This window comes from Carcharhinus amblyrhynchos, chromosome 1 (genome assembly GCF_965287045.1).
Source record: "Carcharhinus amblyrhynchos chromosome 1, sCarAmb.v2.hapA, whole genome shotgun sequence".
In the NCBI taxonomy this organism is placed as follows: domain Eukaryota; kingdom Metazoa; phylum Chordata; class Chondrichthyes; order Carcharhiniformes; family Carcharhinidae; genus Carcharhinus; species Carcharhinus amblyrhynchos.
This window is the reverse complement of record NC_137324.1, coordinates 5,379,708-5,430,981: the sequence shown is the minus strand read 5'-3', so window position 1 is coordinate 5,430,981 and position 51,274 is coordinate 5,379,708. Positions and strand designations below refer to the sequence as shown.

The 51,274-nt window shown below is 47.5% G+C and overlaps 1 protein-coding gene across 1 annotated transcript; it reads right to left on the bottom strand.

The window, feature by feature from the left end:
* Positions 1 to 6,571: 6,571 nt before the first annotated feature.
* On the bottom strand, positions 6,572 to 43,078 carry LOC145348513 (retinol dehydrogenase 11-like). Its single transcript, XM_080196703.1, has 6 exons — positions 42,770 to 43,078; positions 41,207 to 41,446; positions 39,668 to 39,757; positions 30,714 to 30,905; positions 13,029 to 13,138; positions 6,572 to 6,775 (listed from the first exon to the last, which is right to left on the bottom strand). The coding sequence occupies exons 1-6, from the start codon at positions 42,960 to 42,962 to the stop codon at positions 6,572 to 6,574; spliced, it is 1,029 nt and encodes a 342-aa protein (XP_080052829.1). The 5' UTR covers positions 42,963 to 43,078.
* Positions 43,079 to 51,274: the final 8,196 nt, after the last annotated feature.

Here is a 51,274-nt window from a genome sequence, read left to right as displayed (position 1 = left end):
GAGCAGGAGTAGGTCATCTAGCCCTTTGAGCCTGCCCCGCCATTCAATAAGATCATGGCTGATCTGAAGTGGATCAGTTCCATTTTCCCGCTCTCTCCCCATAACCCTTAATTCCCCTGTCTATCAGAAACCTATCTACCTGTGTCTTAAATATATTTAGTGAGGTAGCCTCCACCACTTCAACGGGCAGAGAATTCTAGAGACTCACCACCCTTTGAGTGAAGAAGTTCCTCCTCAACTCCATTCTAAACTGCCCCTCCCCTTATCTTGAGGCTGTGTCCTCTAGTCCTGCTATCCTTTCTGAATGGGAAGAATCTCTCTACCCTATCCATCCCCTTCATTATCTTATACGTCTCTATAAGATCCCCCCTCATCCTTCTAAACTCCAATGAGTACAGACCCAGTCTATTTAGTCTCTCTTCATAGTCCAACCCCCTCATCTCTGGTATCAGCCTAGTGAACCTCCTCTGCACTCCCTCCAAGGCCAATATATCCTTCTGCAAGTGCGGTGGCCAAAACTGCACACAGTACTCCAGCTGCGGCCTCACCAGTACCCTGTACAGTTGCAGCAAGACCTCTCTGCTTTTATATTCTATCCCCCTCGCTATAAAGGCCAACATCCCATTCACCTTCTTGATCACCTGCTGCACCTGCAGACTGGGATTTTGCAACTCGTGCACAAGGACCCCCAGGTCCCTCTGCACCGTAGCATGCTGCAGCTTTTCACCTTTTAAATAATAATCCCTCCTACTATCATTTCTATGGATGCATGGATTTTACATGCATGGATTTTACATACATGGATTTTACAGACCCAGAGTCCAGATCAGAAATCAACTGGAATGTTCATTCCTGGGGGAGATTGTAAAATGTTCCATTTTCCAGAGTGAGTCTTCCATGGCAGGAGAAGGCAAATAGAATGAGATAGTCTGGAGGCACGAGTTCCAGCACTTGGCAGGTTTGGTGAGGGTCTGAGTTCTTCCTGCTGCTTGATGGCAGGCAGCACAGGCTGTTACCTGGAGTTCTGTTCATATTGGAGGTTAAAACAGTAAGTGCCGGAATTCAGTTCCAACAGACAATATCACAGCTTGTGTGATGTGACATCCTGCCTCAATGTTGGACACAGGATGTCTGGATCTCGAGGTTTAATTGGAATCAGGTTTCCTCTTGTTTTTGGAGACACTGGTGTGGGGTTAACCTCGATATTGAAAGCATTGTGTCAGGATTGTTAATGCTTCAGCCATTAGCAACATTGCGGGAGATTGAGACCAGAGAAGGTTTCCCTTTGTTTGAAGTTTGCTGGAACGCTCATTGTCCCTGTGGCCATTGTTACTGTGAAACTGTGACATCAGGTGAACAGCAATTTCCCATTTTTAACAGCACAGGAAAGAAATCAAATTTATACAGTAATCCAGCTGAATGTATATATTTTATCTTTCATGTCTCAATGGTGACAAATAATATTTTGAGTTTAATTAATAAGGGTATCCAGTACAAGAACAAGAATGTTTTACTGAACTTATACAAGATACTAGTTAGATCTCAGCTGGAATATCATGTGATACACTATAGGTGTACATTGAGAAGAATGCAGAAGATGTTTACAAGAATGTTTCGAGGGAGGACTGTGGGAGGACACCTCGGAGGGCTCATACAGCGAGACAATATGTGTAGAGCTCAGGAATAGGAAGAGTGTAGTCACAACGTTGGGGGTTTAACTATAGGCCACCCAACTGCCAGCAGGAGATACAGGAACAGATATTAGGCAGATTTTGGCAAAGTACAAAAGTAACAGAGTTGTTGTGGTGGGAGATTTTAACTTCCCCTATACTGACTGGGACTCACTTCATGCTAGGGGCATAGATGGGGCAGAGTTTGTAAGGAGCATCCAGGAAGGCTTCTTGAAACACTATATAGATAGTCCAACTAGGGAAGGTACCATACTGGACCTGGTATTGGGGAATGAGCCTGGCCAAGTGGTTGATGTTTCAGTAGGGGAGCAGTTCGGGAACAGTGACCATAATTCAGTAAGCTTTAAGGTACTGATGGATAAAGATAAGTGTAGTCCTCAAGTTAAGGTGCTAAACTGGGGGAAGGCTAATTATAACAATATTAGGCAGGAACTGAAGAATGTAGATTGGGGGCAGATGTTTGAGGGCAAATCAACATCTGGCACGTGGGAGGCTTTCAAGTGTAAGTTGATAGGGATTCAGGACAGTCACATTCCTGTAAGGATGAAGGATAGTATAGCAAGTTATGGGAACCTTGGATAAGGAGAGATATTGTGAGCCTAGTCAAAGAGAAAAAGAAAGCATTTGTCAAGGCTAGGAGGCTGGGAACACAGGAGGCAAGTGTGGAATACAAGGAAAGTAGAAAGAAACTTAAGCAAGGAGTAAGGAGGGCTAAAAAGAGTCACGAAAATCATTGGCCAGCAGGATTAAGGAAAATCCCAATGCTTTTTATACATATATATGGAATGTTCTGGTAAGGTTATATAAGGCATTGGTGGGGCTGAATTTAGAGTATTGTGTACAGTTTTGGTCACCTAGTTACAGGAAGGATGTAAATAAGGTTGAAAGAGTGCAGAGAAGGTTCACAAGGATGTTGCTGGGACTTGAGAAGCTGAGTTACAGAGAGAGATTGAATAGGTTAGGACTTTATTCCCTGGAGCGTAGGAGAATGAGGGGAGATTTGATAGAGGTGTATAAGATTTTGATCGGTATAGACAGAGTGAATGCAAGCAGGCTTTTTCCACTGAGGCTAGGGGAGAAAAAAACCAGAGGGCATGGGTTAAGGGTGAAAGGAGAAAAGTTTAAAGAGAATATTAGGGGGGGGCTTCTTCACACAGAGAGTGGTGGGAGTGTGGAATGAACTGTCGGATAAAATGGTAAATGCGGGGTCACTTTTAACATTTAAGAAAAACTTGGATGGGTTCATGGATGAGAGGGGTTCAAGTGCAGGTCAGTGGGACTAGGCAAAAAATTATTCAGCACAGACAAGAAGGGCCAAAAGGCCTGTTTCTGAGCTGTAATTTTCTATGGTTCTATGGTTCTAAGAGGGTAGCCAGGGACAGGGTTGGCTCACTCAAGGACAGGCGAGGGAATCTATGCATGGAGCCAGAGGAAATGGGCAAGGTATTAAATGAGTACTTTGCATCAGTATTTACCAAAGAATAGGACTTGGTGGATGATGAGTCTGAGAAAGGGCGTGTAGATAGTTTGAGTCATGTTGAGATCTAAAAGGGAGGAGGTACTGGGATTCTTGAGAAACATTAAGATGGGATATATCTCAGAATACTGAGAGAGGCAAGGGAGGAAATTGCTGGGGCCTTGAGAGAAATCTTTGTATCCTCACTGACCACAGGGGAGTTCCTAGAGGATTGGAATATAGCCAATGTTGTTCCTTTATTTAAGAAGGGTAGCACAAATAATCCAGGTAATTACAGGCCAGTGAGCCTTATATCAGTGGTAGGGAAATTATTGGAGAGGATTCTTTGAGACAGGATTTACTCCCACTTGGAAATAAGTGGACGTATTAGTGAGAGACAACGTGGTTTGGTGAAGGGGAGGTCGTGTCTCACTAACTTGATCGAGTTTTTCGAGGGAGCGACGAAGATGATTGATGAGGATAGGGCAGTGGATGTCGTCTACATGGACTTCAGTAAGGCCTTTGACAAGGTCCCTCATGGCAGAAGTTGAAGTCACATGGGATCAGAGGTGAGCTGGCAAGGCGGATACAAAACTGGTTCGGTCAAAGAAGACAGAGGGTGGCAGTGGAAGGGTGTGTTTCTGAATGGAGGGCTGTGACAAGTGGCGTTCCTCAGGGATTGGTGCTGGGACCTTTGCTGTTTGTATATAGATGTATATATAAATGATTTGGAGGGAAATGTAACTGGATTGATTAGTAAGTTTGCGGACAACACAAAAGTTGGTGGATTTGCAGATAGCGATGGGGACCATCAGAGGATACAGCAGGGTATAGATCAGTTGGAGACTTGGGTGGAGAGATGGCAGATGGAGTTTAATCCTGAAAAATGTGAGGTAATGGATTTTGGAAGGTCTAATACAGATAGGAAATATACAGTAAATGGTCCCTGGAAGGGTAGGGGGCTTTAGTTCAGTCGGGCAGCATAGTCGGTGCAGGCTTGGAGGGCCAAATGGCCTGTTCCTGTGCTGTAATTTTATTTGTTCTTTGGCTTTGGGTCTGGAACACACTGGCTGGAAATGTGGTAGAGGCAGATTCAATCAAGGCATTCAAGAGGGCATTAGCTGATCATTGAATTGAGGCAATGTGCAGAGGTATGGGGTAAAGGCAGGGAAGTGGCCTTTAATGACCTCATAACACTCCTTAGGAGAGCCAGTGCAGATGCGATGGGCCAAATGGCCTTCCTCTGCTCCGTAAGAATTCTAGGTTTCTATGTTAGTTAGAAGGACTTGCAGGGTTGACAGGGCTGAGTTTGCCCCCTGCCCGGGTTGATGTTGAGTGCTCCAAGGGTTTCATTCTTTTAGGCTTCATGATATAACTGAGGTTCGCGCAGCTATTTCAGAATCAACCATATAGCTGTGAATCACGTGTAGGCCACACCAGATTATTTTTATCTATCACTTCCGAGATCATAGAATCATAAAATTCTGACAGTGCAGAAGGAGGCCATTTGGCTATCAAGCCTTCACCAACAACAATCCCACCCAGGCCCTGTCCTATCCCCATACCTCCACATATTTACCCTCCTAATGCCCTGACGCCAAGGGGCAATTTATCCTGGCCAAATCAGTCTAACCCGCACATTTTTGGACTGCGTGACGAAACCGGAGGAAACCCACGCAGACACGGGGGGAATGTGCAGACTCAGCACAGACAATGGACCTGGGTCCCTGGCGCTGTGAGGCAGCAGTGTGAACCACTGTGCCACTGTGCTGCCCCACATATCTGATGTCATTGGCTAGGCCAGCCTTCCCAAAGGCTTTTAGAGTTCGAGATGGGTCTTTACAACAACAGCTTCATGGTCATCATTTGCTGTGGTGAGTTTTGAACGCAGATTGCTAGTCCAGTGACAATGACTCCCCACCCTGAGCAACAACAGAAACAGAACTCTGAAAACCTCTTTGAGAAACAGAACTAACTGTTCAGAAATATTCCAAACACACCATTCCAAGCAGCAAAACATTCAGGGAGACAGTGGTGTAGTGTATCCTCAATGGACTAGTAATCCACAGATTTAGTATTCCAGATACTCTGGGACCCGGGTTCTAATCCCACCACAGCAGGTGGTGATATTTGAATTCAATGAAAGAAAATCTGGAATCAAAAGTTTAATGACATGAAACCATTGTCGATTGTCAAAGAACAAACAACAATACAGCACAGGAACAGGCCCTTCGGCCCTCCAAGCCTGCACCGCTCATGCGTCCAACTAGACCATTCGTGCGTATCCCTTTATTCCCAGTCTGTTCATGTGGCTATCTAGATAAGTCTTAAACCATCCCAGTGTGTCTGCCTCAACCACCTTGCTTGGCAGTGCATTCCAGGCCCCCACCACCCTCTGTGTAAAATATGTCCCCCTGACATCTGTGTTGAACCTTGCCCCCCTCACCTTGAACCTGTGACCCCTTGTGTTCGTCACCTCTGACCTGGGAAAAACTTCCCACTGTTCATCCTATCCATACCCCTCATAATTTTATCCACTTCTATTAGGTCTCCCCTCATCCTCTGTCTTTCCAGGGAGAACAACCTCAGTTTGCCCAATCTCTCCTCATAGCTAAGTAGCTAAGACCCTCCATACCAGGCAACATCCTGGTAAACCTTCTCTGTACTCTCTCCAAAGCCTCCACGTCCTTCTGGTAGTGCGGTGACCAGAACTGGATGCAGTATTCCAAATGTGGCCTAACCAACGTTCTATATAGCTGCAACATCATATGTCAACTTTTATACTCTATACCCCATCCAATAAAGGCAAGTATACCTTCTTCACCACCCTCTCCACCTGTGCTGCCACCTTTAAGGATCTGTGGACTTGCGCACCCAGGTGTGTCTATACTCTTGATTGTTCTGCCATTTATTGTATAACTCCCCCCTACATTCGATCTACCGAAATGCATCACTTCTCATTTAATTGGATTAAATTGTCGGAAAAAACCCCATCTGGTTCACTAATGTCTTTTACAGAAGGAAATCCTCACCTGGTCTGGCCTACATGTGACTCCAGAGCCACAGCAATGTGGTTGACTCTCAACTGCCCTCAGGTATGGGTTTGCAAACCACTCAATTCAAGGGCAACTAGGGGTGGGCAATAAATGATGGCCCAGCCAGCGACACCCACATCCTGAATATCAACAAACTGTCTCACCGACACATAGGCCAAATTCCCAAAAGACTCGAGGTGGAAGGAAAGGTGGAGTAGGATAGGGATGTGAGGAGGGGAAGAGAGGTGGAAGGACTGGAGAGAAGGGCGGGGAAGGGAGACGATGAGGATGAGGTGGAGGGGGCTGAGGGTTTTGAGGGGAAGGTAGTGGGAGAAAGTGAAGGGGTGAGGATGGAGGGGATGAGAGTGGGAGGAATGCTTGGTACTGCATTAACTGGTCTCCTCTGTTGTCTGCTCGTGGAGTCCGGTGAGGGATTCACTGACGTCCCAGAGTTTTTTGGCTAAGGCCTTGTCTCGTGCAGTTGGACAGGGCAGAGTGAGGGAGCAATCACTGTCAATGTACTTCCCACTCACACCCTCCATTTCCTCCGACACAGCACAGTAGATGGTGCTCACTGCCCCTTCCTCTGAGGACTGCAAGACAGAGAGTTTCGGAATGTCAAACAGCACATTGTCAAAGAAAGCAACTTCTGCAAGTATTCAGTTCAGAGAATCACAGAATTGTTACAGTGCAGAAGGAGTCCATTTGGCCCATTGAGTACATACCGGTCTGGATTGATGTTGCCTCCACTATACTATTATTGCATTCCAGACTCGCTGTGTGAAAAGGTTTTGCGCTCGTTTTGCTTTTGTTTCTTTTATCAGTCATTTTAAATCTGTGCCCTTTCATTCTCAAAGTCTAGGACACTATTATTTCTTAACAGCTCTCGCCACCTATCCAGCTATCAATGATCTAAGCACGTATACACCCAGGTCCCTCTCTCCTCTTAGTTATACCCTTTATTTTATACTGACTCTACATGTTCTTCCTGTCAAAATGAATCATCCCACAGTTCTCCATATTAAACTGTATCTGCCACCTATTCCCCCACCCCACCAACTTGTCTGTCTGCTTTTGAAAGTCTACATTCTCCTCGCCGCTCACAATCCTTACAAGTTTTGATTTGATTTAATTTATTATTGTCAAATGTATTGAGATACAGTGAAAAATAATGTTCCTTGTGCACGATACAGACAAAGCATAACATATACAGAGGAAGAATGAAAAGGGAAGGTGCAGAATATAGTGGTAGTTTTGTACTGTGTATTTAAACATGTTCCCTGGAACATTCCCGAAGAAAGGAAAGGATCCTAATACTGATCCCTGGGGAAATCCGTCACAAAACCTGGAAAAATATTGATGAACCACTGCTCTCTTTCCTCTCACTCATGCTGTGGAGATGCCGGTGTTGGACTGGGGTACACACAGTAAGGTGGCTCACAACACCAGGTTAAAGTCCAACATGTTTATTCGGTTGCACTTCTGGTAGCACAAGGTTTCGGAGCGCTGCTCCTTCATCACTCAGCCAATTCCATTTCCATGTTGTTACTGCCCCTTTTGGGCTATAACTTTGTGTGACACTGTATCAAATACTTCCTGCAAGTCCATGTACACCACATCAACTGCATTACCCTCATCAACCCTCCCTACTATCTCTGAATAGCCTACAACAAGTCAAACAAAATCCACGTTGGCTTTCCCTCACATTTGTCCATATGACTATTAATTCTGCTCTAAATTCTAATTTTAAGAAGTTTTCCCACCACCAAATTAAACTGACTGCTCTGTGGTTAATAACTGCCGTAAACACACCTTTTTTTTCATTTAATGTCTATTTTGTGTGCCTTACTTTTCCGTCTCCAAAGAACGTACCTTGACTATCCATTCTTCACCCAGTGAAGTTGGCTTTCCCCCTATTGATTATTTTCCTGGATTGCTTCTCACCCGTTTCTATAGTCAGCCAAAACATTATGATACAAGTTGGAAGATTAGTGCTGGGGTTTTGGGTTTAGAGAGGGAATGGGCCTGAGTATGATTCTCTGGTGGAGAGTCAGTGCGGACTCTTTTAGAAACATAGAAAAACTACAGCACAATACAGGCCCTTTGGCCCACAAAGTTGTGCCAAACATGTCTCTACCTTAGAGATTACAAGGCTTACCTATAACCCTCTATCTTACTAACTTCCATGAACTTATCTAAAAGTCTCTTAAAAGACCCTGTCGAATCCACTTCCACCACCGTTGCCGGCAGCCCATTCCACGCACCCACCACTCTCTGAGTGAAAAACCTACCCCTGACATCTCCTCTGTACCTACTCCCCAGCACCTTAAACCTGTGTCCTCTTGCAGCGACCATTTCAGCCCTGGGAAAAAGCCTCTGACAATCCACCCGATCCATACCTCTCATCATCTTATAAACCTCTATCAGATCACCTCTCATCCTTTGTCTCTCCAAGGAGAAAAGGCCGAGCTCTCTCAACCTATCCTCATAAGGCATGCTCCCCAATCCAGGCAACATCCTTGTAAATCTCCTCCTCACCCTTTCTATGGCTTCCACATCCTTCCTGTAATGAGGCGACCAGAGCAGAGTACTCCAAGTGGGGTCTGACCAGGCTCCTGTACAGCTGCAACATTATCTCCCGACTCCTAAACTCAATTCCTCGATTGATGAAGGCCAGTACACCATACACCTTCTTAACCACAACTTCAACCTGCAAGCTGCTTTGAGTGTCCAATGAACTCAGACCCCAAGATCGTTCTGATCTTCCACACTGCCAAGAGTCCTACCATTAATATTATATCCTGCCATCCTATTTGACCTGCCAAAATGAACCACTTTAAGAACATAAGAACATAAGAAATAGGAGCAGGAGTAGGCCAACTAGCCCTTCGAGGCTGCCCCGCCATTCAATAAGATCATGGCTGATCTGTCGCGGCTCAGTTCCACATTCCCGCCCTCACCCCATAACCCTTAATCCCCTCTCTTATCAAAAACCCATCAACCCGCGTCTTAAAAATATTTAGCGAGGTAGCCTCCACCACTTCAACAGGCAAAGAATTCCAGAGATTCACCACTCTTTGAGTGAAGAAGTTCCTCCTCAACTCCGTTCTAAACCGCCCCCCCTTTATCTTGAGGCTGTGCCCCCTAGTCCTACTATCCTTTCTGAGCGGGAAGAGTCTCTCCACCTCTATCCTATCCATCCCATTCATCATCTTATACGTCTCAATGAGATCTCCCCTCAATCTTCTAAACTCTAACGAGTACAAGCCTAATTCATTCAGCCTCTTCTCATAGCTCAACCCCCTCAACTCCGGCATCAGCCTAGTAAACCTCCTCTGCACTCCCTCCAAGGCCAAAATATCCTTGCGTAAGTACAGCGCCCAAAACTGCACACAGTACTCCAGCTGCGGCCTCACCAATGCCCTATACAGCCGCAGCAAGACCTCCCTACTTTTATATTCAATCCCCCTCGCTATGAAGGCCAGCGTCCCATTCGCCTTCCTGACCACCTGCTGCACCTGCAAGCTGGGTTTTTGCGACTCATGCACAAGGACCCCGAGGTCCCTCTGCACCGTCGCCTGCTGCAGTTTTTCTCCATGTAAGTAATAACCCTTCCTACCATTATTCCTACCAAAGTGGACCACCTCGCACTTGCCAACATTAAATTTAATTTGCCATTTCCTGGCCCATTCGCCCAGCCTATCTAGATCCTTCTGTAGACTCTCACCACCCTCCGCACAATTTGCCTTTCCACCAATTTTGGTGTCATCAGCAAATTTCGACACCCTACACTCGGTTCCCTCCTCCAGATCATCTATATAAATGGTAAATAGCTGAGGCCCCAGCACCGACCCCTGGGGCACTCCACTAGTCACCATCCGCCAATCCGAATAGCACCCATTGACCCCCACTCTCTGCCTCCTATTTGACAACCAATCCTCTATCCACGCTAACACCCTTCCCCCAACTCCATGCCCCCTGACCTTCTGCAATAACCTCTTGTGAGGTACCTTGTCAAACGCCTTCTGAAAATCAAGAAAGACCACATCCACCGGCTCTCCTCTATCCACCGCCCTAGACACATCCTCATAGAACTCCAGTAAATTTGTCAGACACGACTTCCCTTTAATGAAACCGTGCTGCGTCTGCTCTATCAAGCAGTTCGATTAGGTTTGATTTATTATCACATATTGGGACACAGTGAAAAGTATTGTTTCTTACGCACTATACAGACAAAGCATACTATTCATAAGATGCTCTCTTGGAGAGTTGCTATGGACTCGGTGGGCCGAATGATAATCTTAGCCAGGCCCTATTCCTGTAACCCCATATATTTTCCATGGCTAATCCCCCTAACCTACACACCTTGCAACATTAAGGCTTAACTTATCTTGACCAATCAACCTAACCTGAGCATCTTCGGGCTATGGGAGGAAACCCACACAGACACGGGGAGAATGTGCAAGCTCCACAGACAGTGACCCAAACTGGAATTGAACGCGTGTCCCTGGCGCTGTGAGGCAGCGGTGTCAGTGTGCCGGCGGTAAATTGATTAGACACCAGGACCAGATGTGATGTATGCAAAGTTACCGAGGGAAGTGAGAATGGAAATTGTGGCAGGGAGAAGGACAGGATAGGGTGCCGAATGTAATGTTACAGTCATACAGAGTTAGCATAGTGTTTTAAAAGTAGAACGAGAGTAAAAGATAGAATTAGAGGGTATACTGGGGAGAGCTCCCAAAGTGTCACCTCATTCTGGCACCATCTAGGCTATCTTAGACTCAATGGGCTGAATGGTTTCCTTCTGCACAATTTTTGAATGGTGAAAATGACCTTTCTATCTGGAGGTCTGGAATACAAGGGGTGGGGAGGAGTCACACTTCAGGTGTACAAAGCCCAATGCCCCCCCCCCACCCCCCCCTCCCAGGTGAGGCCACACCTGGAGCACTGTGAACATTTCTGTCCAACACCCCTCCAGAAGTTAGAGTAATGTGATCAGAATGATACCCTGGCTCTAAGGGTTGAGTTATGAGGACAGATTTCACAAACTAGGCTTGTACTCGTTAGAGTTTAGAAGAATGAGGGGAGATCTCATTGAGACGTATAAGATGATGAATGGGATGGATAGGATAGAGGTGGAAAGACTCTTCCCGCTCAAAAAAGACAGTAGGACTAGGGGGCACAGCCTCAAGATAAAGGGGGGGCGGTTCAGAACGGAGTTGAGGAGGAACTTCTTCACTCAAAGGGTGGTGAATCTCTGGAATTCTCTGCCCGTTGAAGTGGTGGAGGCTGCCTCGCTAAATATTTTTAAGAAGCGGGTTGATGGGTTTTTGATAAGAGAAGGGATTAAGGGTTATGGGGAGAGGGCGGGAAAGTGGAACTGAGCCACGACAGATCAGCCATGATCTTATTGAATGGCGGGGCAGGCTCGAAGGGCCAGATGGCCTACTCCTGCTCCTATTTCTTATGTTCTTATGTTCTTATGTTCTTAAACCTTCTCAAGGGCAATTAGGCTTGGGCAATAAATGCTAAAAGAAATCCCACAACACCAGCTTAAAGTCCAACAGGTTTATCTGTAGCAAATGCCACAAGCTTTCGGAACAGGCTGTCCCTTCGTCAGGTGGGTGAGAGTTCTGGTCTGGATCCAAATCAGCGTTCCAAAAGCTTGTGGCGTTTGCTACAAATAAACCTATTGGACTTTAAGCTGGTAGGATGAGACTTCTTTCTGTTTTTACCCCAGTCCAACGCTGGCATCTCCACATCAATAAAGGCTGGCCAACGACACCTGTGTCCCACAAATCAATAAGAAAAAATGGGAACTCAGACTAAGAGTTTCATCAAAGTTATCAAAATATTAAGGGGAACTGATAGAATAACTGAAAACTGCTTCTACCAGAGGGGGAGTCTGGGATGAGGGGACAGAAAGTAAAAATTAGACCGAGATCTTTCTGGAATAAAATCAGGAAAGATTTCCACACAGGAAGAATGGTATAAGTCTATTCTTAGTCTAAAATCTGAGATCAATAGATTTTTGTCAATCAATGGTATTAAGGGATTTTTAAAATTCCTTCATGGGATGTGGGCACCACTGGTGAGGCCAAAATTTACTACCCATCCCTAGTTGCCCTTGAACTGAATGGCTTTCTAGGCCAATTCAGAGGGCAGTTGAGCTGTGGATCTGGAGTCATATGTAGGCCAGACCGGGGTAAGGACAGCAGATTTCCTTCCCTAAAGGACATTAGTGAACCAGTTGGGTGTTTTTAACGACAGTCAGTGAAAGTATCTCGTTTACTATTAGAGAGATGTTAACCTGGGCCTCTGGATTGCTAGGCCAGTGATATTATCAGGAAAAGATATAGTCTGCCATAGTCCCAGGTGACCATAGGCTGATGTTACCTGTCAGAGGGAAAGATGATCAGTGGTGATTTATCCTGAGGATCACCACACTTCAGCCGAGGGGCAAGGGTGGGAAATAAATAGCCTCGGCTGGTACAGGAATCGAACCCACACTTTTGGCATTGCTCTGCATCACTGACCAGCTGTCCAGCCAAGTGAGCGAAGCCAAGCCACAAGCTTCCACAACGAGCTGATGTGATATTACCACAATGTCACTGTCTTCCAACCAACGGGGTAATACTGGGTTCAATCACAGATCAGCCATGATTTCATTGTGATGCTGAACAGGCTAAGCAGCTAACTCCACACCCAATGTCCCCGAGTGCTTTGGGGCACCATGAGGCTGGAATAGATTGTACAGAACGACAACTCTTTGCAGTCACAGGGACTACCACTGTGCAAACAGAACTGCCATCAGCACATTTACCCAATGGCCGAGTGGGCTCTGACCTTGAAAAAGAAGAATCCAATCAGGTTGAAGAGAATTCTTATCAGGAGATTGTAGTTCCTCATAATCTCAGACATTACCAATCCTGGGTGAACAGCAGTCACTGTCACAGCTAGAGAGACACAGACACAGTGTAAATACAGTCCCACAGAGCAAACACAGTACCACAGAGCAGACACGGTGCAAACACAGTCCCACAGAGCAGACACGGTGCAAACACAGTCCCACAGAGCAGACACGGTGTAAACACAGTCCCACAGAGCAGACACAGTGCAAACACAGTCCCACAGAGCAGACACGGTGTAAACACAGTCCCACAGAGCAGACGCGGTGTAAACACAGTCCCACAGAGCAGACGCAGTGTAAACACAGTCCCACAGAGCAGACGCAGTGTAAACACAGTCCCACAGAGCAGGCGCAGTGTAAATACAGTCCCACAGAGCAGACACAGTGCAAACACAGTCTCACAGAGCAGACACGGTGTAAACACAGTCCCACAGAGCAGACGCAGTGTAAACACAGTCCCACAGAGCAGGCGCAGTGTAAATACAGTCCCACAGAGCAGACACAGTGCAAACACAGTCTCACAGAGCAGACACAGTGTAAACACAGTCCCACAGAGCAGACACAGTGCAAACACAGTCCCACAGAGCAGACACAGTGTAAACACAGTCCCACACAGCAGACACAATGTAAACACACTCCCACAGAGCAGACACAGTATAAACACAGTCCATAGAGCAGACATGGTGTAAACACAGTCCCACAGAGCAGACACGGTGTAAACACAGTTCCACAGAGCAGACACAGTGAAAACACAGTCCGACAGAGCAGACACAGTGTAAACACAGTCCCACAGAGCAGACACAGTGAAAACACAGTCCCACAGAGCAGACACAGTATAAACACAATCCCACAGAGCAGACACAGTGTAAACACAATCCCACAGAGCAGACACAGTGTAAACACAGTCCCACAGAGCAGGCAGAGTGTAAATACAGTCCCACAGAGAAGACACAGTGTAAACACAATCCCACAGAGCAGACACAGTGTAAACACAGTCCCACAGAGCAGGCACAGTGTAAACACAGTCCCACAGAGAAGACACGGTGTAAACACAATCCCACAGAGCAGACACAGTGTAAACACAGTCCCACAGAGCAGGCACAGTGTAAACACAGTCCCACAGAGCAGGCATACTGTAAACGCAGTCCCATAGAGCAGACAACGTGTAAACACAGTCCCACAGAGCAGGCACACTGTAAACACAGTCCCATAGCACTCTGAGAGAGAGCAAGGGAATCTCTCTAGTGAAGCGAACATCTCCAGTCAGTCAGAGAACCTCACCGACATTGGGCCTGGGCCTCCAGAGAGAGAGAGCATTCTGTCCAATGGAGTTTTACTGTGATACTGATGGCTCCTTGTTGCCTATTTGCAAATAAAGTGACCAGGCCACTTCAAAGGTTTCACAGTACACAGACAGGAATGAAGATCTTTAACAGAAAGCTGCCCTAGATCACCATCACAGAAACGTCAATGCAATGATGATGTAAACCTACTTGTGACATGAATAAATCAATAAATAAGAGTGATCTCCACTTTTCCCATGGCTAATGGGGACTCACCAGCCATCAGGCCACATTTGAAGGGAGAGTCGTGAGATTAACCCATCCACCCACCCCCCCCCACCCCAGTACAAGCTCACCCAACTCCCACGTCCTTTGTGGGACCCTCCCCCTCTGCGGGCTGGCAGTGGCAGGGGGCACTCAGGCACAGAACTTACCTCCTTGCACCACGTCCCCCTCTGAGCCCAAGGCACCAGGTCCACTTTTGTCAGGGCTTGTACTACCTGGCACTCACCAGCTTTCCCACTGGGGCTGGGGGGAGAGGAGAGGGGTGGGTGGTGGGTGGTGGGGGCAGCAACATTTTGGGGCAGTGGGTGGGATGGAGCATCCTGCCTTAAACCTGGTAATAGGGTGCCAATTTGTTTTTAAATGTATTCATGAGGGGCCTGCCCGTTTGGGGAGGGGTGGGCAGGGAGAATTGAACAGGCTTGGCACCCAGTGTAATTCCCATTTTGGCCCAGTTCAACAGACCGAAGCGAAAGCTGCCTGCAGCTAATGGGAGCAGAGAAGCTCTGTGTGCAGTTTTGGTCACCGCACTTACGCAAGGATATTTTGGCCTTGAGGAAGTGCAGAGGAGGTTCACTGGGCTGATACCGGAGATGAGGGGGTTGGACTATGAAGAGAGGCTGAATAGACTGGGTCTGTACTCGTTGGAGTTTAGAAGGATGAGGGGGGATCTTATAGAGATGTATAAGATAATGAAGGGGATGGATAGGGTAGAGGTAGAGAGATTCTTCCCGCTTAGAAAGGATAGCAGGACTAGAGGGCACAGCCTCAAGATAAGTGGGGGGGGGCAGTTTAGATCGAAGTTGAGGAGGAACTTCTTCACTCAAAGGGTGGTGAATCTCTGGAATTCTCTGCCCGTTGAAGTGGTGGAGGCTGCCTCGCTAAATATATTTAAGTCACGGGTAGATAGGTTTCTGATAGACAAGGGAATTAAGGGTTATGGGGAGAAAGCAGGAAAGTGGAACTGAGCCACTTCAGATCAGCCATGATCTTATTGAATGGCGGGGCAGGCTCGAAGGGCTAGATGGCCTACTCCTGCTCCTATTTCTTATGTTCTTACGTTCTTAATCAAGGTGGGAAAATCCAGAAATACAATCTTACTGCAGCTGGACTACTTACAATCATTACAATATTCATCACTGCTCTCGCCCAATGGCCAGACAGACCTATGAAGTTGAGGAGGAGGTTCATTTTTTTCCCAAGAGTTTGGAAAAGGGAGGGGTACTGATGATTCTGGGCTGTTTAACATGAATCTGAATGTAGTTTATAGGCTAGAAACCCAATTCAACCCCCTCCTGTCATGCTCCTTTCCCCCTACAACCCCACCCACCGCACCCCCCACCCCCCCCAACCCCTGCCAGAAGTCCCACAGGGACCAAAACAGTACAGTACTATATCCGTGTGCCCCTCTGCCAGGCTACAGAGGGAGCGTCTCCATGAGATCTGGGGGTTGGGTGGGCTTGGGCTGAGGGCAAGGTGTTAATCTCTGGATTCTCCTCCAGGCTCCAGTCCAAAGATGTGCAGGTTAGGTTGATTGGCCATGCTAAGAAATTGCCCCTTAGTGTCTAGGGATGCGTAGGTTAGAGGGATTAGTGGGCATAGTATGTTGGGATATGGGGATAGGGCCTGGGTGGGATTGTGTTCGTGCAGACTCGATGGTCTTTCTGCACTGTAGGGTTCTATGATTCTCTGATTCTATGACTGGGCGGGGGGGGGCGGTCTCGTGATTGGATTTCCCCTTCTTGACCTGGGAAACATTGAAATCACTCAGCATGGTGATCTCAGGCAACTCCTGTTAAAAAAATCTTTAGTATCGTCTGTGTTCTGTAAAACACTTGAAATAGCCTGGTCACATTAATATCCCATCCCCTGAACATCTGAAAAACCTTCACAATCACAGCAGCACTCCATTCTACAGGAGGGATTGTCCTTCATTGATTCCAGAAACCCCAGTGTGACCAGACCCCTTTGAAGTTTTCTGATTGACAGGAGAGGTCAGTTTCATGAGGGAGACTTCCCCCTTTCCAGCTTGAATGAGCTGCAGCTTCTGCCTGGCCTCTTTGAACTGCTTTGATTGACAGAAGGCTGTCAGTTCCACTTACAGTAAAAAGTCTGACAACACCAGGTTTAAGTCCAACCCATTTATTTGATAGTAAACTCACAAGCTTTCGAGGTTAAGCCCTTCTTCAGGTGAATGGAGAGTTCTGGCCTCAGACAGAGCATATAAAGCACAGACAGAACTCTCCATTCACCTGACGAAGAGCTTAATCTCGAAAGCTTGTGAGTTAACTATCAAATAAATCGGTTGGACTTAAACCTGGTGTTGTCAGACTTCTTACTGTGTTTACCCCAGTCCAACGCCGGCATCTCCACATCATCAGTTCCACTTACTCCATTAGAGTTCATTCATGTACTGACCTTCACTCTGTGGAGTTTTACAAGGCTGTTTGATTGACAGCCCAAATCACATCAAAGTTCTTGGAATGCTGTCGGGACAGTTTCCTTGAACAGTATGTAATGGAACCTACGAGGGAGCGAGCTATCTTAGATCTGGTGTTGTGTAACGAGGCAGGTAGAATTAGGGATCTTCTTGTGAGGGATCCTCTTGGGATGAGTGATCACTGTATAGTTGAATTTCTGATGCAGATGGAGGATGAGAAAGTAGGGTCCCAAACCTGTGTCCTCTGTTTGAACAGAGGGGAGTACGATAGGATGAGAGAGGAATTGGCGAACGTAGATTGGGGGCGCAGATTGGTCGGTAGGATGGCTGAGGAACAGTGGAGGATTTTTAAGGAGATCTTTTTCGGTGCTCAGCAGAAATATATCCCGATGGTAAAGAAGGAATGTAGGAGAAGGGATAACCAGCCGTGGTTATCAAAGGAAATAAAGGAGAGTATTAAATTAAAAGCTGACACATTCAGAGTGGCTAAAAATAGTGCGCGATTGGGAAAGATTTAAAAAACAACAAAGAATGACTAAGAAAACAATAAAGAAAGGAAAGATAGAGTATGAGCCAAACTAGCTCTAAATATAAAAAAGGACAGTAAGAGTTTTTACAAATATATAAAGAGGAGGAGGCTGGCTAGAGTGAATGTTGGACCCTTGGAGGAAGAGAGGGGGGATTTAGCGGTGGGTAACGAGGAAATGGCTGAGACTTTAAATAAGTTTTTTGTGTCGGTCTTCATGGTGGAGGACACAAATAGCTTACCAAATATTAAAGATAGAGGGATGGTAGGAAATGAGGTCCTTAATACAATTACTGTTACTAGAGAGGTAGTGCTTGGTAGACTAATGGGACTGAAGGTAGACAAGTCCCCAGGACCGGATGGAATGCATCCCAGGATTCTGAAGGAAATGGCAGAGGTGATAGTGGATGCCTTAGTGATTATTTACCAAAATTCGCTGGACTCTGGGGAAGTGCCGGAAGATTGGAAAACGGCTAATGTTACACCGCTGTTTTAAAAAGGTAGCAGACAAAAGGCAGGGAATTATAGGTCGGTTAGTTTAACATCTGTAGTTGGAAAAATGCTAGAATCCGTCATCAAAGAAGAAATAGCAAGACACCGAGAAAAGAATGGTTTGATTGAGCAGACGCAGCACGGATTTGTGAAGGGGAAGTCGTGTTTAACAAATTTATTGGATTTCTATGAAGATGTGACTAGCGCGGTAGACAGAGGGTAACCGGTGGATGTGGTGTTTTTAGGTTTCCAGAAGGTGTTTGATAAGGTGCCTCACAAAAGGTTGCTGCAGAAGGTTAGGGTGCACGGAGTTGGGGGTAAGGTGTTAGCTTGGAGAGAGGATTGGCTGTCTAATAGGAAGCAGAGAGTTGGAATCAATGGGTGCTTTTCTGGTTGGCAGTTGGTGACTAGTGGAGTGCCGCAAGGATCGGTGCTGGGGCCTCAGCTATTTACCATTTACATTGATGATCTGGAGGAAGGAGCTGAGTGTCGGGTGACGAAATTTGCTGATGACACGAAGATGAGTGGAAAAGCAAATTGTGCGGAGGGTGTGGAAAGTCTGCAGAGGGATCTGGATAGACTGAGCGAGTGGACGAGGACCTGGCAGATGGAGGACAATGTTAGCAAGTGTGAGGTTATCCACTTTGGTAGAAATAATAGTAGGAGGGATTATTATTTAAAAGACGAAAAGCTGCAGCATGCTACGGTGCAGAGGGACCTGGGGGTCCTTGTGCACGAGTCGCAAAAACCCAGTCTGCAGGTGCAGCAGGTGATCAAGAAGGCGAATGGGATGTTGGCCTTTATAGCAAGGGGGATAGAATGAGGGGAGATCTCATTGAGACGTATAAGATGATGAATGGGATGGATAGGATCGAGGTGGAAAGACTCTTCCCGCTCAAAAAAGACAGTAGGACTAGGGGGCACAGCCTCAAGATAAAAGGGGGGCGGTTCAGAACGGAGTTGAGGAGGAACTTCTTCACTCAAAGGGTGGTGAATCTCTGGAATTCTCTGCCCGTTAAAGTGGTGGAGGCTGCCTCGCTAAATATTTTTAAGACGCGGGTTGATGGGTTTTTGATAGGAGAGGGGATTAAGGGTTATGGGGAGAGGGCGGGAAAGTGGAACTGAGCAGCGACAGATCAGCCATGATCTTATTGAATGGCAGGGCAGGCTCGAGGGGCTGGATGGCCTACTCCTGCTCCTATTTCTTATTTCCTATTTCCTATTTCCTATTTCTTATTTCCTATTCCTTATAATATAAAAGCAGGGAGGTCTTGCTGCAGCTGTACAGGGCACTGGTGAGGCCGCAGCTGGAGTACTGTGTGCAGTTTTGGTCGCCGCACCTGCGCAAGGATATTTTGGCCTTGGAGGGAGTGCAGAAGAGGTTTACTAGGCTGATACTGGAGATGAGGGGGTTAGCCTATGAAGAGAGATTGAATAGACTGGGTCTGTACTTGTTGGAGTTTAGAAGGCTGAGGGGGAATCTTATAGAGACTTACAAACTAATGAAGGGGCTCGATAGGATAGAGGTACAGAGATTCTTCCCGTTCAGAAAGGATAGCAGAACTAGAGGGCACAGCCTCAAAATAAGTGGGGGGGGGTGCGCAGTTTAGCTCGGAGTTGAGGAAGAACTTCTTCACTCAAAGGGTGGTGAATCTCTGGAATTCTCTGCCCATTGAAGTGGTGGAGGCTATCTCGCTGAATATATTTAAATCACGGGTAGATAGGTTTCTGATAGACAAGGGAATTAAGGGTTATGGGGAGAAAGCGGGAAAGTGGAACTGATCCACTTCAGATCAGCCATGATCTTGTTGAATGGTGGGGCAGGCTCGAAGAGCTAGATGGCCTACTCCTGCTCCTATTTCTTATGTTCTTATGTTCAAAGAGGGAATGAACTGAGTTGGTTTATATAAGCAAGAAACGATCCATGCAGCCACGAAAGGTTCTTTTAACTGACAGCTCAAGGGGAGATCAAAGCCTGCATTGTTGATACAATAACCTCACACCCCATTAACCCTGAAGTACTTCCTCCTGTCATCACAGTTGTTCAGTTTGCACCCTTTTTTTAACACTGCAGTTTCTTTTCAAGTTTATGACCATGCTGAGAAACTTTGAAATGCTTTGTTTATGTTCAATTTCATGCTCGAGTAGCTTTAACGAGCCTTCTGATTGATATGTGCAGGCTATTTCACAGCTGGCAGTAGCTTTGATTGTTTGTTTCCATTCATTGTTCATGAAATCTGAAGTGCTTCCTCTTTTCATTGGCAGTTTAAAGAGCCTTTCTCTTTCCTCTCAAGTGCCTCCTCATGTCAGCAGGTCCTAGTTCCCATCACAGTTTTTTAAAACATGCTTGTTCTTTGTTCTGAAGACTTTGCCTGACGTTTTTTGTCAGAATGGATCTTCTTTAACCTCTTTAACACAGGAATTCCTGCACTAGAGGTAGCTTTCAGACAGAGAAGAGGCTAGCATCAGTCTCCCCAGCATCCTGACACAAACACCCTGGACCTGTCATCTTGGCACAGACATTGTGGTACTGAGGCCCTGGCACTGAGACCCTGGCACTGACACCCTGGTACAGACACCCTTGTACAGACACCCTGGCACTGACACCCTGGCACTGACACCCTGGCACTGACACCCTGGCACAGACACCCTGGTACAGACGCCCTGGCACTGACACCCTGGTACTGACACCTTGGTACTGACACCCTGGCACTGACACCCTGGCACTGACACCCTGGCACTGACACCGTGGTACAGAACAAAGAACAACACAGCACGGGAAACAGGCCCTTTGGCCCAACAAGCCCGCGCCGCCATTTCAACAGTGTGAGTTCCCTCTTCCACCCATGACCCATGTCTACGCTTATGACACTCCACATTGGAAACCAGATTGAGGGGAGACTAATTTAGAGACAATTTATTACCTCCAATCAGCCTAAGAGCACATCTTTGAGTTGTGGGAGGAAACCGGAGCACCCGGAGAAAACCCACGCAAGCGCGGAGAGAATGCGCAAACTCCCACAGACACCGGCCCAAATCCATGTATCTGCACAGCAATCAGTGATAGTCACTGAGCTGTTGTGTTGCCCAGCATCTGGTCCAGTTTAAGCACACACAAATGACGTGAAATACTAGACTATTCTCGAAACATCCAAGAGCAGCCCTCAGACAACCCATCACGTGTATGCCCCTTGTTGGACAACAAGGTGGACCAAATCACCTGTGGATTAAAAGAGAAAAACATCGATAACGTGCACATCTTATGCAAACATTCAAGGGAGTCTCCAGAAGCTCAAAAGTAAAACAAGTGAGCCAGAAAATTTATTGGAAGGTCCGTAGGAATCACTTGATTACCAGGGACGTCCCAAGGCTCCTGAACCTTATTTAAAACAATCTCCTATATCCCTCCATCTCCAACCCACTCATGTGCCTATCTAAGTTACTCTTAAACAACTCCAGCGTGCCTGCCTCCACCACCTTGCTTGGCAGAGCATTCCATACCCCCACTACCCTCCGTGTGAAAAATCTCCCTCTAATATCCGTGTTATACCTCGCCCCCCTCACCCTAAGCCCGTGGCCCCTCATAATGTGTGTTTCCAACCTAGGATAAAGCTTACCACTGTTTACTCCATCTATACCCTTCATAATCTTATATACCTCTATTAGATCTCCCCTCAGTATCCGTCTTTCAAGAGAAAACAGCCCCAATTTGCCCAATCTTTCCTCATAACCCAGTCCTTCCATACCAGGCAACATCCTGGTAAACCTCCTCTGCATTCTCTCCAGAGTCTCCACGTCCTTCCGGTAGTAAGGTGACCAGAACTGGACGCAGTACTCCAAATGCAGCCTAACCAACGTTCTATACAACTGCAACATTAGACGCCAGCTCTTGTACTCTATACCCCTTCCTATAAAGGCTAACATACCATAAGCTTTCTTCACAACCTTCTCCACCTGTACTGCCACCTTCAAAGACTTGTGCACTTCCACCCCCAGGTCCCTCTGCGTTTCTGTACTCTTAATAGGTCTATCCTTTATCATATAACTCCCCCCTACATTATTTCTCCCAAAATGCATCACCTCGCACTTATCAGGATTAAATTCCATTTGCCATTTATCTGCCCAATATACCAGCCTATCTATATCCTGTTGTATTGCCAGACACTGCTCCTCACTGCCCGCCAATCCAGCCACCTTAGTGTCATCTGCAAATTTGCTGATCACACCACTTACTCCCTCTTCCAAGTCATTCATGTATATTACAAATAGAAGAGGTCCCAGTACTGAGCCCTGAGGCAGACCACTAGTGACAGACCTCCAGCTAGAAATGGACCCTTCCACTACTACTCTCTGTCTCCTGTTACCTAGCCAGTTCTCAATCCATTTAGCCACCTGTCCTTGTATCCCATGAGCCTTAACCTTTTCTACCAACCTACCATGAGGGACTTTGTCAAATGCCTTAGTGAAATCCATATAGATGACATCAACGGCTCACCCATCGTCAACCATTTTTGTCACCTCCTCGAAAAATTCTACCAGATTCATAAGGCAAGACTTCCCCTTTACAAAGCCATGCTGCGTATCCCGAATTAGATCGCAGCTCTCTAAATGCGCATACATCCTATCTCCAACAACTTGCCTACCACTGATGTCAAACTCACCGGCCTATAATTACCAGGGTTATTCCCTACTACTCTTTTTAAACAGCGGTACCACATTCGCTATCCTCCAGTCCTCTGGGACCTCATCTGTGTCCAAAGAAGAGACAAAGATTTGCGTCAGAGGCCCAGCAATTTCATCTCTCACCTCCCTAAGCAGCCCGGGATAAATGCCATCAGGCTCCGGAGATTTATCAGCTTTAATGCTACCTAAAAGCCCTAACTCTTCCTCCCTCGTAATGGATAATTCCTTCAATTGGTCTACAGATCCCTCCAAGACAGTACTGGACATCAAGCCCCTCTCCTTTGTGAATACCGAAGCAAAGTATTCATTCAGGATCTCCCCCATTCCCTCAGACTCTAAGCACAATTCCCCTCCTCTATCCCTAAGAGGACAGATTTTTTCTCTAACCACCCTTTTCTTCCTGACATAGGAGTAAAATGCCTTTGGATTTTCCTTAATCCTGTCTGCCAAAGCCATTTCATGCCCCCTTTTTGCCCTTCTAACTCCCCGTTTGAGATCCCTCCTACTCTCTCTGTATTCCTCCAATGCTCTCTCCGTTCCCAGTTGCTTAGACCTGACATATGCCTTGTTTCTTCCTGACCAAGTCCTCAATATCCCTAGTAATCCACGGCTCTCTAATCCTACCTTTCCCATCCCTTCTCTTAACCAGCACATGTCTTTCCTGCACCCTTTTCAGCTTTCCATTGAAAGACTCCCACATGCCGAACGTGGACTTGCCCTCAAACAGCCTATCCCAGTCTGTATCCCTAAGATCCTGCCTAATCCGGCTGTAGCTAGCCTTCCCCCAATTTAGCACCCTCCCCTTAGGACAGCACTCATCTTTTTCCATTCGTATCCTAAAGTAGACAGAGTTGTGGTCACTATTAGCCACATGTTCACCTACTGCAACCTCAACCACCTGACTTGGCTCATTGCCCAGAACTAAATCCAGTATAGCCCCCCTCTCTAGTCGGGCTATCTACATACTGCTCCAAGGACCCTTCCAGTACACATCTTACGAATTCCTCCCCGTCCGAACCCCCAGCTCTAGGCACCTTCCAATCCACACCAAGGAGATTAAAATCTCCCACTACAACAACCCTATTCTTTCTGCACCTATCCAAAATGTCTTTACATATGCCTTCTTCCACTGCCTGCGGGCTGGTTGGGTGGTCTATTCCACATCCCCCCCCGCCCAGTATAGTAATTGCTCCCTTCCTATTCCTGAACTCCACCCACAGCGACTCATTTCCTGACTCCTCTAAATTATCCTCCCTCTGCACCGCTGTGATCTGCTCCCTAACTAACAACGTCACTCCTCCACCTCTTTTTGACCCTCTCCTGTCATGCCTAAAACACTTATACCCAGGAATATTTAGCTGCCAGTGCTGCCCTTCCTTTAACCACGTCTCTGTCACTGCCACCACATCTAAATTCCTCGCGAACATTAAGGCCTTAAGCTCATCCATTTTACCTGTCACGCTCCTTGCATTAAAACAGACGCACTCCAGACCTCCAAGCCCACTTGGATCCTCCTTCTCCTGGAGAATTTTCCTCTCATCCAAACTTACCCTGTCACCCAACTCGCTCCCAATCCCAGTGCCTACTGAGCTATCGGTCTCATCCCCACCCCGCCCCTCCATATTAGTTTAAACCCTGCCGAAACACTCCATCTAACCTCCCAGCTAAGACATTTGTGTCCTTCCCATTTAAATGTTCCCCATCCCTCCTGTACAGGTGCCCTTCCCTCACAAAGACTTCCCAATGATCTACAAATGTAAAACCCTCTGCCTTGCACCAATCCCTCAGCCATGCATTCAGCTGTAGGATCTCATTATTCTTAGCCCCGCTACTACTGGGCACTGGCAGCAGCCCAGAGATCGCCACCCTGGAGGCCCTGCACTTCAGCCTGGCTCCCAACTCCCTGAACTGCCTACGTATATCCCCCCTGCTCTTCCTTCCTACGTCTTTCTCTCCTATATGTACAATTACATCAGCCTGGATCCCTTCGCCCTACAAAATTCTCTCTACCCTCTCCGAAACATCCTATACCCCTGCTCCAGGGAGGCAGACTACCATCCTGGAGTCCCACTTGTGCCCACAGAACCGCCTAGCTATTCCTTTAACCCTCCCATCCCCCACCACTATCTCACATCCAGCCCCCTTCCTTCCCTCTGAGGCATTCTGGTCTTCCTCCCTTGCCCTTTCTACCCCAGTTGTTGCCTTACTCTTGATATTTTGGGGGACTACCGCTGGGGTAGCCTTTGGACCATTACCCTCTTCTTCTTTTTCCCCTTCCTAACGGTAACCCACCTGTCACCACCACCACCAACGCACCCCCCCCCGCCCCCAGCTCTGGGGTCTCCACTTGACAGTAGTTCCTATCCATTATTGCCTCATTCTCCCTGACTAAAAATACATCCTCAAGACGCAGCTCTAATTGCCTGACCCGGGCCCTCAGTCTCGCAGCTCCAGACACGATGCAGATGTGGACTTTCGGGAGACGTGTTGTCTCCAGGAACTCCCACATATGACACCTAATGCAGCTGAAGCGTCTCCCCATGGACCCTGCCATTTACCTGACCAGCTTTTGAGTTCTGAACACAGAAATGGAACACAGGAAAGATGGAACCAGTAACTCACCGTGCCTACACCGTGCCTAAGCCCAGTGAGCCAAAGCCCTTACAGCTCTCACTCTGCTCCCAGCTCACTCCGCTGCCCACTCCCGACACTGCCCACTGTCTACTGTGGCCTTCTTTTTATACTCCCACGCTCCCTTCCCGCCTAACTTCCACTACGGTAAGAAAAAACACACAAAAAACTCCGCGAACCGGCAGTAGAGAAAACAAAAACTCAAACATAGAACATAGAACACTACAGCGCAGAACAGGCCCTTCGGCCCACGATGTTGCGCCGACCAGTTAAAAAACAATGACCCTCCAACCTAAACCAATCCCTTTCCATCCATAAACCTATCCACAGATCTCTTAAACGCCCCCAAACTAGGCGCATTTACAACTGCAGCAGGCAGGACATTCCAATCCCTCACCACCCTCTGGGTAAAGAACCTACCCCTGACATCTGTCCTATAACTACCCCCCCTTAATTTAAAGCCAAGCCCCCTCGTGCTAGCTTTCTCCATCCGAGGAAAAAGGCTATCACTATCCACCCTATCTAAACCTCTAATCATCTTATATGTTTCAATAAGATCCCCTCTTAGCCGCCTTCTTTCTAACAAAAACAACCTCAAATCCCTCAGTCTCTCCTCATAGGCCCTCCCCTCCATACCAGGCAATATCCTGGTAAACCTCCTCTGCACCCTCTCCAAAGCCTCCACATCCTTCCTATAATGTGGGGACCAGAACTGCACACAATACTCCAAGTGCGGCCGCACCAGAGTTTTGTACAGTTGCAACATGACGCTGCGGCTCCTAAATTCAATCCCCCTACCAATAAACGCCAAGACACCGTATGCCTTCCTAACAACCCTATCTACTTGATTCCCAACTTTCAGGGATCTATGTACACATACACCTAGATCCCTCTGTTCATCCACACTATTCAGAGTCCTCCCGTTAGCCCTATACTCGACACATCTGTTATTCCTGCCAAAGTGAATTACCTCACACTTCTCCGCATTAAACTCCATCCGCCACTTCTCGGCCCAGCTCTGCAACTTGTCTAAGTCTCCCTGTAAACTATGACACCCTTCCTCACTATCTACCATACCTCCGACTTTGGTGTCATCAGCAAATTTACTAATCCACCCAACTATACCCTCATCCAGATCATTAATAAAAATTACAAACAGCAGTGGCCCCAAAACAGATCCCTGAGGCACACCACTCGTAACTGAACTCCATGACGAATATTTACCATCAACCACCACCCTCTGTCTCCTATCTGCTAGCCAATTCCTGATCCAATTACCTAGATTACCCCCAATCCCATACATCTGCATTTTCTGCAGAAGACGGAAATTAACCACTCACCACAGCCACCAGCACTTTCCAAGTACACTGCTCCGGAGAACAATGAAGTGGATCCTCGGGTGAGTACCTGATTTATACTCCCGCACTCCCTTCCCGACTGCCCCCGCACCTAACTTCCTGGTACCCTGGTACTGACACCCTGGCACTGACACCCTGGCACTGACCCTGGCACTGACACCCTGGTACTGACACCCTGGCACTGACACCCTGGCACTGACCCTGGCACTGACACCCTGGCACTGACCCTGGCACTGACACCCTGGTACTGACACCCTGGCACTGACACCCTGGTACAGACACCCTGGCACTGACACCCTGATACAGACACTATATTGTCAGGGTGGGACTGCCAAAGGGTGGGGCCTAAAGGGGCAGATCCGGATCGGGGGGTGGTGGTGTCTCTCTTGTGGGTAGGGTGGGGTTGAGGATTCTGAATGTGTGGAGTTCGGGTCACCCTAATACCTGTGTAGTACCAGGGTGTCAGGCTGAGCTGTACATATATCGTGGAAGGGGAAGATTCCCCTCAGTATTGAGGGGTGGAGGTTTTCCCTTGGTTTGCTAGGGGTGGATAGGGTGGATAGGGTGGGTGGGGGGGTAACTATATCCATGGGGGTGGGGGGGGGTGGTGTTAGCTATGTCCGTGGGGTGGGGAGGGTAGCTATATCCATGGGGGTGGTGTTAGATATGTCCTTGGGGTAGGGGGGTGTTAGATATGTCCTTGGGGTTAGGGGGGTGTTAGATATGTCCGTGGGGTTGGGGGGGTGTTAGATATGTCCATGGGGTTGGGGGGGTGTTAGATATGTCTGTGGGGTTGGGGGGGGTGTTAGATATGTCCGTGGGGTTGGGGGGGGTGTTAGATATGTCCGTGGGGTTGGGGGGGTGTTAGATATGTCCATGGGGTTGGGGTGGTGTTAGATATGTCCATGGAGTTGGGGTGGTGTTAGATATGTCCATGGAGTTGGGGGGGTGTTAGATATGTCTGTGGGGTAGGGGGGGTGTTAGATATGTCTGTGGGGTTGGGGGGGTGTTAGATATGTCCATGGGGTGGGGGGGTGTTAGATATGTCCATGGGGTGGGGGGGTGTTAGATATGTCTGTGGGGTTGGGGGGTTGTTAGATATGTCTGTGGGGTTGGGGGGGCGGTGTTAGATATGTCCGTGGGGTGGGGGGGGTGATAGATATGTCCGTGGGGTGGGGGGGGTGTTAGATATGTCCGTGGGGTGGTGGGGGGTGGGGTGGGGGGGTGATAGATATGTCCGTGGGGTGGTGGGGGGTGGGGTGGGGGAGTGATAGATATGTCTGCGGGGTTGGGGGGGGTGTTAGATATGTCCATGGGGTGGGGGGGTGATAGATATGTCCGTGGGGTGGTGGGGGGTGGGGGGGGGGAGTGTGGGTGGGGGGGGGTTGTGGGGGAAGGGGGGCTGTCAGTTAATTTGAGATCTGGGTGCCCTTCAGAAATGGTTTCCCCGATCTTTGCGAAAGCAGGCTGGCCACTGAGTTCCCCACTGAGCACATTATTCCCAAATCCCAGCTGGCTGACACAGCCAGCTCCTGCGGGAATCTCCGTGGTTTTCCTGTCAGTGGCATCACTTCATTTTTAATCCAAAGAATCACGGCTTTCATGTTTTGGGGGGGTGGGGTAATGTTTCTGAACATTAATCCCCTGGGGGACAAATGTTTCATACTTGTTGAAGATGAAGTATTATATATTTATATATGTATATATTTATACGTAGACTTGGCTAATATAAAATTTATATACTTATACACGGTGGCACAGTGGGTTAGCACTGCTGCCTCACAGCACCAGGGATCCTGGTTTGATTCCGGCCTTGGGTCACTGCCTGTGTGGAGTCTGCACGTTCTCCCCGTGTCTGTGTGGGTTTCCTCTGGGTGCCCCGGTTTCCTCCCACAGTCCAAAAGATGTTCTGGTTAGGTACGTTGGCCATGCTAGATTCCCCCTCAGTGTACCCGAACAGGCACCAGAGTGTGGTGACGAGAGGATTTTCACAGTAACTTCATTGCAGCGTTAATGTAAACCTACTTGAGACACTAATAAGTAAATCATTTTATTGGTACAATGATTTCAGGGTCAATGTTTTGCAGGTTTAATGTTTCAGCTGGGATTAATATTTCAGGGGTTATAATTCCAGGAGATTGGGACGGAGGAAGGCTGATGGTGAAAGACTTCTTCCCTGACCAAAGAACCTGGAAGTATCGGATGTAATGGCCGGATAACTGGGAGCATGTTACAGACTGAGACAATGTTTCAGCAGGCTGAGAGCTGTCCATCTCTGGAATTCCCTTCTTGTGAGTGCCCTGAAAACACATTGGGTGGAATGTTCCCCAATCACCACCACAGGAATTAGCGGGACAGGACCACACAAAGATCCATTGACCCGCGGCGGAATATTCTAGTCTTAGGGTGAGTTTGATTTTCATTGAGGGTATTGAACACTGAGAGCAACAGATTTCTGGGAAAAAGTGTGGGAAAGAGTTGATGTGGAAGATTCCATGGGTTGATGAAGCAGACTTGAGGGACCATAAGTCATGGCGACAGCTCCATTCCTTCTGTTACTCAGGACTATCGCACCCGTTACACGTGCAGTGCTAAATACAAATACTGTGGCCCTATTAAATATCTAGTATTGAATGTCAGAGTGAACACTCTCCCTTACTGACAGACCTCATACCCAGTCCAGTCCAGTCCAGTTCCAGTCCTCTGAGCAGTCAGGGTCACAGAATCGCAGAATCCTACAGTGCCGAAGAGACGTTTCGGCCCATCGAGTCTGTACTGACACATGAAATGCCCTGACCTGCCTACATAATCGCACTTGCCAGCACTTGGCCCATAGCCCTGAATGTTATGATGTGCCAAGTACTCATCCAGGTACTTTTTAAAGGCTGTGAGGCATCCCGCCTCCACCACCCTCCCAGGCAGCGCATTCCAGACCATCAGCACCCTCTGGGTAAAAAAACCTTTCCTCAAATCACTAAGATTGGTGGCATAGTGGACAGTGAGGAAAGTTATCTCCAATTGCAGCTGGATCTTGATCAATTGGGCCAGTGGGCTGACGAATGGCAGATGGAGTTTAATTGAGGCAAATGTGAGGTGATGCATTTTGATAGATTGAACCAGGGCAGGACTTACTCAGTTAATGATAGGGCGTTGAGGAGAGTTACAGAACAAAGAGATCTAAGGGTACACGTTCATAACTCCATGAAAGTGGAGTCACAGATGAACAGAGTGGTGAAGAAGGCATTCAGCATGCTTGGTTTCATTGGTCAGAACATTGAATACAGGAGTTGGGACGTCTTGTTGAAGTTGTACAAGACCTTGGTAAGGCCACACTTGGAATACTGTGTGCAATTCTGGTCACCTTATTATAGAAAGGATATTATTAAACTAGAAAGGGTACAGAGAAGATTTACTAGGATGCTACCAGGACTTGATGGATTGAGTTATAAACAGAGGCTGGATAGACTGGGACTTTTTTCTCTGGAGCATAGAAAGCTGAGGGGTGATCTTATAGAGGTCTATAAAATAATGAGGGGCACAGATCAGCTCAATAGTCAATATTTTTTCCCAAAGATAGGGGAATCTAAAGGGCATAGGTTTAAGGTGAGAGGAGAGAGATACAAAAGTGTCCAGAGGGGTAATTTTTTCACACAGAGGATGGTGAGTGTCTGGAACAAACTGCCAGAAGTAGTAGTAGAGGTGGGTACGATTTTGTCTTTTAAAAAGCATTTAGATAATTACATGGGTACGATGGGTACAGAGGGATATGGGCCAATGCAGGCAATTGGGATTAGCTTTAAAATAAAGGCAGCATGGACACGTTGGGTTGAGAGGCCTGTTTCCGTGCTGTAAACCTCTATGATTCTATGACTCTAAATCCCCCCGAAACCTCCCAGCCCTCCCAGTCCTCCGAGCAGTGTTCATACCTGTGTGACGGAGACGGTTACACAGCTCCAGGGTGAACAGCACATTCATTAGTTTGGTGTTGTTGTACATTGCATCCAGCGAGTGTCTTGGCAGATTCTCTCCTTTGAAATGCCTGAAGTCGACCTTCCCACGTTTGTGATTCATCGAAGAGACATTGACAATCCGAGCATTTGGAGAGCACTTCATCAGATCTGAAAATTAGAGGTGAGATTGTAGTGGGTTAACACAGCCTGACTCACACTCCCTGCTGTGAGTGCTGCCAGATGTAAACATCATGTGAACTGCCAGGCTAACGGGCACATCCTTGGAGAAGCCATTTCCAGTGGTCGAAGATGATCTGTACGTCCAATCAGTGGAAGCCCATTCTCTTTACAAAGGCTCCTGGCAGGTTCCCTGGGTGAGAGGGAACTCAGTCATCGCTATCCAGCCTCTGGCTTTCTCCACTTGGTTAACCCTATTAATCAATGGAGAAATAAAGAACAAACAAAGAACAACACAGCACGGGAAACAGGCCCTTCGGCCCAACGAGCCCGTGCCGCCATTTTAACTTTGTGAGTTCCCTCTTCCACCCATGACCCATGTCTACGCTTATGACACTCCACATTGGAAACCAGATTGAGGGGAGACTAATTTACGGACAATTTGTTACACCAATCAGCCTAAGAGCACATCTTTGGGATGTGGGAGGAAACCGGAGCACCCGGAGAAAACCCACGCAAGCATGGGGAGAATGCGCAAATTCCCACAGACACTGGCCCAAATCCCTGTATCTGCACAGCAAACAGTGATAGTCACTGAGCTGTCGTGTTGCCCAGCATCTGGTCCAGTTTAAGCGTACACAAACGACGTGAAATACTAGACTATTCTCGAAACATCCAAGAGCAACCCTCGTACAACCCACCGCGTGTATGCCCCTTGTTGGACAACAAGGCGGACCGAATCGCCTGTGGATTAAAAGAGAAAAACATCGATAACATGCACATCTTATGCAAACATTCAAGGGAATCCCCAGAAGCTCAAAAGTAAAACAGAAAATATGTTGGAAGGTCCATTGGAATCAATTGATTCCCAGGGACGTCCCAAGGCTCTTGATCCTTACTTAAAACAGTCTCCTATATCCCTCCATCTCTATTCCGCTCATGTGCCTGTCTAAGTATCCCTTAAACAACTCTAGCGTGCCTGCCTCCACCACCTTGCTTGGCAGAGCATTCCACACCCCCACTACCCTCTGTGTGAAAAATCTCCCTCTAACATCAGAATTATACCTCACCCCCCCCCCCCTCACCCTAAGCCCGTGGCCCCTCGTAATATTTGTTTCCCATCTAGGAAAAAGCTTACCACTGTTTACTCTATCTATACCCTTCATAATCTAATACACCTCTATTAGATCTCCCCTCAGTCTCCGTCTTTCTAAGGAAAACAGCCCCAATTTACCCAATGTGAGGACATGTCTGAAGAAAGCATCACTAATGGGTTTAATGCAACCATGGCCATCTGATTAAGAAACACGCCACACATCCCCCCCACTGGGACAAGCTTCTACAGCAGGGGTTGCCTTCAATGGCATCGGGTGTCGCCACAGAGTTAGAGGCGATTCCCAGCCCAGCCATAGAGTCATAGAGGTTTACAGCATGGAAACAGGCCCTTCGATCCTTTCTTTACCACTAAGATTCCCAATTGCCTCCGTTTGCCCCTTGTCCCCCTATATCCATCTTATACCCAGCTAACTATCTAAATGCTTTTCAAAAGACAAAATTGTACCCACCTCTACTACTACCTCTGGCAGCTTGTTCCAGACACTCTTCTGAGTGAAAAAAATTGCCCCTATGGACTCTTTTCCCCTCTCATCTTAAACCTCTGCCCTCTAGTTTTAGACTCCCCTACCTTTGGGAAAAGATATTGACTACCTAGGTGATCTGTGCCCCTCATTATTTTATAGACCTCTATAAGATCACCCCTCAGCCTCCTACGCTCCAGAGAAAAAAGTCCCAGTCTATCCAGCCTCTCCTATAACTCAATCCATCAAGTCCTGGTAGCAACCTAGTAAATCTTTTCTGTACTCTTTCTAGTTTAATAATATCCTTCCTGTAATAGGGTGACCAGAACTGTACACAGTATTCCAAGTGTGGCCTTACCAATGTCTTGTACAACTCCAACAAGACGTCCCAACTCTTACAGATGAAACCAAGTATGCTGAATGCCTTTTTCACCACTCTGTCCACCTGTGACTCCACTTTCAAGGAGCTTTGAACATGTACCCCTAGATCTCTTTGTTCTGTAACTCTCCCCAGTGCCCTGTCATTAACTGAGTAAGTCCTGCCCTGGTTCAGTCTACCAAAATGCATCACCTCGCATTTATCTAAATTAAATTCCATCTGCTATTCGTCAGCCCACTGGCCCAATTGATCAAAGTCCCCTTGCAATCACAGAACATAGAACATAGAAAAACTACAGCACAAACAGGCCATTCGGCCCACAAGTTGCGCCAATCTTATCTCTACCTACTAGGTTTACCTATAACCCTCGGTCTTATTCAATGCCATATACTCATCCAGAAATCTCTTAAAAGACCCTAACGATTTCGCCTCCACCACCACCGATGGCAGCCGATTCCATTCACTCACCACCCTCTGAGTGAAAAATTTACCCCAACATCTCCTGTGTACCTGCCCCCCAGCACCTTAAACCTGTGTCCTCTCATAGCGACCATTTCAGCCATGGGAAAAAGGCTCTGAGATTCCACCCTATCTATACCTCTCAACATTTTATAAACCTCTATCAGGTCACCTGTCATCCTTCGTCTCTCCAAGGAGAAGAGACCTAGCTCCCTCAACCTATCCTCATAAGGCATGCCTCCCAATCCAGGCAACATCCTTGTAAATCTCCTCTGCACCCTTTCAATAGCTTCCACATCTTTCTTGTAATGAGGCGACCAGAACTGTGCACAATACTCCAAGTGGGGTCTGACTAGGGTCTTATAAAGCTGCAGCATTAATCGGAGATAATAAGAACATAAGAAATAGGAGCAGGAGTAGGCCATCTAGCCCCTCGAGCCTGCCCCGCCATTCAATAAGATCATGGCTGATCTGTCGTGGCTCAGTTCCACATTCCCGCCCTCTCCCCATAACCCTTAATCCCCTTGCCTATCAAAAACCTATCAACCCGCGTTTTAAAAATATTTAGCGAGGCAGCCTCCACCACTTCAACAGGCAGAGAATTCCAGAGATTCACCACCTTTTGAGCGAAGAAGTTCCTCCTCAACTCCGTTCTAAACCGCCCCCGCTTTATCTTGAGGCTGTGCCCTCTAGTCCTACTGTCCTTTCTGAGCGGGAAGAGCCTCTCCACCTCTATCCTATCAATCCCATTCATCATCTTATATGTCTCAATGAGATCTCCCCTCATTCTTCTAAACTCTAACGAGCACAAGCCTAGTTTAGAACATAAGAACATAAGAAATAGGAGCAGGAGTAGGCCATCTGGCCCTTCGAGCCTGCCCCGCCATTCAATAAGATCATGGCTGATCTGTCGTGGCTCAGTTCCACTTTCCCGCCCTCTCCCCATAACCCTTAATCCCCTCTCTTATCAAAAACCCATCAACCCGCTTCTTAAAAATATTTAGCGAGGCAGCCTCCACCACTTCAACGGGCAGAGAATTCCAGAGATTCACCACCCTTTGAGTGAAGAAGTTCCTCCTCAACTCCGTTCTGAACCGCCCCCCCTTTATCTTGAGGCTGTGCCCCCTAGTCCTACTGTCTTTTTTGAGCGGGAAGAGTCTCTCCACCTCTATCCTATCCATCCCATTCATCATCTTATACGTCTCAATGAGATCTCCCCTCATTCTTCTAAACTCTAACGAGTACAAGCCTAGTTTATTCAGCCTCTCCTCATAGCTCAACCCCCTCAACTCCGGTATCAGCCTAGTAAACCTCCTCTGCACTCCCTCCAAGGCCAAAATATCCTTGCGCAGGTGCGGCGCCCAAAACTGCACACAGTACTCCAGCTGCGGCCTCACCAGTGCCCTATACAGCTGCAGCAAGACCTCCCTACTTTTATATTCAATCCCCCTCGCTATGAAGGCCAGCATCCCATTCGCCTTCCTGACCACCTGCTGCACCTGCAGGCTGGGTTTTTGCGACTCATGCACAAGGACCCCGAAGTCCCTCTGCACCGTCGCCTGCTGCAGTTTTTCGCCACGTAAGTAATAGTCCTTCCTACCATTCTTCCTACCAAAGTGGACCACCTCACACTTGCCAACATTAAATTCCATTTGCCATTTCCTGGCCCATTCGCCCAGCCTATCTAGATCCTTCTGCAGACTCTCCACACCCTCCGCACAATTTGCCTTTCCCCCAATCTTGGTGTCATCAGCAAATTTCGACACCCTACACTCGGTTCCCTCCTCCAGATCATCTATATAAATGGTAGCCTCTCCTCATAGTTCAACCCCCTCAACTCTGGTATCAGCCTAGTAAACCTCCTCTGCACTCCCTCCAAGGCCAAAATATCCTTGCGTAAGTACGGCGACCAAAACTGCACACAGTACTCCAGCTGCGGCCTCACCAATGCCCTATACAGCCGCAGCAAGACCTCCCTACTTTTATATTCAATCCCCCTCGCGATGAAGGCCAGCATCCCATTCGCCTTCCTGACCACCTGCTGCACCTGCAAGCTGGGTTTTTGCGACTCATGCACAAGGACCCCGAAGTCCCTCTGCACCGTCGCCTGCTGCAGTTTTTCGCCACGTAAGTAATAGTCCTTCCTACCATTCTTCCTACCAAAGTGGACCACCTCACACTTGCCAACATTAAATTCCATTTGCCATTTCCTGGCCCATTCGCCCAGCCTATCTAGATCCTTCTGCAGACTCTCCACACCCTCCGCACAATTTGCCTTTCCCCCAATCTTGGTGTCATCAGCAAATTTCGACACCCTACACTCGGTTCCCTCCTCCAGATCATCTATATAAATGGTAGCCTCTCCTCATAGTTCAACCCCCTCAACTCTGGTATCAGCCTAGTAAACCTCCTCTGCACTCCCTCCAAGGCCAAAATATCCTTGCGTAAGTACGGCGACCAAAACTGCACACAGTACTCCAGCTGCGGCCTCACCAATGCCCTATACAGCCGCAGCAAGACCTCCCTACTTTTATATTCAATCCCCCTCGCGATGAAGGCCAGCATCCCATTCGCCTTCCTGACCACCTGCTGCACCTGCAAGCTGGGTTTTTGCGACTCATGCACAAGGACCCCAAGGTCCCTCTGCACCGTCGCCTGCTGCAGTTTTTTAACCTTCTTCACTCACCACTCTGCCACCAATCTTAATGTCATCTGCAAACTTACTAATCATGTCTCCTATATTCTCATCCAAATCATTAATATAAATGAGAAATAATAGTGGACTCAGCACTGATCCCTGAGGCACATCAATCCCTGAGGCCATTTGACATAATGCTGTCACTGGCCTGCAGCCCTGAACCCCTGACATGTGGAAGTAGTTGGAGTGGTGCCTGCAGACTCTATCTGCTGGGTAATGTGTCTTACATGGAAACTCGAAGCAGGATTCGGCATTTCGAGCCTGCTCCGTCATTCATTTTGATCATAGGTGATCATCAAATTCAATAATCTGATCCCCCCACCTTCCTCCTATATCCCTTGATCCTTTTAGCCCCAAGAGTTTTATCTAATTATTCTTTAAAATCAGACAACGTTTTAGCCTCAACTACTTTCTCTGGTAATGAATTCCACACATTCACCACCCTCTGGGTGAAGAAATTTTTCCTCACCTAAGTTCTAAAAGTTATCCTCAAACTATGACCCTAGTTCTGGACTCCTCCATTATTGGAGACATTCTTTCTGAATCTACCCTGTCTAATCCTGTTTGAATTTTATAAGTTTCTATGAGATTCCCTCTCACTCTTCTGAGACGTACAGGGATCTGCACCTTGTAAATAAGGATGCTGTAATCCTCTGACAAACCTTCCAGGGAGGAGGAGGGCCTAAAAATCACCTCAGCAAATTTGAAATGCTGCAGAAATCAAAAGAAAATCTGGTACAACCCTGCGCTGACACAGCCACAAACCCACTGCGAGTGGAAGTGTTTGTGTTCTGTGACTTTTTATTTTGGTCTTTGATGAAGAATCAGTTAGAACTTGTTGGCCAATCACACGTCATCCCTGTGTGATGAGTACAAAATCACTCAGTCAACACGATTTTAATTGGCCTTTCAATTGTTAGTGGACAGAGATTCCACTCAACACGATATTGCACAAGGCGATGGCCTAGTAGTATTATTGCAAATTTACCAATCCAGAAACTCAGCTAATATTCTGGGGACTGGGTTCGAATCCCGCCAGAGCAGATGGTGGAATTTTAAGAATCTAATGATGACCATGAAACCATTGTCGGAAAAACCCATCTGGTTCACTGGTGTCCTTTAGGGAAGGAAATCTGCTGTCCTTACCCGGGTCTGGCCTACATGTGACACTGGGGCCATACCATGTGATTGACTCTCAACTGTTCTCAGGCAACTAGGAATGGGCAATAAATGCTGGCCAGCCAGTGACGCTCACGCCCCACGGATGAATAAAAGAGAATGTCAGGGTCCACACCCCACATTATTCTACATTCAGTCAGGATGAGCAGAGTTGACCTCCAGATGTCAGCTATAGACTATATAGCCCACAGTCAGGCCATTCGGCCCATCTTGTGTTTATAAGAACATAAGAACATAAGAAATAGGAGCAGGAGTAGGCCATCTGGCCCTTCGAGCCTGCCCCGCCATTCAATAAGATCATGGCTGATCTGTCGTGGCTCAGTTCCACTTTCCCGCCCTCTCCCCTCTCCTTAATCCCCTCTCTTATCAAAAACCCATCAACCCGCTTCTTGAAAATATTTAGCGAGGCAGCCTCCACCACTTCAACGGGCAGAGAATTCCAGAGATTCACCACCCTTTGAGTGAAGAAGTTCCTCCTCAACTCTGTTCTAAAACGCCCCCCCTTTATCTTGAGGCTGTGCCCCCTAGTCCTACTGTCTTTTTTGAGCGGGAAGAGTCTCTCCGCCTCTATCCTGTCCATCCCATTCATCATCTTATACGTCTCAATGAGATCTCCCCTCATTCTTCTAAACTCTAACGAGTACAAGCCTAGTTTATTCAGCCTCTCATCATAGTTCAATCCCCTCAACTCTGGTATCAGCCTAGTAAACCTCCTCTGCACTCCCTCCAAGGCCAAAATATCCTTGCGCAGGTGCGGCGCCCAAAACTGCACACAGTACTCCAGCTGCGGCCTCAGCAATGCCCTATACAGCTGCAGCAAGACCTCCCTACTTTTATATTCAATCCCCCTCGCTATGAAGGCCAGCATCCCATTCGCCTTCCTGACCACCTGCTGCACCTGCAGGCTGGGTTTTTGCGACTCATGCACAAGGACCCCGAGGTCCCTCTGCACCGTCGCCTGCTGCAGTTTTTCTCTTTCCACTGTAATTAAAGCTCAACAATCAAACATGTGCCTCTGTTCCTTTCTCCTTTGTGTACTTACTTTGCTTCCCCTGAACAATTTCTCTGCTATTCGACTACCTGTGTGAGCAAGTTCCTCGATCTCTCCACTCACTGGCTAAAGAGTGCTTCCTCTGTCCCATCAAACTCTCATTCTCTTAAAGATCCCTCGTGGTGAGTTCCAGTCTGTCGAGCCTCGCCCTGGTGAATCTAACTCTCAGTTCTGTTAACATCTTTGCAAATCCAATGGCTCAAATCCCTTTTATCATTTGGAAAATATTAAAAGGTAATAAGTGGGAGAGAGAACCATTGAACCTCTTGAAGCTGCTCTACCATTTCATACAATCATAGCTGATTCTCGATATCAAATCCACTTTCTACCTGATCCCCAGGCACCCATCACTCCCTGCGTGAAAAACCTCCCCCCATACATCTCCCTTAAACTTTCCTCCTCTCACCTTGAACCTGTTCCCCCTTGGGAGAAAACCTCTGACTATCCACCCTGTCGCTATCTCTCATCATTTTGTAAACCTCTATCAAGTCTCCCCTCAGCCTCCATCTCTCCAGTAAAAACAATCCTAGTTTCCTCAACCTCTCCTCACAGCCAACACCTTCTCATTGGGGGGTCATCAGCCCCAGTGAAGGAGGAATCCTGACTCCAGTGAGGGGTCAACAAATCCAGGGAAAGTCCCTTCAAGATTTTCTATGTTTGAATAAGATCGGCTCTCATTCTTCTAAACACCAATGGACACAGGTCCAGCCTCTCCAACCCGTCGTCAGAAGATAAACCTCCCCCCCGCCCCCAATTCCTCCAATACCCCAGAACTCAATTGGCTAAACTATCTCTGAGTGACTCCTTCAGCAAAAATGAACTTGATGCATGTGGTAAGGCCACACTTGGTATTCTGGTCACCCTATTATAGAAAGGATATTATTCAACTAGAAAGAGTGCAGAAAAGATTTACTCAGAGGCTACTGGGACTTGATGGTTTGAGTTATAAGGAGAGGCTGGATAGACTGGGACTTTTTCCTTCGGAGAGTAGGAGGCTGAGGGGTGATCTTATAGAGGCCTATAAAATAATGAGGGGCACAGATCAGCTCGATAGTCAATATCTTTTCCCAGAGGTAGGTGAGTCTCAAACTCGAGGGCACAGGTTTAAGGTGAGAGGGGAGAGATACAAAAGTGTCCACAGGGGCAATTTTTTCACACAGAGTAGTAGAGGCGGGTACAATTTTGTTTTTTAAAAAGCATTTAGACAATTACATGGATAAGATGGGTATAGAGGGATATGGGGGACAAATACAGGCAATTGGGATTAGCTTAAGGGTTTAAAAAAAAGGACAGCATGGACAAGTTGGGCTGAAGGGCCTGTTTCCATGCTGTAAACCTCTATGACTCCATGGTTTGATTTTTCTGCACCTGTTAAACTGTGTGAGTTGCAGAAACGAGTGAAACACTCACCCAGCAGCAGGTTTGTTAGGAGGAATGGGCCCAGGTAGTTTGTGGCAATTGTCAGTTCCAGCCCCTCGGGAGTGGTTGTGAGCTGTAACCCTGAGAGAGAAGAAAGCCAGAAACAATTAATCCAAACCGAGAACAACTCACCATCACACAATCCCTTCAGTTCACTCCCTGGAAACACACTGCACTGAGATTTCATTGCTGTTTCCAGCCTGAGATCCGACTGGGAACAGGGTGGGAGTGAGTCCCGGAGAGCAGGATCAGTCTGGGAACACAATTCCAGAGAGCAGGATCAGTCTGGGAACACAATTCCAGACAGCAGGATCAGCCTAGAAACAGAATTCCAGAGAGCAGGATCAGACTGGGAACAGAATTCCAGAGAGCAGGATCGGACTGGGAACAGAATTCCAGAGAGCAGGATCGGACTGGGAACAGAATTCCAGAGAGCAGGATTAGACTGGGAACAGAATTCCAGAGAGCAGGATTAGACTGGGAACAGAATTCCAGAGAGCAGGATCAGACTGGGAACACAGACAAGTCTTCACATTGCCTCAGGGATCAGTGTTGGGATCGCAATTGTTTATGATTTAGATGATTTGGAGTTGGGGACAAAGTGTAGTGTGTCAAAATTCGCAGATGACACTAAGATGAGTGGCAGAGCAAAGTGTGCAGAGGACACTGAAAGTCTGCAAAGAGATGTAGATATTCTGAGTGGGTGAGGGTCTGGCAGATGGAGTACAATGTTGGTAGATGTGAGGTCATCCATTTTGGTTGGAACAACAGCAAAATGGACTATTATTTAAATAGTAAAAATTGCAGCATGCTGCTGTGCAGAGGGACCTGGGTGTCCTTGTGCAGGAATCTCAAGGAGTTGGTTTGCAGGTACAGCGGGTAATTAAGAAGGCAAATGGAATTTTGTCCTTCATTGCTAGAGGGATGAAGTTTAAGAACAGTGAGGTTATGTTGCAGCTGTATAAGGTGCTGCTAAGGCCACAGTTTTGGTCTCCTTACTTGAGAAAGGATATACTGGCACTGGAGGGGGTGCAGAGGAGATTCACTAGGATGATTCCGGAGTTGAGAGGGTTGGCTTACGAGGAGAGACTGAGTAGACTGGGGCTATTCACATTGGAATTCAGAAGAATGAGGGGAGATCTTATAGAAACAGATAAGATTATGAAGGGAAGAGATAAGATAGAAGCAGGAACATTGTTTCCACTGGGGGTTGAAACTAGAACTAGGGGGCATAGCCTCAAAATAAAGGGAGCAGATTTAGGACTGAGTTGAGGAGAAACTTCTTCACACAAAGGGTTGTGAATCTGTGGAATTCCCTGCCCAGTGAAGCAGTTGAGGCTCCCTCACTGAATGTTTTTAAGGCAAGGACAGATAAATTCCTGAATAAAGGAATTAAGGGTTATGGTGAGCGGGTGGGTAAGGGGAGCTGAGTCCACAAAAAGATCAGCCATGATCTTATTGAGTGGTGGGGCAGGCTCGAGGGGCCCGTTGGCCTACTCCTGCTCCTGGTTCTTATGTTCTTATGTTTACCTGAGGCGCCTGCATTATTTACAAGAATATCCAGTCGTTTCTCCTCCTTCTTAATCTGCTCGCTGAACCTCCGAACCGACTCCATGGAGCTGGTGTTCACAATGCGGAGGTGAACATTATTGTTCCCTGTCCTGCGGCGGATCTCTTGCTCTGCTCTCCCTCCTCGTTCCAAACTCTGGCAAGCCAGGATCACACGGGCATTTCTCTGGGCAAAGTCCTGAGCAATGTACCTCCCAATACCTGGGCACCGAGAGAATAAAAAGGTTCATGCCAACAGAACAATGATTGTTTTTGCTACGATTTTCCTTCAGGGCATTGGATCAACATTTGAACAACAGTAGGCTACCGGGAGTGGGATGAACTGGATTGTACTGTAAAAGAGCTAGCACTGAATGGATGGGCCACATGGCCTCTTTCTGTGCTTCATGAGTTGATGATTCTTGGCGGGGAGAATCTTTTGGACATTCCGTCTCCCCACATTCTCTAACAATATCCTGGGTAAACATACAATGGTAAACTACCTCCTCTCGACCCCTGGCCGCACTCTTCAACATGTTTAATCACAAGTTTCTGTTTTAAACAATTCCATTGCTATTCAGCTGGGTGAGTCTTCGCTCTCCTGCTTTCATCCTTACCTGTCACACTGCAGCTAGGGGATACTGTGTTAGACAGACTTTCCCAATCTCCAGCAACTGTACAGGGCACTGGTGAGGCTGCAGCTGGAGTACTGTGTGCAGTTTTGGTCGCCACACTTGCGCAAGGATATATTGGCCTTGGAGGGAGTGCAGAGGAGGTTCACTAGGCTGATACTGGAGATGAGGGGGTTGGACTATAAAGAGAGACTAAATAGACTGGGTCTGTACTCGTTGGAGTTTAGAAGGCTGAGGGGGGATCTTATAGAGACGTATAAGATAACGAAGGGGATGGATAGGGTAGAGGTAGAGAGATTCTTCCCATTCAGAAAGGATAGCAGGACTAGAGGGCACAGCCTCAAGATAAGGGGGTGGGCAGTTTAGAACGGAGTTGAGGAGGAACTTCTTCACTCAAAGGGTGGTGAATCTCTGGAATTCTCTGCCCATTGAACTGGTGGAGGCTACCTCGCTGAATATATTTAAGTCACGGGTAGATAGGTTTCTGATAGACAAGGGGATTAAGGGTTATGGGGAGAGGGCGGGAAAGTGGAACTGAGCTACTACAGATCAGCCATGATCTTATTGAATGGCGGGGCAGGCTCGAAGGGCTAGATGGCCTACTCCTACTCCTATTTCTTATGTTCTCTCCGACACACCCTGTCCACCTCTCCCCCCACCCACCCTCATCCCCAATTAGACTCTACAGGCGTGTGAAGAGAAAGAGAGAAAAAAAGTGCTGCCAGAACCAGCGATGGAGCTTTGGTTTAACGCTGCATCGGAGCTCCTCCTCCAGCGCAGCAGTCCCTCTGCACTCCACGGAAAGTCAGCCTGGATTTATCGGGCTGAGATCCTGGAGTTGGGATTGAACTAAGAGCTCAGAATCAGGAAGGGACAGCATTACTGACTGAGCAAGGATGAGATAAGCTCTTACCCGTGTTAGCTCCAGTGACAATGGCTGTCTTGCCAGTGAGATCCACCGGACAGTCCCTCGGTCTCCACTGTGCTCTGCTTTGCAACCTGACAATGAGAAACAAGACAACTGAGACTGTGAACCAAACAGGGTGAGAGGCCAGGGAGAAAAGTGGGGAGAAGATCAGAAACATGTCCGTCAGAGACAGATCCATGAATGCAGCTGAAAGGGACAGTGCAGAGTCCAAATGATCACACAGTTGGAAATGTTTTCTCAACGTTTAGCTATTAACATGCTACTTGCTACTATTTTTGGTTTCATGGAGTTTGAATAAAGTGAGTTGGCCAGGCAAAGTAGTAAGGTCATGAAATTGCAAATTATTCAGAGCCTCCTCTGAAAGCTATTCTGATTGGTGGTTGGTGACTAGTGGAGTGCCGCAGGGATCGGTGCTGGGGCCTCAACTATTTACCATTTACATAGATGATCTGGAAGAGGGGGTTGAGTGTAGGGTATGGAAATTTGCTGATGACACAAAGATAAGTGGAAAAGCAAATTGTGCGGACGGTGTGGAAAATCTGCAGAGAGATCTGGATAGGCTGAGCGAGTGGGCAAGGATCTGGCAGATGGAGTACAATATTAGCAAGTGTGAGGTTATCCACTTTGGCAGGAATAATAGTAGGAGGGATTACTATTTCAAGGGCGAATAGCTGCAGCATGCTACGGTGCAAAGGGACCTGGGCGAGCCCCCAATTGTGAGAAACACAGCTCACAGTTAAACAATTTAGTCAAGTCAAGTTCTGAAGGAGCAAGATTTTATTTGACGTTCTTGCAAGACCGGGTGTCTAGCGAAATAGGCACACCTCACATAGATTTGCAGCACATTTTATACCTTTTTTACAAGCATTGTGATGGCTTTGCAATGTGATGTTCTCTCCTAATTGGTGGTCCCTGTCCCATCTATGTGTTGACATTCTCCTATTGGCTCAAGGTGCCCTAAGTTCCTATCACCTCTACTCCCCATCTAACAATGTCTCCTGTTATCACAAGAGTGCATTAGCAAACTCATCCATCTTATCCAATACTGTTACATGTCCAGTTCAGATTGGCAGTAATCAATCCTTTGCCAACTTAATCACTGCTGTCCCGAATATCTCAGTGACCCCTTCCCCCTTTTATGCTTAGTTGTATAAACAACACATCTTGCAGACCATTTGCTTTTTATAACGTGGGCCTCTTACATTCCTGTAGGATGTGGTGTATGCTTCACTGCACATCACATCTCTGATGTTATCTCTACATTACAGGCAGTCTTTTTATTATCCCTAAGTATTGCTGTGTTAGCAGCATCGAACCTTATGTCCTATGTTTGTGACTAAACTCACAGTTGTTTCCATAAAGTGGGTTATCAATATGCCTAACTATATCCAATCTATTTAACTTTAAGCTATTTCTCCATGCTCTACAAATATATGTGTTAACAACATCTTTACCTATTGCTCACAATTCCCCCCTTTTCTTTTTAATTTGTTGTTGACACATCCATCCATCCTCACATTTCAAATTCCTGGAGCATTTGCTATTTTATTTACTTCATCATCCAGTTCATTTCCAATTTTCAATAAATTCATTCTCTCTCCATGATCTACCGTAGACATTTTCTTTGTTAGTGTTGTTTCAATAAGCCTTTGGACCAGTCCCCTTACACAGGGGATTATGCAACATCCCACGGTTATCAATATTCCTGCCATTATTATTAAGGAACATAGAACATAGAACATAGAACACTACAGCACAAACAGGCCCTTCGGCCCACAAGTTGCGCCGATCACATCATCACCTACCAACCTACAGACCTATCTATAACCCTCAATCTCATTAAACCCCATATACTCATCCAGGAGTCTTTTAAAAGACCCCAGCGAGTTCGCCTCCACCACCACTGACGGCAGCCGATTCCATTCACTCACCACCCTCTGAGTGAAAAACTTACCCCTAACATCACTTCTGAACCTCCCTGCCCGCACCTTAAATCTGTGTCCTCTCGTAGCGACCATTTCAACCCGGGGAAATAGCCTCTGAGAGTCCACCCTATCTATTCCTCTCAACATTTTGTAAACTTCTATCAGGTCGCCTCTCAACCTTCGTCTCTCCAGGGAAAAGAGTCCCAGCTCCCTCAACCTAACTTCATAAGGCATGCCTCCCAATCCAGGCAACATCCTTGTAAATCTCCTCTGTACCCTTTCAATAGCTTCTACATCTTTCCTATAGTGAGGCGACCAGAACTGCACACAATACTCTAAATGAGGCCTGACAAGGGTCTTATAAAGTTCCAGCATTACCTCCCGACTCCTAAACTCAATCCCTCGATTAATGAAGGCCAGTACACCATACGCCTTCTTGACCACCTCCTCCACCTGCGAGGCCGATTTAAGAGTCCTGTGGACCCGGACCCCAAGATCCTTCTGCTCCTCAACACTACTCAGACTTCTGCCCTTGATAGTGTACTCGTTCATCCCGTTGGTTCTGCCAAAATGGACGACTACACATTTATCCGCGTTGAAGTCCATCTGCCACTTCTCCGCCCAGTCCTGCATCCTATCTATGTCCTGCTGCAACTTTTGCCATCCTTCCAGATCATCCACAACACCACCGACCTTCGTGTCATCAGCGAACTTACTTACCCATCCCTCCACTTCCTCATCCAGGTCATTTATGAAAATGACAAACAACAAGGGTCCCAGAACAGATCCTTGAGGCACTCCGCTGGTGACTGACCTCCATTCAGAAAAAGCCCCATCCACAACCACTCTCTGCCTTCTGCAGGCAAGCCAGTTCTGGATCCACAAGGCCAAAGGCCCTTGGATCCCATGCCCTCTCACCTTCTCAAGAAGTCTTGCATGGGGGACCTTATCAAACGCCTTGCTGAAGTCCATGTACACTACGTCCACGGCACTTCCTTCGTCAATGTGTTCAGTCACATTATCGAAGAACTCAACTAGGCTCGTAAGGCACGACCTGCCCTTGACAAATCCATGCTGACTATTCCTGATCATGTCAAACCTCTCCAAATGTTCGTAAATCTTGTCCCTCAGAAGCCTCTCCATCAGCTTACCAACCACTGAGGTCAGACTCACCGGTCGGTAATTTCCCGGGCTATCTCTGTTCCCTTTCTTGAAAATAGGAACTACATCCGCAATCCTCCAATCCTCTGGAACCTCTCCCGTCTCCATTGACGACGCAAAGATCATCGCCAGGGGCTCTGCAATCTCTTCCCTCGCCTCCCACAGTATCCTGGGGTACATCCCATCTGGTCCCGGCGACTTATCTACCTTGATAGAATTCAAAAGTTCCAACACATCCTCCTCCTTAATGTTCACGTACTCAATCCTTTCCTTCTGCTGCAAATCCATAACAAAATCTCCCAGATCGGCTTCCACTGTGAATACTGAGGCGAAGTACTCGTTAAGCACCTCCGCCATTTCTTCTGGTTCCACACAAACCTTTCCCCCCTCACCTTTTATAGGTCCTATCCCTTCTCTTCTTATCCTTTTACTTTTCACATATTTATAGAAGGCCTTGGGATTCTCCTTAATCTTACCCGCCAAGGTCTTCTCATGACCCCTTCTGGCTCTCCTAATTTCCCTTTTAAGTTCCCTCCTACAGTCCTTATACTCCTCAAGATCTTTAACATCTCCTAATTCCCTGAACCTCTTGAACACCTTCCTTTTCTTCCTGACTAGGTTCAACACTTCCTTTGTGCACCACGGTTCCCTCGACCCACCAAAACCCCCTCGTCTCATCGGAACGTTGTCATTCAGAGCTCCAGACACACATTCCTTGAATAAGAACATAAGAACATAAGAACATAGGAGCAGGAGTAGGCCATCCAGCCCTTCGAGCCTGCCCCGCCATTCAATAAGATCATGGCTGATCTGTCGCTGCTCAGTTCCACTTTCCCGCCCTCTCCCCATAACCCTTAATCCCCTCTCCTATCAAATACCCATCAACCCGCGTCTTAAAAATATTTAGCGAGGCAGCCTCCACCACTTCAACGGGCAGAGAATTCCAGAGATTCACCACCCTTTGAGTGAAGAAGTTCCTCCTCAACTCCGTTCTAAACCGCCCCCCTTTTATCTTGAGGCTGTGCCCCCTAGTCCTATTGTCTTTTTTGAGCGGGAAGAGTCTTTCCACCTCTATCCTATCCATCCCATTCATCATCTTATACGTCTCAATGAGATCTCCTCTCATTCTTCTAAACTCTAACGAGTACAAGCCCAGTTTATTCAGCCTCTCCTCATAGCTCAACCCCCTCAACTCCGGTATCAGCCTAGTAAACCTCCTCTGCACTCCCTCCAAGGCCAAAATATCTTTGCGCAGGTGCGGCGCCCAAAACTGCACACAGTACTCCAGCTGCGGCCTCACCAATGCCCTATACAGCTGCAGCAAGACCTCCCTACTTTTATATTCAATCCCCTTCGCTATGAAGGCCAGCATCCCATTCGCCTTCCTGACCACCTGCTGCACCTGCAAGCTGGGTTTTTGCGACTCATGCACAAGGACCCCGAGGTCCCTCTGCACCGTCGCCTGCTGCAGTTTTTCGCCTCGTAAGTAATAGTCCTTCCTACCATTATTCCTACCAAAGTGGACCACCTCACACTTGCCAACATTAAATTCCATTTGCCATTTCCTGGCCCATTCGCCCAGCCTATCTAGATCCTTCTGCAGACTCTCCACACCCTCCGCACAATTTGCCGTTCCCCCAATCTTGGTGTCATCAGCAAATTTCGACACTCTACACTCGGTTCCCTCCTCCAGATCATCTATATAAATGGTAAAAAGCTGAGGCCCCAGCACCGACCCCTGGGGCACTCCACTAGTCACCGTCCGCCAATCCGAATAGCACCCGTTGACCCCCACTCTCTGTCTCCTATTTGACAACCAATCCTCTATCCACGCTAACACCCTACCCCCAACTCCATGTCCCTCGACCTTCTGCAATAACCTCTTGTGAGGCACTTTGTCAAACGCTTTCTGAAAATCTAGAAAGACCACATCCACCGGCTCTCCTCTATCCACCGCCCTAGACACATCCTCATAGAACTCCAGTAAATTTGTCAGACACGACTTCCCTTTAATGAAACCGTGTTGCGTCTGCTCTAACAAGCAATTCCCTTCAAGATGCCTCGCAATTTCCTCCTTAATGACAGATTCTAACATTTTACCTACAACAGACGTTAAACTAACCGGCCTATAATTCCCCGCCTTTTGCCTGGCACCCTTCTTAAACAACGGCATAACATTAGCCATTTTCCAATCATCCGGCACTTCCCCGGAATCCAGCGACGTTTGGAAAATAACCACCAAGGCATCCACTATCACCTCCGCCATTTCTTTCAGAACCCTCGGATGCATTCCATCCGGTCCTGGGGACTTGTCCACAATCAGCCCCTCCAGTCTGTCGAGCACCGCCTTTCTAGTAACAGTAATGTCATTAAGACCCTCCAGTCCTACCACCTTTCCATCACTAACACCCGGCAAATTATTCACGTCCTCCTCCGTGAAGACAGAAACAAAAAAGTTATTCAATACCTTAGCCATATCCCCATCCCCTACCACTAGGTCCCCTTTCTCATCCTCTAAAGGACCAACATTCACCCTAGCCAGCCTCTTCCTTTTTATGTATTTATAAAAACTCTTGCTATCCTTTTTTATATTAAGCGCTAGCCCAGCTTCATAGTTTCTCCTACCCTTCCTTATCAACTTCTTTGTCAATCTTTGTTGACATTTAAATCTCTCCCAATCCTCTTCTCGCCCACTACTCTTAGCTACTCTAAATTCCTCCGCTTTTAGTTTAACACTTTCCTTCACCTCCTTTGTTATCCACGGCTTATTACCTCTCCTCCTACTATCCTTTTTGACCATCGGAATAAATTTCCGTTGAGCACCAAGAAAGATCTCCTTAAAGATCCTCCACTGCTCCTTAACAGACCCTCCCTCCAACGCGCTCTCCCAGTCCACATTCGCCAATTCTTCTCTCATCCTACCGTATTTCCCTCTATTCAAACAAAGGACGCGTGTCCGGGAACCCACTTTCTCCTCCTCCATCTGCACCAGAAACTCCACCATACAATGATCACTCTCCCCAAGAGGATCCTTCACCACAAGGTCCCTAATTCTACCCGCTTCATTACATAGCACCGGATCCAAGATAGCTCGCTCCCTCGTCGGCTCCAACACACACTGTTCGAGGAAACTACCCCGGTAGCATTCCAAGAACTCTTCCTCGAGCCCCCCACGTCCAACATGGGTCGACCAATCAATATGCAGATTGAAATCCCCTATAACTACGGCCGTCCCATTCCTGCACGCCGCACTTATTTGCGCGTTAACAGCCCGCCCCATCTCCAGATCATTATTCGGGGGCCTATAGACGACACCCACCAGTGTCTTCCTCCCTTTGCTGTTCCTAATCTCCACCCACAACGATTCCACCCTCTGTTCCTTGGCTCCAATATCATCCCTTGCTACCACCGTGATGCTATCCTTAATCAGCAGAGCTACGCCCCCCCCTTTTCCCTCCTGCCTATCCTTCCTAAACACTTGATAGCCCTGTACATTCAGCTCCCAGTCCCTGTCACCCTGCAGCCACGTCTCTGTAATGGCCACCAGATCGTATCCATTTGTGTCGATCTGCGCCACCAGCTCATCCACTTTATTCCGAATGCTTCGTGCATTCAGATAAAGTGTTTTCATCCCAGCCTTCACCTGGACCCTATTTGCCGCAACGCCACCAACTATACTCACGCCCCCTACTCCCTCTATTATTGGGACATCCTCGGCCTCTTCCCTTACATGTACACTCTCCTTAACTTTAGACCTCGTAAGGTCACCTACCCTCACACCCTCCCCCCCCATAATTAGTTTAAAGTCCTGTCTACAGTCCTCTTTACTCGATTCGCCAGCACTCTGGTCCCAGCACGGTTCAGACCAACCCCATCCCTCCCGAACAGGTCCCACTTACCCCAATACTGGTGCCAATGCCCCATAAATTCAAACCCATTCCTCCCACACCAATCCCTGAGCCACCCATTCACTTCCTTAATCCTGTCAACCCTATGCCCATCTGCACACGGTTCAGGCAGTAGCCCAGAGATGACCACCTTGTCGGTTCTACTTTTTAATTCCATTCCCAGCTTTTCATACTCCCTCCCCAGATCCTCAGTTCGCATTTTGCCTACGTCGCCGGCACCTACATGTACCACAACGACCGGATTCTCACCCTCCCACTCCAGGTTCCTCTGCAGCCCAGCTGCGACATCCCGTACCCGAGCACCAGGCAGACAACACACCCTTCTGTGCACTTTGTCATTGTGACAAAGGACAGTGTCAATACCCTTCACCCCACTATCCCCAATAACTACTACGTTCCTTTTCCCCTTCTCTTTGCCTATGTCCTGCTGCATCACTGTACCGTGTGCAGCTTGCTCACCGACCTCACCTGCCTCGTTCTCGTCCAACTTGGAAGCAAGAACCTCAAACCTGTTATGCAGATTAAGAGGCTGAGGCCTCCGCTCCTCACCCCCCTTCCTCTTCCCAGTAGCCCCCTCTTGTCCCTGACCCTTAGAGTTAGCCAGTCTAGGGGGGGTGGATGTCACTTGCACCCCATTGACAATGGCACCCTCTCTCCCCCTGATGAGCCTCAGTGTCTGTAGCTCAGAGGCCAGCTCATTTACCCTGAGCTGGAGCTCCTCCAGCAACCTGCACTTACTACAGACATGGTCACTGGGATGAACCCTAGGGTCCACCACTTCCCACATCATACAGAAACCACATATCACATGCCCCTCCATTATTTACTGTAGTAGTTTTGAAAAAATTTTTTTTGTTTTTTGTTTGTTTTTTTTTTTGTTTTTCAAACGAACTCACCTGGCCTTTTTCCTTCCAGCCCTTTTTGATATTAAGCCCTAGTAGCTCACTCTGCTTCCCGCTCAGACGCTGCCCGCTGTCTCCACCAGGCCTCCTTTTAAACCTGGCGCTGATTTAAATCTGATGAATCACAACTGCCTTCTAACCACTCCCTCAGAATTCTTGACGCAGTAAATACAATAAATAAATGCTTTAAACAGTTCTACAAAGAACAAAGTACTTTAAACTTATTTTAAACTAGTTTTTAACAGGTAAAATCTTAGCTGTCTCTCTGCTCTTTCACTCGTCTGCTCCAGCAAACAATATCTGCCACCTTCCTTCGGTACTTTTCCCTAAGAACGCCTCCTTCCAGTTTATTTGTCCAAGTAACTTCCTGACTTCTTCGTATCTCCCCTTACCCCAGACAAACACCTTCCTAGCCTGCCTGATCCTATCTCGTTCCAACGCAATTGTGAAGGAGATAGAATTATGGTCACCATTTCCAAGATGCTCACCTACCGAAAGATCCATCACCTGCCCTGGTTCATTCGCCAGTACCAGGTCAAGTACAGCCTCTCCCCTCGTAGGCTTGTTCGTACTGACACCACCATTCCTTTCCAT

Excerpts from the sequence above, each read along its gene's own strand:
- LOC145348513 (XM_080196703.1), bottom strand. The coding sequence starts at position 42,962 with ATGGATCTGTCTCTGACGGACATGTTTCTGATCTTCTCCCCACTTTTC. Across the intron at positions 41,447-42,769 it reads TGTCACTGGAGCTAACACGG|GTATTGGGAGGTACATTGCT; the intron begins GTAAGAGCTTAT and ends CTCGGTGCCCAG. Across the intron at positions 39,758-41,206 it reads AAATAATGCAGGCGCCTCAG|GGTTACAGCTCACAACCACT; the intron begins GTAAACATAAGA and ends CTTCTCTCTCAG.